This window comes from Arachis hypogaea, chromosome 8 (assembly GCF_003086295.3).
Source record: "Arachis hypogaea cultivar Tifrunner chromosome 8, arahy.Tifrunner.gnm2.J5K5, whole genome shotgun sequence".
In the NCBI taxonomy this organism is placed as follows: Eukaryota; Viridiplantae; Streptophyta; class Magnoliopsida; order Fabales; family Fabaceae; genus Arachis; species Arachis hypogaea.
The window spans coordinates 34499678-34571766 of record NC_092043.1 but is presented as its reverse complement, the minus strand read 5'-3'; the positions used below and the strand labels follow the sequence as shown (position 1 = coordinate 34571766).

The window sequence follows — 72089 nt, the reverse complement described above, 5'->3', positions numbered from 1 at the left end:
TTTATTTATCTAATTTTTATTATATTGTTATTTTGTGTTTTATTAGGTACATGATCATGAGGAGTCACGAAAAAAAAAATTAAAAACAGAGTCAAAAACAGAAGAAAAAAATTTTTCACCCTGGAGGACGCACAGGCTGGCGTTCAACGCCAGTAAGATGCATCTGGCTGGCGTTCAACGCCAAAACAGAGCACCATTCTGGCGCTGAACGCTAGAAACAAGCAACATTCTGGCGCTGAACGCCAGGAATGTGCCCAGAGAAGAAAAGCTGGCGCTGAACGCCAGCAACAAGCATGAAACTGGCGTTCAACGCCAGAAACATGCTTTACATGGGCGTTGAACGCCCAGAACATGCTTTACATGGGCGTTGAACGCCCAGAACATGCACCAATGGGCGTTTAAACGCCAGTTTGGTGTGCAAGGGCATTTTACATGCCTATTTGGTGCAGGGATGGAATTCCTTGACACCTCAGGATCCTGTGGACCCCACAGGATCACCTCAGGATCTGTGGACCCCACAGGATCCCCACCTAATATATTCCCACCTTACCTCCTAATCCTATTTTTGTGATTTGTATTCCCCATGTCACAAAACCCAACACTCCTCACCAATCACCTCAATTCCTCTTCCCAATTACCCCTTCACCACTCACATCAATCCACTCTTCCCCACAAACCCCACCTACCTTCATAAAATTCAAAATCAATTTCCCACCCATTCCCACCCAAAATGGCCGAACTCCCACCCTCCCCTCTCCCTATAAATACCCTTCCATTCTACTTCATTTTCACACAACACTAACCCATCTTCTCCCCCTTAGCCGAACCTACCTCTCTCCCTCTCTACCATATTTTCTTCTTCTTCTTCTTCTCTTCTTTTCTTTCTTGCTCGAGGGCGAGCAAAATTTTAAGTTTAGTGTGGTAAAAGCATAAGCTTTTTATTTTTCCATTACCATCAATGGCACCTAAGGCCGGAGCATCCTCTAAAAAAGGGAAAGAGAAGACAAAAGCTTCCACCTCCGAGTCATGGGAGATGGAAAGATTCATCTCCAAGAGCCATCAAGACCACTTCTATGATGTTGTGGCAAAGAAGAAGGTGATCCCCGAGGTCCCTTTCAAGCTCAAAAAGAATGAGTATCCGGAAATCCGACATGAAATCCAAAGAAGAGGTTGGGAAGTCCTAACCAACCCCATGCAACAAGTCGGAATATTGATGGTTCAAGAGTTCTATGCCAATGCATGGATCACTAGGAACCATGATCAAAGTATGAACCCGAATCCAAAGAACTATCTCACAATGGTTCGGGGGAAATACTTAGATTTTAGTCCGGAAAATGTGAGGTTGGCGTTTCACTTGCCCATGATGCAAGGAGATGAACGCCCCTACACTAGAAGGGTCAACTTTAACCAAAGATTGGACCAAGTCCTTATGGACATATGTGTGGAAGGAGCTCAGTGAAGAATAGATTCCAAAGGCAAGCCAGTTCAACTAAGAAGACTGGATCTCAAGCCTGTGGCTAGAGGATGGTTGGAGTTCATTCAACGCTCCATCATTCCTACTAGCAACCGATCTGAAGTCACTGTGGATCGGGCCATCATGATCCATATCATCATGATTGGAGAGGAAGTAGAAGTTCATGAGGTCATCTCCAATGAACTCTACAAAATAGCCGATAAGTCCTCCACCATGGCAAGGCTAGCTTTTCCTCACCTTATTTGCCATCTGTGTTACTCAGCTGGAGTTATCATAGAAGGAGATACCCCCATTGAAGAGGATAAGCCCATCACCAAGAAGAGGATGGAGCAAGCAAGAGAGACCATACACGGTTCTCAAGAAGTGCATGAGGAAGCTCATCATCAACAAATTCCTGAGATACCTCAAGGGATGCACTTTCCTCCCAACAACTATTGGGAGCAACTCAACACCTCCTTAGAAGATTTGAACCACAATGTGGAACAATTAAGGGTGGAACATCATGAGCACTCCATCATTCTCCAAGAAATAAGAGAAGATCAAAGAGCAATGAGGGAGGAGCAACAAAGGCAAGGAAGGGACATAGAAGAGCTTAAGGACATTGTTGGTCCTTCAAGAAGAAGACGCCACTAAAGGTGGATTCATTCCTTGTTCTTTATTTCTTTCTGTTTTCGGTTTTTAATATTGTGTTTATCTATGTTTTGTGTCTCTACTTCATGATCATTAGTATGTAACCATGCCTTAAAGCTATGAATAAAATCCATTAATCTTTCACCTCTCTTAAATGAAAAATGTTTTAATTCAAAAGAACAAGAAGTACATAAATTTCGAATTTATCACTGAATTTAATTTAATTATATTGATGTGGTGACAATACTTTTTGTTTTCTGAATGAATGCTTGAACAGTGCATATGTCTTTTGATATTGTTGTTTATGAGTGTTAAAATTGTTGGCTCTTGAAAGAATGATGAACAAAGAGAAATGTTATTGAGGATCTGAAAAATCATGAAATTGATTCTTGAAGCAAGAAAAAGCAGTGAAAAAGCAAAAGCTTACAAAAAAATGGCGAAAAAAAAAATAATAGAAAGAAAAAGAAAAAGCAAGCAGAAAAAGCCAATAGCCCTTAAAACCAAAAGGCAAGGGTAAAAAGGGTCCAAGGCTTTGAGCATCAATGGATAGGAGGGCCTAAGGAAATAAAATCCAGGCCTAAGCGGCTAAACCAAGCTGTCCCTAACCATGTGCTTGTGTCATGAAGGTCCAAGTGAAAAGCTTGAGACTGAGTGGTTAAAGTCGTGATCCAAAGCAAACGAGTGTGCTTAAGAGCTCTGGACACCACTAACTGGGGACTCTAGCAAAGCTGAGTCACAATCTGAAAAGGTTCACCCAGTTATGTGTCTGTGGCATTTGTGTATCCGGTGGTAATACTGGAAAACAAAGTGCTTAGGGCCACGGCCAAGACTCATAAGTAGCTGTGTTCAAGAATCAACATGCTTAACTAGGAAAGTCAATAACACTATCCAAAATTCTAAGTTCCCAGAGACGCCAATCACTCTGAACTTCAAAGGAAAAAGTGAGATGCCAAAACTGTTCAGAAGCAAAAAGCTACAAGTCCCGCTCATCTAATTATAATTAATATTCATTGATATTCTGGAATTTATAGTATATTCTCTTCTTTTATCCTATTTGATTTTCAGTTGCTTGGGGACAAGCAACAATTTAAGTTTGGTGTTGTGATGAGCGCATAATTTATACGCTTTTTGGCATTGTTTTTAGGTAGTTTTTAGTAAGTTTGAGCTACTTTTAGGGATGTTTTCATTAGTTTTTATGTTAAATTCACATTTCTGGACTTTACTATGAGTTTGTGTGTTTTTCTGTGATTTCAGGTAAATTCTGGCTGAAATTGAGAGACTTGAGCAAAACTCTGAAAAAGGCTGACAAAAGGACTGCTGATGCTGTTGGAATCTGACCTCCCTGCACTCGAAATGGATTTTCTGGAGCTACAGAACTCCAAATGGCACGCTCTCAACGGCGTTGGAAAGTAGACATCCAGAGCTTTCCAGCAATATATAATAGTTCATACTTTATTCGGAGATTAACGACGTAACTTGGCGTTGAACGCCAAGTACATGCTGCTGTCTGGAGTTAAACGCCAGAAAAATGTCATGATCCGGAGTTGAACGCCCAAAACACGTTATAACCTGGAGTTCAACTCCAAGAAAAGCCTCAGCTCGTGGTAGATCAAGCTCAGCCCAAACATACACCAAGTGGGCCCCGGAAGTGGATTTACGCATCAATTACTCACTTATGTAAACCCTAGTAGCTAGTCTAGTATAAATAGGATAAGTTACTATTGTATTAGACATCTTTGGTCTCAGTTTTGTTTTATTCTTCATCTTAAGAGACTATTGATCACATTCAGGGGGCTGGCCATTCGGCCATGCCTGAACCTTTTACTTATGCATTTTCAACAGTGGAGTTTCTGCACACCATAGATTAAGGGTGTGGAGCTCTACTGTACCTCAAGTATTAATGCAATTCTATTTTCTTTTATTCAAATCTCTCTTATTCTTATTCCAAGATATTCATTCGTACCCAAGAACATGATGAATGTGATGATTATGTGACGCTCATTATCATTCTCACTTATGAACGCACGTGATTGACAACCACTTCCGTTCTACATGCAACAGAGCTTGAATGTGTATCTCTTAGATTCCCCAACAGAATCTTCGTGGTATAAGCTAGATAGATGGCGGCATTTATGAGGATCCGGAAAGTCTCACCTTGTCTGTGGTATTCCGAGTAGGATCCTGGGAATCCGAAAAGTCTAACCTTGTCTGTGGTATTCCGAGTAGGATTCCGGTAATGAATGACTGTGACGTGCTTCAGACTCGCAAGTGCTGGGCATTAGTGACAGACGCAAAAGAATCAAGGGATTCTATTCCAGTAGGAGCGGGAACCAACCAGTGATTAGCCGTGCTGTGACAGAGCGCGTGAGCGTAGTTTTCACTGCGAGGATGGGATGTAGCCTTCGGCCAGTGTGATGCCTCCAGACGATTAGCCATGCGAGTGACAGCCGCAGAGGACCATTTTCCCGAGAGGATTCAAAGTAGCCATCGTCGAATGGTGAACCCCTATACACAGCTTGCCATGGAAAGGAGTAAGAAGGATTGAGTTGAAGCAGTAGGAAAGTAGGCGTCCGTGAGCCATACAGTATCTCCATATGCTTATCTGAAATTCCCACTAATGAATCTGCATAAGTATCCCTTTTATTATTTCTTTTTATTATTTGATTTTCTAAATTCCATAATTTTATCTGCCTAACTGAGATTTACAAGGTGACCATAGCTTGCTTCATACCAACAATATCTGTGGGATCGACCCTTACTCGCGTAAGGTTTATTACTTGGACGACCCAGTACACTTGCTGGTTAGTTGAACAGAGTTGTGTCCACTCGTGCCAATTTCAAATTCCATAAAAGTACAACTTAAAGAATAGTGATCACAATTTCGTCCACCATGAGGAAAAAGAAACTTTTAGAAGGTTCCAAGGCAAAATATTGAAGAATCTGATAGATGAGATGATGAATATTGGTGTTGACAATGATGAAGATTGCATTATATTTAAGAGGATTTTCATCCTCTATATTCAAATGGCGTCTTGTTGTCGACAGCGATAAACAAAGTTTCTCTAGTTCACATGTCTCCAATTTTTGTCTGGACAACATAAGGGAGTGAAACTGCGGTGGCTATGTCCTCGAATTCATCATCAGGGGCATAAGCGAGCACCAATTGAAAAAGAAAATATCTATTGATGGATGTCTCTATGCCTTGATGATTGTATACTTTCATGAAACAAAACACAAAAACAAGAATACAGATGCAATCCCTGGACCGCCCTGGATGAGGCATTGGAATAGGAAGTTACTGCTTCAGAGGATCAAATCTAAAATTGACGATCATATGATAACTGAACAGTATCCTTTCTCTAATTTGGGTGTATTTCTTTTATGTACATGGTGTAAACTAATATTTTAACTGTTTCAGGGCATCGTCAAGAGGGAAGAACTGAAAAAGAAATTGAAGACAATGAAAAAGGAAGAAAAGAGGGAAAAAAAAGAAAAAGACAAAAAGGACATTTCATCGGAGAGTGATGTTTCTATTTCCTCTTGAGTCTGAACAAGACTTAGAGGAATCAACAAAAACAAGAAAACAACCAACCAGAATAGCAAAAAAGTAAGTAATATTTTTGGATGTATTTTGTCATTTTTATGATATTTTTTGCTAATGATTGTTTGCTGTCCAGAATGGTATCGAAAAAGAGGAAGCAGATTATAGAGGATTCCTCTTCGGAAAGCAAAAGTGGATCTGATTATAAGTAAGATTCTGAAATTGTCATTGCATTCCTATGTTTCTGTTTATATCAAAATTTTATGTATTAATAGAGTGTTTCTCATTTATTGTCAGAAGTGAAGAATCGGAGCCAATAATAAAATAAAAATCGAAGAAAAAAGTTCAGACTCCACCAAAAAAATATGCATTGCTTTCGAGGGTATTTTATCATCAATTTTGTTATGTTTGTGTGATTGATACTTCTTTAATTTCCAGGACGCAATCCAGAAAAAGAAAGCACGTTGTTGAGGATTCATCATCTGAAACTGAATTTGATGATCTGTAAGATACATTGTAAAGCTATCTTACTCTTTTTCATCAAAATTTTATTTGTTAACTTATTCTTTTGCATGTACTGTCAGAACTGAAGAAATACAACAATTTTTTAGAGAATCAAAAAAGAAAAAAACAAATGAAAGGCTGCACAAGAGTATGTTGAATTTGGGTGTATATTGCCGATTTTAAGGTGTTTTGTTGCTGATAATTGTTTTTGCTTTTCCAAGATGCAGGAAAAAAGGGCAGACATATCGGAAGCTGGGCTCCCCTCGACGGAAGCTCACTATGATTCATTTGAAACATAAGATCTTTTATTTGATAAAATTTCGTAGATCCTGATGTAATTAAATAGTCTACTTATACTGAATGATGTTTATTTTGTCCTTAGAATGTCGGAGGTGAACCTGGAAAGTGGAAATGATCCTATGTTCCAAACACAGACAGATCAAAGTAGTGTAAACAAACAAGTAATAGCATGTAATTTTTGTTTCTATTTCCATTTGCTTAATTCTTGTGTTACCATCTTCTGCTTCTGATTCTTTATATATTTTTTTAGAAAAAAATCCTTTAATGTTTTATTCAAGAAAAAAAAGGCAGGATAAAAAAAGAAAAATCTGCAACTATGTAAGTTCTCATAAAACAGAGGCCGTGTTTCTATTCAATGCTTGAGGTATATTCTGACATGATTTCGGTGGATTCAGGTTGGATGTAGAAGAAGAATCATTTAATGACCTAGCTCAACAAAAAAAGATCATTGTTTTGAAAGAAACACATTCGCAATTTGAACTGCTCGAGATGTGAGTTTTTCAACTAAATTTCAACCTTCTAATCTTCTATTTTAAGAGAGTTTATTAACTTTTTATTGTTGTCTTGGTTAGAGTTCTGCTTCAAGTATGTCTACCTTCGTCAGAGACGAGAGCATCAAGCCATTTGTAGAATGACCCCTCCAAAGTCTCCGAGCGAGAAAATCAGAGAAGAAACAATTAAGGGGCAATGAATAATATTTGGTTACATGTCTTTTATATAGAGGTGTATTTGGTTTTTATTTGGGTGTATCTCTTGTGAATTGAGGTGGAATTAGTTTTTTTTCTAATTTAAAACCTTTTCTTTAGTCGTGCAACACTCCACAACCCCATCAAGCTGCTGATGGCACACCCACAGAGCCAACAGCTCCTTCTAAAATGTAAGTTCAACACAATATAACTCTCTTTCGATGTCATCGTCTATTCTTATTCTTATAGTATTTTATACGTCAACATGCAATCAACCAGCCCCTCAAGCCACTGCTACATTGATGATGATGGTCAGGGTAGTATCCTTTGTACCGAAAGAATTTCCTACGCCATCATTCAGCCTTGGCTTTACTGATTCGATTCAGGAAGAGACACTGACTTAGGAGGGTCGATTGGCGTATGAAAAGGGAAAGAGTCAAGAGAGCCCGATTCTCGTTAAAGACTTAGAGGAACTGGTGGAGCAAGTTGCAAATGATGGGGTTGCGGCAGCCTTGAATTTTGCAGAGGATAGAAGTCCCTCGCTCCAAAAGTTTGAAACTCCTGCGAGGAGGAGCGAGGTGTCGGGTGACCTCAAAGAAAAGTGCTTCCTCTGGACCACTAATATAAAGACCTATAAAGATGGAAGTACTAATGAGTGGGAGACAATGTGTATCCTTAATGCTCAACAACCGATGGAGATCTCAAAAATTCACTTTGCGTCTTTAAAAGCTGATACACATATTGAAGCTGAAGTAGTTTTAGAATAAGATTAATGATTTTATTATGAATTGTGACTGCAATATTGATGTAATTAATTTAGGTATTTTATTTTTTTAGATTGTCACTACAATGTGTCTAATTCTCAACAAAACAAGAATCAAAAGATTTAAAGAATAAGTTTACTGCCTGCCCCCTGATATTGTGGTAAGGTGTATTAAGCTCAAATTTCGGCGTATTTATGTAATGTATTGTGTGTAGTAACTATTTCTTTCGGTGTTATACAAATTCTGCAGAATATGGTTTTGAGAAATCATGGTGGTGGCGAGTTCTTACATTTAAAAAATAAAAAGCCCTTCGACATTCAGGGCTACAAAATGTTCATCCCTTATTTGGATATGAAAAAATTGGCATCCCATCCATATCCATATGTAGGTTTTCGTTTCTAAAACTTCTTATCACAATTCTTTCATTAGGTGCCAATTAAACTAAAACATTGTTCCGTCTGGCCAAACTTTAGGTATTTGTCCTGGTTTGCTATGAAGAACATTGGTGGATATGGATGACAGATGTTAAAAAGAGAAAATTTCATGTCATTGACCCGTATCACAAGACTTGTCCCTTGAAAGAAAGAATGAAACTTAATAGATTTGTTGTAAGTTGATTCTGTTTTCTCTATAAATTTCTTGGTTTTTATCTGTTGTTAGCAATATAGGAATTGTGTGTAGTGTTATTTAAAATAAAGCATATTATTGGATCATTTGGGTGTAATCAGGTTTTAAATGTAGTCTTTCTTATATTTTGTCTTTTTTTTTGTTTTTAAGGCTATGTGATTTCTAGAATGAGGGTATTTGTCGGGGGGCAACCTCTCGTTAAAAGGGATGATTAAATTGAATCGCCATATGTCAACATTACGGGCAAGAAAATGAGGTATAAATCTTTCTCTTTGAGAATTTTTGTCTTTTCTCTTATTGTCCTATTTTATTTTGCTATTTTTTTATTTTCGATTGTGCAGTTTATGTAATGAAATGGCTTGAAATACTCGAACCGAAAAATATTAAAAAGGGCAAATATGACTGGGAGAATTGGACGTGGGTAATTATGTTTAAAAATATATAACTCTGTATTACTTTGATAAATTAACAGAGTTTAGCAAAAAGAAATTTCTTTAAACTATAGGCGGAGGTGGACCATTTTAGAGTTGAATACGTTTGCAGATTCTGTTTCATGAGATGAATCAAGAAAGAGATAGAGCCATTCGAGAAAGCGAAGCAATCAGATTGTCCAAGCCGTCTGCAGCATTTTGAGTCCATATTGTCAATTAGGTTCAGATGATATTGACAATGATTAGTTTTACTGTGTTTGAATGTTGTATAGTTTGTGATTAGTTTAAACACATACTTTTTGTGTAGTTTGTGAACATTTAATCTAATCTTATTATAAATTTTGTTTGCATAAATAAACTTTTATGGAACTGTCTGTGTTGTATTCAAAAGGTGTTAATTACATGTTCAAAAAAAAAATCAAGGAAAACAAAGATCAAATATACTAATATACCGAATTCCTTTTATAATACACCCAAAAATACTGGGAATACACCTTATTGCGTGCTTACATATTTCTCTTTAAAATTTAACCAGGAGTTATGACAATTCAGAAATTTGAATTGTTGCCCTCCTTAGGTATTGAATTGTATAAGTATTATAAATTTAAAACAAACAAATCCCTTCGAGACACTAATTTTCAACACAAACAGTATCATCTCCTCAATATATATATATATATAAAGAAAATGTCAAAAATAAGAGCATGTAGAATACACCGAAAAATGTTCATCGTGAAGGATTACCATGTGTTCATAACACGCAGCGGAAGAAAAGAAAGTAATCCTTAAAGATCTATTTTGTGCTTAAACTTTATTTCAATAATATAATATATAGTAAATCAGATTTAAATACATGTATGTACGCTAGTAAAAATCACTTTTTCCTTCGATGGTACGAAGGCGCTATCCGTATCCACACCGAGACCAACCTTTTGCTGTCAACTCTTTGACCAATGGATATCTGATCTAAATTGAGAAACCTCTTGCAACTCTTTGCATGCCATAAAATTCTTCTCCAAGAATTAGGCTCACATACGTTTATGTGCGTAGAGATAAAGGAATAAAACTCTTGTTATTCTCTCTATTTCCTGTACTCTTGGCATACATATTTGTTACTGATTTTAAATTTGAATATCAATTCAAATTTAAATCATATATTAAAATTCTAAATCTGAATCATTCAAATTTTATGAATCATATCATAACTCAATTTGAAAAGAGAATCAATTAGGATCTCATTCAAATTTAGAAATAGAATAACTAATTATTCTCAAATCTCATTTAATATTCTCAATTATCATACTATTATTATATTCTTGGTGCTAGCAAAGAATATAATAATATTCCATTTGAATTAATATAATTATTTATTTGATCAAATCAAAATAATAATTAAATAATTCTATAGCAAAAGTTAGAACACTCGTTGTGTGTGACCCCATAGGTTCAATACTAAGCGGGTAGTAAATTAGTCGTACTAAATTTACTAATCAAGGTTGGCGTCTAGCAACACTCCTCAACGACCCGATAGTATGAAGTAATATATTTTTACTAAGAACCTCAGAAGAACAAAGTATAATTTCTTCCATCTTTCCAGCTCTTGGTTAACCCTTAGAGTATGGTTTAATTGTCAAACTCTTACTTGTTACCATTATTATAATGAACTGTGAATGACCTAAGAAACTCATTTCTTCATTCATTCAATCCCCTTAGCCAAGGTTTTATTCATCTCAGTCATTATAATCATAGAGCTCAAACTCTTTACCAAGAGTTGATGGATTTCTTATTGACTAATCATTAATTCTACAGGTATTTAAATCATACCCAATATCCATTCAACTAGCACCCTAGGGTATTAGGTGTTCGGAATCAAAGTATAATAAATACGTTGTTAATTACTATGATAGTCGCAGGTCAAAGAAAACTCTATTACTAAGTTCATCTTGAGAATATCCTATTGACAAATATGCGGTAATTATAACTATTAGGAATTCTCAGAGTGAGCCAGTTCAATAGTCATATCCCTATATGCACCATCTATATATATAATTTAATAAATGAGATCTATTAATCTTCATCCAATGAAGACCATTATATATATATATATATATATATATATATATATATATATATATATATATATATATATATATATTGTACTTTCCGGATTATTAATGTCCTTTTTAATAATCCTATGGCCAAGAACAATTTAGATTAAATTATAAAAGATTTATCTCTCAATATTATGATCACTATCACAATGATAAATCTCTAAATTTAATCAAGGACCTTATTATATTAACATTTTAATATAATAACAATAACAAATTATTTGACACGTGATTGATTGGATTGTGGTCATACTACTTATTCCCTACACATCGATACACCCAAATAGTGTCACACTACACTCTAAAACATGTCCAGTACTACTAAATCTCTGAACTGATAATTCATAACATGTCCATAATATTGGGTGGAATTTGATTGCAACACTGATCCGCCATAAAAAAGGTTCAACTGTGAAAAAATAAACTCACATATTAGCAAAACTATTAAAAAAAACTCAATTACCCCCTGCTTAAAGAATATCACTTTTACTTCGCTTAGAGCTTTCATTTTTTTTGAAGCATTTGCAATTTGTTTTTCCATCTTTGAGCCTAGTCTATTTTTGGGACGTCCTCTTGTTCTCACCCGTAGAGAGCTTTGAAGCTCGTTAATAGTTTCCAAGTTAGCATCTTCGTGAGATAACGAACATGTACCCTTGCTTTTGGCTTTGTGTTTTTGCATTTTAACCAAGATATTATCGTAAGCATGGTCCAGAATCGTAGTGCTCTCTTCGGATTCTGATGCAAATTCACATATATTCTACGAACGAAACACCAATTTGTCAAATCTCTTGCTTCTTGGCTCCAAAAGAGGCTATTCATGGCTGCTCTTGATGTGTGTGTGTCTCCTCTTTATGTTCTTGCTTTATCATTCCAATATTTATCTGGGTAATACTTTGTTTACTCGTTCAAAGCTTAATACGCTTAGAGCGTGACGGAACAATATCCCTCTTAACTCGAATAATAAGCACTGACATTTAACTTCGGCTGCTACCGTGTCGTATGTAACTACAAACTTGTTGAATATTGAGTTGGAAACTTATTCTACAACTTCGTATACTGTATAGCCTAAAGCGGAGTGTTTTGATCTTGTGATGCAATTCACCTTTCCTCTGAATTGTGCTCGGACTTCCGTAAACTTCTCGTGAGTATACACGTGTTGAAACTGAGCTTCTATTGAGGATTTTGTTGCACACGGTATGATGGTATAAAAATCTGCAGCATCTGATTTTCTCTCTCTTTGTTCCCTGCTTCCTAGGCAATTGTCGTATTATTTGACAAATTAGATAAGTGAGCTATTCCGCGTAATGAACTTGTTAAAAAAAGCATGCATACTCTCGCTCCTTTGTGTGCTTCTCATCCCGACCTAGAAGTGGTGATCGAGATAAACTGGAATTCATAAATAATGGTCTTCGAAAAGCTCTCCAAAAAACACCTAAATCAGAACTAAGATACACCCAAAAACATGCAATGTACACCTTTGTCTGTAGATTTAAAAAATAACATTATCTGAAAGCCACTTGTTATCCCCAAGACCGTACTTCATCAGAAAATCATTCCAATTCCTATCGAATGATTCTTTCGTAAGAGAGTTCCAAACAACATGTCTCATCTCTTGTTTGACTACTTGGTGTCTCTTGTAGCCGTTTAATTTGCTTGGAATCTTCTTCATGGTGTGCCAAATACACCATCGGTGAATTGATGTCGGCTTACAAGCCTCGATAGCCCTTTGCATTGATGCGCATTGATCGGTGAGAATGTCTTTTGGAGAATTTCCTTCCGTGCAGCAAAGCCAACATTCGAATAACCATTTGAATAATTGAGTATCCTCATTTTTCATCAAAGCACATCAGAGAAGTGTTGACTGACCGTGGTGATTCACCTCGACAAAAGAACCGAAAACCAGATTATACCTGAATATGATGTAACAGAAAAAAATAGTTAAATCTGCCGAAATAATATCTCTCTAAACCCAAAACAGGCAATGTACACCTCTATTGCAGATTTAAAAAACAAAATTATTTGAACAGCATAAACTAGAACTGAATATTACCTGTTTGTATTGTAGGTGGTATCGAATGAAATAACATCTCCGAAATACTCACAAGAAGCCCTGCTCCTTGCTCCACCCGAAAGGCAATCTTAATCGACTAATCGACCTCGAGTTCGAGCTCGAAAAAGAAATTCTGATTCTTCTCTTTCATTATTAATAAGTATTTCCCGAATTCGTTTGCATCATCTAGTTTCGAAACATTCTACACTTCTCTCGTGAGATCTTTTTCGATAAAATTTAACTCGTGGTGACCCCCGGCTGTTGCGACAAATGATTGGTATGTTTTGCTTGGTCTGATTTCGGCTTCCTCGTTATTCTCTATTATACAATGCACGGACATGCTTAATTCCCTGTGCTGTTTAAGCATCTCTGCTTGATTTGGATAGCAGGGATGTGAAAGATGCAACACGACCTTCAAAATGATGCAAACACCAATGTCCTTCAATATGTGTATATAAGTTCTTGCAATATAATTTAAACCAGTTGAGGGATTTGTCTTCTTAGTCGAAAATATTTTCGATTTCCATTTCTCCTCTCTGCTACATGTAATCAATTGGTTCTTAATTTCATTATCCTTCTTATTTGTGCACTGAACTTTTGTAGAATGCAACTTTCAAATAATCTTTGTAGAATTTTGCAGTATCTTCAAGCGTGTTAAAAGTCATCCCAACCTTTGGAACAAACTTTTCATAAACATTACACAGAAACTGCAAAATATACCTAAAATAGTCCATAATACACCAAATTAAAAGCTAGGATAAACTATAGAATGCAACAACAACTATTGAATAAGCATCAAACATAAACTAAAATAATTCAACTGTAAAATCTTAAACTATAAACAAACTACATTGTCTATATTCAAACCACACCTCACTACTTGATTCGATTCAAAATAATAATACAATTTACCCTCGATCAATTGAAAAGTCAGAACCTGTAAATTCACAAAAAATCTTCCCTATTACACCCAAATATGTCTGATTTATCCCAAAACATCTGATATAAAATGGATAGTAATGGATAGATTCATCAGACAACTATATTACATTCAATTCAAATAATCAACAATGAAAAACAATTTTCACAAGTAAGGTTCACAACATTATTCACCTAGATAATCATAAAATACTAACGAAAACATTAATTAGAATTCAACCACACCTCAGGCACTTCATTCGATTCAAAACAATAATCCACTTCGTTCTGATTCAACTGACAATCTGAACTTGGATCATTCATTATCTTCAGAAGGATTTCAGAGCTTGATTTCAAAAACGAACGTAGAGAACAAAGTAAATCGAAAAAAACGAAGAAAGAGAATGCAGGGAGAAACGCATGAAAACAACGAAAGAGAACGCACGAAAACAAAGGAAGAAAAATGCAGGCAAAATTTGAAAAGTTAAACGAAATCCTTTTGAAAAAGGAAGTTATATATTCGCGTGTTGATTGAAATCTGTTAAATTAAGGGGCACGTGAAATGGGCGTGTGTAAGACGCGCGCGTGAGGGTGATTTAGGAAAAAATGACTTGTATGGTAAAATAGCTTGTATGTGGAGAATAATTGTTAATTAATTAACGAACTGCTGCGTAGGTTCAGTTTATTTTGTGCAAGACGTGGTCAATTTTCTTTTCCACTAGAAGTTCCAGAGGTGTACATAGGTTAGGTGAAATCGGGTTCGTCTTGACCTGGATCCGATCCTAAATAATGATCAGGTCTATTTTTGAGATCCTTACCTGACCCTAAATTTGGTGAAATCTTACTACTTTCAGGTCACAATAAAACCGGGTCTAAACCGATGAAATCTGGGTCTTGATCAACTTTATGTCAAAATATTATGATGTAATTATTTATAAAGAAGAAAAAAAACATACTTATTACCGGAGAAGTCGATATCCATATTTGAACTTAAATTTGTTCATAAATTCTAATTTTATGATTCTTTGGTCTATTTTCTAATTCAACAAGTGTAATTAAAAATAAAACAATAAACTTATAATTAATATAACATAGTATTAAAATTAATTTAAAAAATATATACTTTTTTGGTCCCTTTAAGATGTACATGGTCCAAATAAAATTGGATTTGTCTTGACTCAGATTTGATCTTAAATAATAACTAGATCTATTTTTAAGATTCTTATCCGATTCTAAACCCAGTAAAATCATGCCAAATTAACCGCTAAAATATTTGAATTCGGCCGAATTTTCAGGTTGGAGTGGGTCATGTACACCCCTAAGAAGTTCTACTTGCTTCGCGCCGTGTGTTTCATTGCACTAGCTAACACCTAATAGGCTAATACCTTAGTTGCATACAAAAAACCGAAGGGGGAAAAACCTAGAGCTAACATACCCTTAGTTAATTAGGATTGAAAAATATAGCTTGATTAAAATTATATTGCACATTTGACATGTTAAGAATAAACTCTTAAAAATTCGCTAATATATTTCACCATTATAATTGACTTATACTTAATTTAAAATAAATTGTCATCTATTTATAATTGAATTTTAAAATCTTCGTGAAATTTAAAATATAAGGATTAGGATGATATTTTGTAAAAAAAAATAACCACTAAAAAACAATTTATAAACTTTGCATTTGGAAATTATTTCAAGCTAATTGTTTTTCAAAAATACTACAAATTTGTGTATAAATATATATTATTTAATTTAAATTTAATATATACTTTTTATTTTAATATATATTATATATAATTGACTGATTTACTACCCGACACATTTTTTTAATTCTATTATGTTTAAATAGTTTCCATGAATTTCAACAATACTACAATATTATGTACGCATGATCTTTGGCCATAATTAGAAGTAGGAGTGTATATGGGTTGGGTGAAATCGGGTTTGATGTGACACAAACCCGACCCGAAATATATACCGGACCTATTCATTAGACCCGAACCCAATCCTAGACCCGATAAAACCTATACACTTTCGGACCACGATTATACCGGGTAAAAACCGAGTGAAAACCGAGCCATTAACATTACATTACCTTGATACCTTCTTATAAGTTAACATGTGAAAATATCTAAATTTACAAGGCTCCAACTATTATTTGACATGGTAAAATTCCCTTAGAAAAATAAGAACCAACTCTTCTCTAAAATTAAAGCATAATCATAATCAATACTAATATTGTATAATAACTCCAAATATTTAAATCAATACAAATAACACAACATTATGCATTAGTCTAAAATCTTATGCATTTTAAACATAAAACATTAACTTATAGTCTTATAATAACTAATAACACAAAATATTAAGGTTTACAATACTTAAATTCCACATAAGAATAGCCATCATTCATCAGTAATAACACAAAATATTAATTGTGTATGATGATCGGGCCATCGGGTGACCCGAGCCACGGCCCGGACCCGACCCGAAATAATGATCGGGTCTATTTTTGAGACCCTTACCCGACCCTAGACCCGATGAAATCACATCAAATTAGGTCCTAAAGTGCTCGGGGCTGGGTCGGGCCGGGCCATGCACACCCCTAATTAGAAGATTTCTAGGAATATAAGTAGGTCACACAACGGGACAACTACCAAATAGCCTTGGCTGAAAACAGTTAAGAAACAAATTGATACAAGCAAAATCAACGATTGAATCTCCTCTCAAACAACATATGATCAAAGTATAAAAACATGCCCTTTAAAGAGTTTAGCTGGAAAGAAAAACAAATACATATGTATGTTGATTCTACAATCTATTGGGAGGTGTTAAGAAAGGGCCAAATTCACACCAACAAAATGAATAACTTGGGTGTTAAGGCCTCTTCCTTAGCACAAACAAATCTAGTTATAAACTCCGTAGATATGTGTTGAAAAGCTACCACATGGTCAGGTATTGTTTTCCATTGATTTGAGATTTTCGCAACTACTCACATGAAAATGGTTAAAATAATCTTCATCTGAAGATAACATCCGAAAGCTATTAGATGATTTGATATGGTTAACTAAACTGTCTGCCATAACACGTGTCCACATCTTAGCTATTATTTTCACGTAAAGACTATTCTAATCATCTTCACATGAGTAGTCATCTATTTCATGTTGTGAGAAGTGATGTCAGTTCCAGAGGGACAAAGGATACATCATATGATGCATGCAGTGAATTGGCAGAGAGAAGAACCCTTTCAAGTGCATTTATCTTCGTCCTCAGGAAAATAATTCGAAACATAACCTGTCTGTTACAAAGACATAAATCTCCTTTATTTTCAACAATAGGGAAAGAAGAAAACACCAAATAGTATGACAGGTATATTAAAATCAGAACACATGTTTGTCATTCCATCAAATTATAGAATTAGCATGTACTAACTCGGTGTGCAAAGCAAAATGAGTACCTAAAACATTTCTTGTTACCAATATGGAAGGTTGTATGATTGATAGCAAGTAATGTGATCAAATTTTAGCAAGTACTTGAATCTAGCCCAATCTAATAAAGGCATATAAATAAGATATAGCTCATTACAATATGGCAAGTGGCCAACCCACTAGATAGTACAAAAGTCAACTTATCAGGCAAATATCTAAAATAACCATGCCACGACAAACATTCATAAGTCATAACTAATAACTTAGTAGCTACAGAAAATTTTCACAACTAAGGCAGCCGTTACAGGTCTCATTTCTCTGTACAAATAGAAAATAGTTGGTTCGGATTACATATCAACACCAGAATTAGCAAAACCAGTAGGTAGTTTCGAACCATATTAACAACCAAAGTTACTATTACTGGAAGATAATTAACTTAACATCTACTAATAAAATTCACATATACCAAAACAATTACTCTAAACAATAAACATAATCCACAAAAACAGCCAAAGGTATTATTGGCTTGATGATTCCTAGTACCTATCAGTCTACCACTATGACGTTCCACCAAAATCCAAGAAACGACAAACCCACAAAACCAAAAAATGAAAAAAATTCTATAAAATGTCAACGCCATTAAAAGGAACAATAAATTGGCCAAACAATCCACAAAAAATCCACATGAACAGTAACTATTGAAGGGAAATTAAAAATTAAAAAGTGGAAAAAAAAAACGTACCATCCACTTGAACTAGGTCGACTCCCACTGGATGATCTCGGGCGGCCCATCAACCCGGCATCCGACCCGCCAGCCCTCCTAATCCTCTCGTATCCGCCAGACTTGGGCCGCCCATCTTCCCCATACTTGCCCGGCGACTCGACATGTGCACCCCTCCTATAGTTCAAATCCCTGCCCCGGCCCATCTCCGGCCCAGGCGGCACCTCCTCCACCTTCGGCACGTACCCGGGCCGAAGGTGCGGCGGCACAAACTTGTCGGGCTTCGGAGATATCAGCGGAGGCGGCGACTCCACGTGCACCGCCCTGTCCTTGAGGTTGGGGCCCGAGAGAACCGGGCCGGATCCGGTTCGGCCCTGGGGACGAAGAGATATCGCGTCGGAGGGTGGTTGATCGGGAACGGTTTGGATGGGGGTGGGTTGGGGTTGTTTGGAGGGGAGTTGTGTGGGTGGAGTGATGGGCTTGGGTGTGGGTCGGGTCAGGACGAGGATCCGGCCATGGGGTTTGTTAGGAGCAGAGACAGAAGAATATGAAGCGGAGAAGGAAGGGGAGGAGGAGGGGAGAGAAGAAGGGGCGGCGGTTTTGGGCGTTTGATGGTTGGAAGAGGTTGTTTTGTCGTAAATGTGGTTGAAGTTGATGGCGGTGAACTTGTTGTTTTTTGCCATCCACCGCCTTCACAAATCAAAATTTAGAGAGATTATGTTGCGATCCACAGATGGAGGAGGCTGCAACCACAACTAGAGCAAGAGCCAGAGCAGAATGATTACGGAATACCGATTAAGTGATTTATGTTTCTTTTTATTTTTCTCAGTAATCAATGGGCTCACAGCAATCTCTAGGCCAACCGTCATAAGCCCAACTTCATTGGATCCGGTCCAAAATATCTGTCGACCGTTTTTAAAAAAGCTGGATTCATTTGATCCGTTTAAATAGAACTCACTTATCACGTCCAAAAAACATAAAAAGAACTCAATTATGTGATGAATTAGGGTGTGTTTGGGTTCACGTTAGAGAATACAAAAATTCGTTTGAGCGTCTTGAATATCACATTGTTATGTTTGGCAATTTCTTGAAACCCCTAAGCTAGAATTACTTTCACCTGTGAACGTACGTTCACGAGAAGCTAAAAATTCAAGCTTCTGCGTTCACGTTGGAAAAATTAATAACCGTTGGAAGAGTTAGGTAACAAATTTATTTCATATCTACCAACTGTACCCTTCCTTTCTTCTATAAAAAGGATGCTCATAACCACATAATTTCACACAGTAGTAATTTTTTCTATGTTTTTAGTTACAAAATTTTTTTTATCAAACTCTTTTAGATTTGTTTCCATCACTGCCAAGGTAAAGATTTTAATTTTCTTTTTAATATTTTTTAGTTCTTTTTTTCATATTTTAATTTTTATGTTTTTTATTGTATTTTTTATTTATATGATAAATATTTTTCATATTATTTTTTTAGTGTTCTGACGTTATTTTTTTTAATTTTCTATTGTTATATTTTTATTTTTTTTATTTATATGACAACTATTGTTGATATAAATTTTATTTTTATTAATTTTTATTATGTTTTATTTATATAATTATTTTTTCTATCCTTTATTGTACTATATTTATGTTATGTATAAAATTTTTTATTTTTTTATTTAATTATATTCATATAAATTTTATTTACTTTTTATTATAATTTTTTTGTTCATATGATATATATTGTTGGTTGTAATTATTATATACTATGTTTGTATAATTTTTTTGTTTTTGTTTTTTATTTTTATTGTACTTTATTTATTTTTATTATATAGTAATTATAAGTAATAAAAGAGTCATAAATAATAAAAATTTACAGTTCAAAATATATTAAATTAAAGAGTACTCACAGAACTAAAATAAATTATAAAATCTTTTCTTTTTGTTTAACATTATACAATGTATAGTACTCTCTTTTATATTTTTATTTTTTATTATTTTTTAGTTCATATGAATTTTTTTTATCCTTTACTGTTTTTTTATGTTTAATATGTAAGATCTTTTTTATTTTTATTTGACTTTGTTTTTTTTATTTTTTACTTATTTTTATCATTAGTCTTTTTTATATTATTTTTCAGTGTTGTAATCTCTCGTCTCTCAGGTATGTTATTAATTTTTTTATGGTATTTTTTATTTCTTGCGCATATGAATTTTATTTTTCTTTTTTTTATGCCCTGTATTTATATTGTTGGTTTTATATGATATATATTGTTGATATATATTGTTCATATGAATTTTATTTTTCTTCTTTTTTATTATATTTCTTTTATTCATATGATATATATATTATTGATTTTATAAAATTTTTATCGTTTTTTATTTACATGAATTCTCGTTTTATATTTTATTATACTTTATTTTTGTTTTGGCTGAAATTTTTTATTTTTTATTCGATATGTAAAATTTATAATTATAATTTTCATATATTATATTTTATTGTAACTTTTTTTATAAAATGAATTAATAAGACCTATTCAAATATTTAAAGTAAAATAATAGAATAATATAAAAAAATATTTTAATTGATGTATCTTTTAGTAATTTTTTATCTAAAAGTGATTTTGAATAGTATAACTCAAACAACATTTATTTTATTATAATCAATTTTGATATAAAAATTGCCAAACATAAATCACGTTAACACAAACTTACTTTTCATCAAAAGTAAGTTTGCAAAATCACTTCTATGCAAACTCCCGTTTACAAACTGAAATCCAAACACACACTTAGTCATTGATTTCTTAAAAAAAATACGAAAATAAATTTTTAATTCACATAGAATGGTCTCCTCTTGTCTCCCAAGTATATTCATGTTTATGTCGTGTATTGTAATGGTTCTAGTTATAACTTAAAAGAGACTATAACTTAGGTGTAGAATTTTGAGAATTAATTTGTGTTCTTATATATTGAATTTTAAATTTGAACTTGAGGTTCAAATACTTTTGTGTGGAGTCACCAAAAAAATACTTTTGTGTGGAGTTTTTGAATTATTTGTTAAAACAGTGATTTTTTTTGACATTTTTACTTGGACAATAATAAAAGTATTTGTAAAAAATTTTGATATTTAAATTAGCAAAAACTTTAACAGATTTAAATAAAATTGAATTGACAAAAATATCTGAATATTCGAAATATTTAAAAAATAGTAGATGAAATTTATAAAATACAAAATTACTTTTATGTTTGAGTTAGTTATCACTTTAATGGTGATAACAAAAATAATGACAAAACATTTAGTTTGTTTTCTAAGTCATATCGGATACGAGTTTCAAGTATTCTTTGTGGGTTCTACTCATATGAATGAGATCGAGTAAATTCACGTAATGATATTTGAGATTCACTTAATTACCTAATTTAGTCTTTAAGATCCCAATTTCACTATAGGGGCATCTCAAATAAAGCTCCAAGCATTATAGTGGTCCCTAATCTCCTTTTCAGTGCTCTAAAAATACTATACTAGAATATGCAATGACTAGTTAGCATAACTATATTGTAATTCAACTCAATTTAGTTCCCTCCCATTATATTAATCTAATTCTTCTTTGTCTTCTCTTTAATTTGGTGGCCAAAATTACTCTATTTGTTACTAAATCATTTTTGTATTATTAAACTAAACTAAATATTTGAGACAAATTAGTTTCAACAACTACATTTATCTACTAGCATATGATTCAAAATGTAGAATTTGATGAAAGACATCATTTGGAAAACATAATCTCAAAACTGAAACTATTAAAATCCAAACAAATCTTGAATAAACTCACAACACAAAAAATTTTCAAAGGTAAATAAAATGGAAACGACACTATTTTTTGAAATGCTTAAAACCAGAGCTGGATGAAGAGACAATGATTTTTGCTAGTCTTAAACCTCTTCTCGAGCCTCTTCTTGGTTCCCTTGAGCGCCACAACCTTCTTGTCTTTTGACTGAAGCGATGCAATGTAATGGCTTCCTTCAAATCCATGTCAAGCGTGTATTGCATGGGCATCATGTTCTAGTAATTAACCATCTTAACAAACGCCTTCACGTGCAACTTCTTTGCCGTTTTCTTGGCAAAGTCTTTTTTCACAACCTTAGAAGGGGGTACTTCTTGATCCCGGCAATGAGGCAGTGGCCGTAGGGGCGGTCGCAGGTTCCATCGTCGAAGGCGCGTATGATGACGGCTTCACGACCCACGTATCGACAGCACAATAACCACTTTGTTTCAAGAACTTCACCATTTTTGTTTTTTGCTTTTGCGTGCTATGCTTTCTTTGTTCTTGTTTATGCATAGAGGAATGTGGCAAAATTCTAAACATAAACTAGTTGAAAATATGTAGAAAAAAAAATTGAACTTAAGTGGGATGGCTAGACTCAATGTAACCATAAATCTGAGACACCAAATAATTGTAGTCGAAGAGGATGATAAGAAGAAGAAGAAGAAAAAAAGAGGAAGAAGGAGACAACGTTTAAAAAAAAAAAATTGGGAATGAATTAGGTTATATAATAAGAGAAGGACCAAATTGAGTCCAATGCAATCTAGCTATGTCAACTAGTCATTGTACATTCCTAGCGTGGCAAACAAGAGCTAGGGGTGTACATGGTCCGACTCGGTTTGAAAATTTCATCCGTCTCTGAATACTTTAGAAGCTAATTTAGTGTGATTTTATCAGTTTTAGGGTTGGATAAATGTCTCAAAAATAGATTCGGTCATTATTTTGGGTTAGATCTGGGCCATAGTTCGGATCACTCAAACTCGGTCTGGTGGCCCGGTTATTATACACAATTAATATTTTGTGTTATTAGTGATAGATTAAGGCTATTCTTATGTAGAATTTAAATATTGTAAACCTTAATATTTTGTGTAATTAGTCATTATAAGATTATAAGTTAATGTTTTATGTTTAAAATGCATAAGACTTTAGACTAATGCATAATATTATGTTATTTGTATTGATTTAAATATTTGGTGTTATTAGACAATATTAGTATTAATTATGGTTATGCTTTAATTTTAGAAAATGATTGGTTCTTATTATATTTTTTAAGTGAATTTTACTATGTGAATTGTGAAATAATGGTTGGAGATTAGGTGATTTTTACATGCTAAAGACCTGATTTTTATCCAATCCGAAGATGCGTAGATATATTGGGTCTAGAATCGGGTTAATGTCTAAAAATTAGACTCAGTCTATATTTTGGATCAAATCTAAATTAAGCCAAACCCGATGTGACATGGTCCATGTATACCCCTAACAAGAGTTATGTGAATTAGTTATTATACACTCTGGTATGGCAAACAAGAGTCACATAGTGCTCCGAGAGCTGAATCGGCACTGAAAAGGAAATTAGGAATCATTATGGTGCTCAGAACTTCATCTGAGCGTTTATTATAGTAAAATTACAATCTCAATAATCAAATGGAAAAACTACCATTTGTAACCATGAATTTTGCGAACACTAACAAAAGTACCCATCAAACAAGAAAATTAACGTTGTACCCATGAAAGATGGGTTCCGTGTGACAATAGTACCCAAACCGTAATTTTTCGTTGACTTTTTAATAAAATTTCCAAATTATCCATTCTATCTTCTTCCCTAAATTCCAAATTTCACAACCCTCATCCTTCGTCTTCCTCCTTTGCTGCTGCCAGCCACCAGGAATGAAGACGTTTCCTCCCTCCGACACCTTTTACTGGTACAAGAATGAAGACGTTTCCTCGTACCGAAGTGGCTTGGAGCTGTGGAACCATCATCATCATCATCACCAACCGGAACACGACCTCATACCTCAAGCAAGGCCTCTCTTCCACCAAGATCTTTACAGCTTCGCGGCTGCTCTAGGAGTGGGTCCAACCACCGTGTCCGACGATCAGTCACCCTCGAGATCGGCCTTCCTGGTGACGGCGTCGGCCGTGGGGAGCGGAGCAGCAAGTGGAGCAGGTGGGATTAGCTGCTAGGACTGTGGGAACCAGGCGAAGAAGGATTGCCCTCACATGCGGTGCAGGACATGCTGCAAGAGCCGTGGCTTCGATTGCCAAACCCATGTGAAGAGCACTTGGGTTCCCGCTTCCAAGCGCCGCGAGAGGCACCAACAACTCACCTCTATCCAACAATAGCTTCTTGCTGCTGATGTTCCCAAGCGCCAAAGAGATCATGCCTGGTGGCTGGCAGCAGCAGAGGAGGAAGACGAAGGATGAGGGTTGTGAAATTTGGAATTTGGGAAAGAAGATAGAAGGGGTAATTTGGGAATTTTATTAAAAAGTCAACGAAAAATCACGATTTGGATACTATTATCACACGGAACTCATCTTTCATGGGTACAACGTTAGTTTTCTTGTTTAATGGATACTTTTGTCAGTGTTCACAAAATTCATGGATACAAATGATAGTTTTTCCTAATCAAATTTAGTAATCGTCTGAATTTCAGAAACTACTATAAAAATTTACTTGAATGAGACCGCATGGATTAGATTTGCTTTTGTTGGGCTGACTTGAAAATGGCCCAATTTGAGGATTACCCGTTGCTTAGTAGGAACGTGGGCTGAATCTATAGTTATAGCACAGGTATTAACAGAGCTGAAGGATAAGGTGCAATTGGACCTACCACTCTGTGTTTATCTGAGACAGATATTTCTCGGCTGTTCATTATTTACACAAACACAGGTGATGTCTAGTATGATCGAAAATGACAGCTTATGCTTATCCACCACCACCAGAATGAAGTATTTGGCGACCACATTATATCAACAACTATTCAAGTACTCAGAATCTGTATTGCTGTGTTATCTATAATCGCCAACGAGGTAACACAACAAAACAATGTGTGTGGGACATGTATATACAGACCCATCATATTCATATATGGGCCAATCAAACAGACCTTATACCTATAACTTATGACAATTGACTTAGAGAACATTCATATATATAAACAAATAAGGTAATAATATATAATTATTCCAAATTAACTATTTATTGGTTAATATGATATTGAGCCCACAATCCCACATGTATGTTATGACTACATTTGCCAGGCTGCCACCCACTGGTTTTACCCCTATTGTCTGTCCAACTTGTACATATATATAATGTATTTTCCTCAACTGCACAATCATACAATGAAGATATATAATTTCATCCTCAAGAGACAAACTTTAAAAAAGTAGACCTGCATGTGTATGTAAAAATATAAAGGAAATTTTTTTTATGCAATATGCTACCCACTATACATATATATATATATATATATATATATATATATATATATATATATATAATGTATTTTCCTCAACTGCCTAATTGTTTATTGTTCAAAATCTTCAATATACAAAGACAGAATGACAATAAGAAAACTTTAGTTAACGTAAATTGTATAAGCCAAGAGATTTGACTTCATCTCTCTTGACAATGTAAATTATAGAGGCTAATAAGGTAGTTTAATTTGAGTTCATCTATTGTGGAAGCGATAAGATAATCTAATCCGATTTTTTATTCACGGGGCACTCTACTGTACAGATTGGAGTGGTATAAAGAGAGAATATAATTTCTTTTATAATTAATTTTTATTATTTTATTATTATTCAAAATGTGGTTTCTACCTTTACTAATCTCTCTTTCATTTTATTAAAGAAAAAATCTGTAAACTTACATCTTTATCATATAATTCACCTTCACTTATTCATGTTTTAATGTAAGAAAAATTATATAAATAATTGATTTTTACTGTTATATTTAATAATTATATTAAAATTGAAAGAGACATCTATTTTAAATTATACATTTAGATTTAATAATATACTTATCTTACTTCTATATAGTCATATTTATATTTTTGTTTAAAGTAGAATGACATTTTCATAGATAATAATATATAAAATATTTTATACATTATGTATAAATTTCGAATTGATCACCTTAATAATATCAAATAACGCTCAACATATATAAAATAAATCACACAATGTTAATTTTTTTATTTTACATGTAGTTAATGTTAAATTTATTTCTAGATAGAGAAAAGTTCATGTTGTCGGCACATCATCTTCAAAGTTATTCTGATTGGATGTTTAGGTTTTTGTTCCAAATATAATGATTAAATCTCTCTGTCTTAATATATATCAATTATGCAGTTGTATATTAAAATTAATTATTAAAATAGAATATATATTAGAATATAAAATACATATTAAAAATAATTAAATTATATAAATTTATATATAAATATATAATAATTAATTTTAATAGTTATTTTTAATATGAAAATAGTTTTTATTATATATATATATATATTATTTTTTATATATCTTTTAATTTGATAAATTAAAAATTAATTTGTTATGAATTGAAATTCTATTTAAAATTAATGAATTGTTATATGTACGAGACATGATTCGAATTCTTAATAAATGAACTCATGAGTTAATTAAAATCAACCTAACTTAATTTGATTATATATTTATAATGCAATAACACATGATTATCAAAATTTATTATTTTTAATTATTATTTGATCAATAATAATTTGTAGTTATATGTCAATAAATTATAACTCAAATGGCATAATCTCTCTATACTTAATTAAGAAGCTGCAGGTTCAGAGTCTCCTATCTTTAGTAAAAAAAAAATTTTGTAATTATATTTATCAAAATAAAAATTTAATATTTATAATAATTAAATAATGACTAAAATTTTTGTTACAATATATATATATATATATATTGTAACAAGTCTAAAAAGAATTATTTTTGCAAGGCTTGAGCCAGCTCATGCCAACAAATAAGTCTCATCAACCTTGACAAACTTCATTCTATTCCAAGAATAAAACCCCACCTTGCCACTCTTCACTTCTTCACACCACATACATCACTCGCTAACTATCTCTTCTTCCAAACAACTAACATGGCCTCCACTACATTCATTCTTCTCCTCCCCATCCTCCTCCTCCTAAACCCCCAAGCCCAAGCCCAAGCCCCAGCCCCGGCCCCATCGGGCCAACTCAACCTGACAGCCATCCTGGAGAAAGGCAGCCAATACACCACCCTCCTTAAACTCCTAAAGGACACACAACAACTCTCTCAAATCCAAAACCAATTCAAAACCAACTCTCAAGGGTTCACCGTCTTCGCCCCCACCGACAACGCCTTCCAGAACCTTCCATCGGGCGCACTCAACGGCCTCTCCGACGACCAAAAAGTCCAGCTCATCCTCTACCACTCCGCACCAAAATACTACTCACTCAGCGATCTCTTAACCGTTAGCAACCCTGTCAGGACGCAATCTCCTTGGGGTCTCAACTTCACCGGCGGACAAGGCAACCAAGTCAACGTTTCCACCGGCGTTGTTGAAGTCCAAATTAACAACGCTCTGAGGCAACAGTTCCCGCTTGCTGTTTACCAAGTCGACAAGGTCTTGTGGCCCAAGGCATTCTCTGCCGACGCTAACTCTCCGTCTCCGGCTCCGGCTCCCAAGAAGAAGGGTTCTAATAAGGGTACTGCCACCCCAACAAGTGCTGCCGCCGATGATGCGCCTTCACCATCTGCTGACAGCAAGAATGATAGCAATGGTGTAGCTGGGATGAAGAATAATGTGGGTTTTGGCATGGTTCTTGGGTTTGTTTTGCTTTGCATGCGTGTTCTTTCTTGATGGCATCATCATGAGGAACTATGTATGTGTTTCTTGTAATTCTATCATTCTTCTTCTTCTTCTTCTTTTCTGCAAGGCAAATTTGTGGCCATTTTTTTTAAATAATAATGTACCTTATTCTTTGGTGTATTTAATGCACATTTTCTTTTCTTTTCTTTAACTATTTTGGATCACATGCATGAGTAAGATCATATGATAGTACATAAAATTTTATAATAACACCTTTATGTTTCAGTTTTACTTTCTCTTCTAGACAAATATTAATATGTATATACAATTTAGCTATTAATTATTCTCTCATGCTTTCACTTGCTTTATAGTTGTAAGATGGATTGTGGTGGGTTGAAATTTTCACTTTTGCTACAAATTTTATATATGGTATTGCAAAAATATTATGTATAGGTACAAAATTAATTACTATATATTTATGTATAAAGATACGTATAATTTAATTTATTTTTAATATATATTTTATATTTTAATATATATTTTACGCTGATAACTAATTTTAATAATTGATTTTCGTATTCACTTAGAATAATTAATTTAATTATTTTTTTTGGTTGAAACTAATATACAGTAGATTTAAAGTTATTCTTCCATACTCTTGTATCATTTTATTAGTCTTTTCTCCTTTTTCTATTAAACTATTGAATGAACGACAAAATAAAAGGAATAATTTTTCCAACCCAACCCTCAATTCGTCTTACTAAAAAACGGAGGGGGCAAGGAGTGGTTAAAATCGTCGAAGAAATGTTTTGTATTCCTGAGTTGTTGAACTCACTCATTGACGTGAAAACTTCTCCCAAAACAAAGAAGCAAAAAAAGGAAGGAAAAAAAAAGTATCATGTTCAAACAACACCTTAAAACTAACATGAGTAATGCTTAGGATCAACACAAAATTTATTATTTTTGGTTAATAATTAATCAATAATAATTAAAAAGACAATCAGTTATTAATATAAAATATATATTAAAATATAAATATATATTAATATAAAAATAAATTTAATAATATATATATTTATACATAAATATATTAGTGACTAATTTTAGTAACTAATTTTAGTATATAAATAATATTTTTGTTAAAAATATTAACTAAAAGTATAATATTGAACTATTAAGTTTAAGGGATTGAAATGCCGACTAAAAGGGTTAGTTAATATAAATTAAAATTACGGATCTTAATTTTTTTTCAAGGAGCATTTTTCTTTTCTTTTTTTTTTTCCTTTCGGAAATATGACTTATATATGTTCTAAAACATTTTAATTTTAAATAAAAGAATATAGAAAAATGGTGCAAAAGCGATACTGCTTGGTGTTGTAATCGCTGATGGGAGGAAAACAAAAACTACTAATAAGTAATAATAAAGTCTCAGCATTCAGCATTACAGCTTGATGGAATAGACATGGGAAATCAATACGAAAGTGTCTACATCAAAAAGGAAGAAATGCACAAATAAAAAGAAACTAATTACAAATTAGAGGGGATAAGCTAAGGTAATATCTTGTTTGTTCATCGTCAACTAGAAATCTAGTTACCTCTCTTAGGTGAGTCCCAAAATTTGAGAGGTTTTACCTCAAGTTTTCCGGTTTTGTTTTTGGTTTTTCGGCTTTGTTTCTGTATGAAGTTCTCCTCCTAAGGTATTTTAAACCCCCACCAAAGAAAATATCTATAAATAATAGAATTCGCGTGGTTTTATCTCCGAGCTAAAACCTCCTTATATCTCACATCGATTCATATTCTAACTGGAATTTTCCTTTGCTTATGAAATCTCCTTTTGAATGGTACACATGTTCGCTTCTCATTCGCCCTTTCATTGACACTTAATCTTATGCTTAAGTCATAAAACTGAGATAGTAAGGTATTACGACTTCTAAAAATAAAAATATATATAATAATAGAGAAAGATATACTTAACTAGGAGCCTTGAAAAACGGGTAAAACAAGATCGCAAAATTCAAAAGCGCAACCCTCAGAAAACGTGGTTACTTGCGTGAGAAGAAAACTAAAGTTTAATAACATGTATGTACAGATGATACGAGTAGAGGGCCAAGAACACAACATAACTAGCTCCTGACTCAGCCTGCGAAGCCAAGGCTGGTCGGAGAATATATACGTACATATATATACATAATAATAACCCAAAAGAACATGTTCAAAATCCTAGTTCTCCATAAAACCTCTAAGAGGTACATAAACAAAATATTCTTACATACAAGAGGAAAAACTATCACTACAACACACACGGGAAATTGCAGCCGAAAATTGCCAGTCATTTCTTGAACCGCTGTGAATTGGTGGGATACCAGCGGTTCTATTAGCATTTTTAAGCTCCGTTGTAAATCAGTCACAATAGCGCTTGTTTGGTATTCCAACAGCAGCAAATAACATTTTGTCGATTTGAATAAAAACCCCTCGCCTTCAATATTCGGGAGCCAGTCTTCTCGTTTCATGCGAACCCAAAGGGAGCAAAGGCGTGAATCTCACTCTCGAATCCTTGCCGGCATGTAGCTCTCCTTCAGCTGCTACGTCTTTCCCCATCACCGATCTGCTTCTCCGCCGTTTAGCTCCCGAGTGCGAAAGAGAACTGGAAGGGCACAAAACCATCGTTCTTCCCTCCTCCATGCTCATCTGTGTCGTCGTGAAGTCGCATGGCTGCCCATTCGTCTTGGTGTTGTGGTCATTGTCCTCGTCATCCTTCCCCCTTGCCCTATTGTGCGCTACTCAATCACCCCTTTCCTTTTCACTGGTTCGTTCTTCCCCTTGTCCTGTTGTTCTAATTTCATCTCTTTGTCCCAATTTAATTTATTTGCTTGTTGTTCTACTAATTTTGCTCCAATTTCATCCTTTTATCTTCTGCCTTTTGTTCGACTTTATCCTGATTCAACAACTATTCTGTTTCAATCCCTATTCTTGGTCCAGAAACATTGATTGTGTTCCAACCTAGCCCTCTGTTCGTGCAATATATCTGTCAATTTCTGTTATTGTAATTTCTTTTGTCCATTTTCTATTTGCTGTTACTGAGTTTTGTCTTGTCATTTGTGTTTGTTTTGTGTTAGTGATCTTACTCGTACCTGGCCTCCCTGTGGTAGCTTTTCTTCTTCCCAGGTTTGCCTAATTGAATTGCTTTTAGTAATTCCACATAGTTATTGGACGAAACAAGTTTATTTTATTGCCATGGTGTCATTTGCCATTTCATCCTTGGTGGTATATTTAGGAGGTTTGTTTATGAAACTTATTTACCTTCATCCTGTTTAATATGGCTATGTAGCCTACATCTATTCATAACATATATTTTCAAGTTTAATTACATGTAAAACCGCATCAGTTGAAAGGGTTTATTCCTTTCACCAAAGCTGGTTATAAGACTTTAAAAACATTTGTAGTGTTTGTACGCGTGATATTTTTATATTCCCCCCTTTTGATGAGCATGGAGTTATTTGAGATGTTATATTTTGATACGTGTATTCCATCATGAAAACTTAAGTTTTTATTTATCTTTCCAGCATGTAAAAAAATTTGGATGCAGATCTTGAAGGCAAGACAGATCTCAAGATTCGTGCTTTAGAGGTTGTGGAAGAACTTAGAACTAAAAGCAAACTTATCACCCTTGAATGCTAAGATCCATGTGTCGTTGTCAGTGTTGTAAACTCTGGATCATTGTTTGACCTTTTTCCTTTTGTTGTTTTCCCTTTGTCATTAAACTATTAAGATAGTTGTCTGATCACTATTTTAGAGGAGCATGCTAACAATTCTTTTGACTTTCTAACAATTTCCAAACAGTCCATGCTCCTGTTAGATGCCTTTAACAAAGACAGGGCATCTTTACCTCAACCTCTGCCAAATCCACCTCCTTTGGCTCCCATTCCTGTTGCTGCTCCTGACCCTCGAACACAAGAGATGATAAATGAGAAGTTGAAGAAAGCCGAGGACCTTGGTAAGCCACTGATCTGATATTCTTTAGCTCATTGGAAGACTAAGGAGAGATGCCCTCTTTAAGGAAAAAGCCCTTTAATTTATATTCAATATATAAGTTTGGATTGATGAACAGGCGAGCAAGGAAAGGTTGATGAGGCGCAAAAAGCATTGGAAGAAGCCGAAGTACTTAAGAAGGTCCTTCACTTTTTATAATATGATTTTGTTTGTCTTGTTATTGAAATTATTTTGGGTACTGTTTGCTTATTTAAATCGAAGAGTTCATATATACCTGCTGTGATTTTTTCTTGTTAATTTTGATCTGTGTGTTAATAATCTAATTTAGTGTCAGCTTCCGACCAGGCAGGAGCCTGTAGTGGATAATTCAATTCTTCAAAATATACAGCTGCTAATATGCGAATTGTGAGTAGATTTCCTGTGTTCTATAACTTTAATGAGAAAATATGCACTCATATTTCGACTACATTTCAAATGATGCATCAAAATAAATGAAATGTGTAATGTCAAGTCTTTTTCCATATTCTTGCATCCAACCATTATTTCACTGCAACTTGTGCCTTTTTGAGAGCAAAATACACATGTATGTTGGCACTCATGAGCATTTTTTTTTTTCAGTGTGAATGACTTTTCTTATATTATATCAATTGATTTTTATGTTTTCTTATTCATATATAACTACTCAGGCTTATCAGAAGCTATGTGTATGTGACATATGTGGAGTACTTTTGAGTGTATATGATAGGTAACAACTGATCCTGTGCAATACATCTTTTTACCCATCTTTAACGTTGTTATACCATTCAAAGATTTTGAATTAACTTTTTATAGTACTTATCTAATTTATGCATTATTACATGGTGCAAATAATGTGTGTAAAGGTGTTTTGCATTGTTCCACTTGCTTGTAACCCACTAAATTGCTTCTCAATTTCCAGAGGCACAAAGTTCACATTAAGAAATTAATTTTTGTGTCTTTATTCATAAATTTAATTTATTAACTAATTTACAAAGTTAGCTTTATTTTACACTATTTTTTTGTTTAAACTGATCTCTATGTAGTGAACTATAATATTATTCATTAGACAGCTTAAGATCTCAATTAATTTTGTCTTATGAATACTGCTTATGGGTGGGAATAGTATGACAAGAGACTTGCTTGAAATAATTAAAGCCATTCAAATTAACTTGATTATTTATTAACATATTTTCATTGTGATCTATCGCTTGGTGACATAATTTACGTGAAAGGTTGCTATGATAACAATAGTAAAACACCATAGTTTATTTGTAATTATGGGTCTACAATGAAATAATTGAAAATCAAAGACTAAAATATATACACTAAAAAGATAAATTGAATAACTCTATTAACCTTGTTATTAGTTTACTTTCTTAATTTATACTACAGTTTCAGTTATTTATTGTTCCTGCTTTAATTAATTTTTTTAACGGATCTTTTTCTAATTTATTTGTGGATTGACAGGAATGTTTGTTAGGCCATTTGAGTTCAAAGACAGTAGTATGTTACTCATCAAGTAGAGTTCTTACCTGCTGTTGATCTTATATTGGTGAGTATATGTTCTTATAATCTTATGAGATTAGTTTCTAGGAACTTAATATTGTATGACAATTTTTATGCTACTAGTTAACTGAATAGTAAGAAAGTGAAAAAGCATGGTCATAAATTGGTTCTGTAATTTTATTGCTATTTGATCAAAAAGTAGTTTTTATTTGTTCAAATAGCATATACTTTCTTCTACAAAACTTGATTTTTCAAAGTTCCTACCATTGAAACGTGAGACACATAGGATATAGTTGTCCTTTTTTCTTGTTTTTACATCTTAATCAGTTTAGTTGCATAGTTGTTCTAATTCTTGGTAGACTAATGATACAAACACTTCTCAATTCTCACATACTCCCCGGTGATATGATGCAAAAGTTTTGTCTAAACTTCAAGCTGAACAGTTTATGTGTGTTGACGTGAGAAACTGACTAACTGTTATAATAATAATAAATATTTTGTGCAACTATGATTATTATATTGTTAAAGGATTTCATGTAATTTTTCTCTTAGGCTTGAGGATGAGTACAATGATTTAATGTCAGAGAAAGACATAATTGAAGTTTCTTTTTGCCCATCTATTTCAATAATTTGCCACATTTCTTGCATGACTGGTTATTCTATCCTTGTGTTGTGTAGAATGACAAGTCTAAAATCAAGAAAGTGATCAAAGAACTGGATGAGAAAAAAGGATACACTAAATGTGATCTGAGTCAAAGTAAACAAGTGAGTGTTTTTCACCACTTCATATATGCCCTTTACTCTATCTATTTTACATGCTTTTCAATTTGGCAATACCTTTTTTTTCCATTGATTTTGGATCCATATTTTCTACAGTACTACCAGGTACGATGGCTAAGTTAGAACCTCCAGAAGGATGTAGTTTTCTTGATAGTCTTGAGGTTTGGGTTGCATTTGGAGGTGTTTGGAAATAGTCATTATCTGAATTAAGTGGAGGTCAATGATCCCTTGAGGTTTATATTTGCTTCAATATTTAGGATTTTTCTAATTCTAAGGTTTTTACCACCTTAGTTTTGTTTTTCCATATATATATATATATGGAAAGTTATCACGTAAGGCAAACGAAAAAAGAGGCATATGGTATGACTTGTACGAATAGGTAGCCAATAAAAAAATTGTCTATTAGTGAATGTTGAATAGACAAAAATAACCCTGACAAAACACTTGAAATGTCATAAATCTCCTACTTAGAATGACAAATTGGCGGTGGCTAAAATCGAATGGCAAAACAGGGCTTCGGCTTGGAGACTTGTGTTGGGAACTTGGGAAGTGAGGCTGAAATTGTTAGTTGTTTGTGGGAAGAAAGGAGTGAGTGTGTCGTCGCTTCTTCACTTGCAATAAGTGGAGGCAAAGGTGAACAAATAAATTGTCTAGCCTCCATTGATCTTGTGTGCACGAATCGGTTGGTTACCGTGTTAGGTGGTCAGATCTGAAAGTTTTAGAACATCTTATCTTCTCGGCTTTTGGTGATGTTGAAGACGAATGCGAAGCTATACAAGGTACGTCTGCGTTGATCTGTGTAATGGGGGTTATAATTGTGTTTCTTTTGATGGATTTGGTCGAATGCATTTAATAAGTGGGAGATTTGCATATCACAATAATTGAGTTTTTATATGTTCAAACCGTAAGAACAAAACATGATAGTGTGAAAGGGTAGAATGGAGATGGTGGATAGGGGAATGAAGTAGTGGGTTCTGAAAGGGTTTATTTTGGGGTTGGGGATAGAAGGTTTGTTGATTCATAATGTGTACGCAATTAGATTTTGGGATTTAATTTAGGATGGGCGATGGGATTTGAATGTTGTTGACCTAATACGATAGGTGGGATTTGTTTTTGCTAGGAATTATGCAGTTTGGTAGAGAGTGTTTTTGTGGTTTGTGACGGTTGTGAGATGTTCATGGTAAGCTAGTTGTTTAGACAATGAGGTGTTCTGCTGCAGCTATGGCAGTGCGAGTTGAGGTTGTTGAATTGTTGCTTATTTTTTTTTATGGTGAGGTTGGTCTTTTAGGCGCATGAAGATAGTTGTGTTAACAACAGATTTTAGGCGTCTAAAAAAAGTTGTAGAGCAATATGGGAAGATTAGCATGCAGTAGTTATGTAGGCAGAAATCTTAGAGGCAGTGAATGAAAGTAGTTTGAGATTGCATTCGTGAATATATGGAACGTGGAACCTTTTACTGAAACACTTATATAGTTTAACTTGTGGCCATATGTATTTCTCAATTCCGGATCTTTCTGTGTTTCCTTCATGCAGAAATTAACCCAAAGATTTCCTATCGCTATGTGCAGTGACGTAGGAAGCATGGATTGCGTGATATTATAAGAGATTGTAGTGTTGTTGTGTGAGCAACAAAGGCTTTTTATTATAAACATGGCTTCAAGCAACAGATATGGCAATTTAAATGGGGACAATGTAAATGATTCCTTTGAAAATGCGTGCAGAATCAATGGCAGTGACAGTGACGAAAATGTATGATTACTTTATTGGTTTACGCCTAAGTTATGTTGTGGGGTATGATTCTCACTAATCTTGGCATTAGATTAATTTAGAGAATCCATGCGATGTGGATTAAGCTGGCCTGTGACTTTGACTATGTGCAGGTAAGCATGGGAGAAGACTCTGTATGAGAAAGGGGGTAGTGGCCTCATCAAATTGTAACTTTTAGTAACAAAAAAGAAATTTTTAGATATAGCCCTGTAAATTACATTACATAGCTATCGTATTAAGAAAAGAAAATAGCCTCGTTGTTAAATAATGGATGCAATTCATTAATAATTTAGTGTAAGCCGATAAAATAAAATGTCCAAATGTGTATTGTGTTGTTTTGAGAAAATATTGTCGCTGAATTGATTTAGAAAGTAAAATATAAATCCTATTATATTCCTAATGCATTCTTGTACTGAAAGAAGCATTTTTATTGTTGCAACTCAAGCAGCACTAACTTTTACTTTTACTTTTTTTTGTTAAATTAAATAAAATAAATTTAATTTTCTGTTAGTCCTGCTTGATGGTGTTTTTTATATATTTTTTTATGTATTTGATCACTTACTGAGTTTAATAGTATTTGTTATATGTGTATGTAATTATATGTTATTTTGTTTAGTTTTTTGTTATTTAAATATTAAATTATGATTTTGTATTATTGATACTACAATGTTAGTATTATGGTTCTAAATTTTAAATATCTTATTTTGAATTAAAATATTACTTTTATATTTGATAAGGATCATAGAGTGTAATATAATTTGTACTTCTTGTTAAATACATCATCAATTATAAAAAATTATTTGGTCACTTGAATTATAGCCCCTAAATAATTAGTCTACGTTTGTCCATGCAAAAAGGGTCATTGGACATTGGCATAGAAGAAGCAGACTTTGGAATAGAATATTTGGAACAGAAAACACTTTTCTTCTATACAAACAATATTTGTATTCATTTTTTTAATTTACACGTATATTAAAAATAGACAATTACTTTGAATCAAAGAAATAATAACACTTCATTTAATACTATTATCTCATATATAAAATATCATTCATTCATTAAAAATTAATTTTATTTAACAAAAATGTTTTTATATCCATAATTTTTTTTATGACCACAAAAAATAAAATACATAATTAATATAAAATAGTTATGTTAATCAATAAAGACAACTCTTTTTCTACTGTTGTATCAATCCTCAACATTTTGCCTCTCCACATTATTTATTTTTCATCATAAAAACAGAATTAATCGCAACAAAAGAAAAAATTAGAACAAAAAAAAATACAAGTTACATATTTTAAAAAACAAATTAGATAACATCATTTTTTTTCTAATCAGCCCAACATCAGGCTTGTATGGCTACAAAAAATTTTTTCAGCTGAGCCCAACAACACGAAGCTAGGCGGCTCCAACAAATGCAACACCAACTCTAGCCTACATTATATCCAGCTCTGGAATCCAGCCAAATCACGTAAGTGCCACAATGAATTACCATACCAAATGGTTGATCCTGTATCATAGATCCTACACGCTCTATTCTACATTATTAACCAACGCCTCCATCTGAACCATTAACATATTTTAATTTATATATGCACGATTCACATGCTTGCCATACCAAATTCCGTCTTCGTACGTTGCCATACGGGAACACCTTCCTATATATATATATATATATATATATATATATATATGCTAGTATGTGCATAAGTAGTGCTCGAATATCATGTTTTTTTATTTTACAAATAAGGATATTTTTAGTTAACATTTTGAATTTATCTATGATTTTAATATTGTTTATTTAGTGTTTTTTTATATTAATATCTCAAGTTTAATAAATATGATGTAAAGAAAATAGATTATAGTAAAGAAAAATGGTATACATTAATGTAACTAATTAGTTTTTTTTAAGCTTGTTTATGAAATTGTGACAGTTTTGAACCGTCTTGATTTTTTAAAAAAACCACCCATAATTTTGTGGCGGTTTTGAAACCGCTGCAATTTTTTTTAAAATCCAATCACTGAAATTGCGGCAATTTTAAACCACCGGTAAATCAAACGACGCTAAGCCTTGGTTTTGCTGCAGTTGTGCCAGCGGTTTTTCAAAACCACCGCAAAATCAAATCTCCACCACCTAATAGACGACGCTTTTAGAATCGCTGGAATTTATTTTTGCGCCGGCTAAAAACCGCCGCAAATCCCCAAAAAAACCACCGCAATTTCCCGTGCCTCTTGTAGTGTATACATATATATACATCAAAATAATAAAAGGAGACCCCAAAGTAAACCACTTCGCCGCAGAACCTTCAGACGCCTACCGAGGAGCCACTCGACCTGCATCTGAAAATAACAAGACAGTATGGGGTGAGAACCAAAGGTTCTCAGCATGGTAAAGGTGCCACACATGTAATATATAAGGTCCTAGGAATGCCAAAGGCAATTCTAGAACTCCAACATACAGTTATAAAACTTAATTTCTAAGCAGAAGCCATAAAAAGAGGTAGGTAATCTAAAACACTCCTAGACTTACTCACTTTTAAACCTAACATCAACGCCAACCCATTTTACCCTTCCTCCGCTCCTCCGTCATCCATAAATCATGCAGAGACAAGTAACCAGACAAATTCACATACAAGAAGAAGCAGATAGAGCAAGTAGCAAGTATAGCAGGTAGCAGGATATATATTCAGTTAGGCAATCTCAGATAATACATAGCAATCAAAACAAACAAATGCGCATGATGCATGCCTGTCCTATGGCTGTTGATATCAACTGTCGGTTACGTAACCATCCCGACATGTTCTCAAGGTCAAAATACACTATGGGGAGGACCCCCCAAGCTGACATAGGGAAAAGAACACCCCAAGCTCAATAATATCCATGGAACGAATCCCAAACTGATATGGGGAGAGGAGACAACACCCCAAGCTGACATGGGGAAGGAATACCCCAAGCTCAATAATGTTCAATCATTAGCGTATATATGCAACTCCGGCATACTCGTGACATTATTGCACTTTCTCAATAAATACCACGGGAAAATCCCGGATGACATGGGGAAAACACCCCAAGCTCAGGTTATTCAATCATGTCTTACAATTTATCATTTTCATTCTCAATACTAATTCATGTCTCAATCTCGTCATTCTCCATTTCACTCAACTCATTGCTCATACATTTTATTATTCTTGACTAATTAATATCATCAAGTCTCAATTTCTTACATTACTCTCTTCCTTCATCTTATCAAATCAAATACTATATTCTCCAACTATTAGTTATCTTTCTTCATCTCTAAGTTACTACCGTTTAACTTTAAATGTGTCCTAGAGATAACTTACACACTTTTACTTACCTACGTTCATGTATACAGTCAAATTTGGACATACCCTTTGGATCTAAATCAAATTTTTACCGCGTTTGGATTAGAATTAAATTTTATAACAAATTCAATAAAAATCTACTGCTGCACTTAAGAAGATTCAGAAAAATACAGCGGGCAGCTTTGTTTTTGCAAAATCTATAACAAATTCAATTCTAATCCGTTACTCCTAGATTTTGGCGAGGATACACTTTACACCCCTAAGTTTTAGGAAAAATAAGTTTTAGGCTCATAGAACTTTGTTTGGTTAATTAAATATCAATTGGAATTGCTGCCCTGTTTCTTGTAATTGGTTCTGAATTTTCTGCGAACAGCCCAGCTTCCAAGAGACATAACTAACTCTACAAAGTAGCTATGTACATGAAATTGGTGCTCAATTAAAGTAGACTCACAGATATTTAAAATACCTTTGGAAGCAACTCAAAATTTCATTTAAATCAAAAGTTATAGCGTCTGGAAGTTGGTACTGCAGAACCAGAAAATTTTGCAGCAATCACTAAACTTCAAAAACTCATATCTTCCAAAACACTTGGCCAAATTCCATGAAATTTTTATAGGGTAATCTTGACTTATAGGAATTTGTTAGAAAAATGGGTTGGTTTGAAAATCATGCCCAAATTATTCGCAGTTTTCGTTTTAAGTTGCTGTCCAAATAGTTTAGAAATTTCTGCAGCAAGACTTCTCAATTTCACTCACCAAATTTAGTCCTCTAGGTTTCTAACTTATACTAATACACCATTCCTCTTATTCATCACCTTATCTAAAATTATATCACAACCTTATCTCGAAACCTCAGTTCCATGTACCTATCAGAAATCACCATGATTTATATCATACAAGCTCACTTTAAAGCATTAAAATTATGCACTTTTTTTAACAATAATAAACCAACCAATCAACAGAATTTCAGCAACAACAACAATCTTATTAACTCATCACCACAACATTAATCAAAATAACCATACCAACAATTTCACATAAACACCACTAAATCTCAACCATATCATTAAATTGCCATAATCATCAATCCTTCATCCATCATCATTATACTAATATACATATATATATATATATATATATATATATATATATATATATATATATATATATATATATATATATATATATATATATATATATATATATATATATATATATATATTTGCATTCAACCCACATTACCAATTACTCAACACATGCCCACATCAACTTCTCCATTAATACCATAAAGACTAATAATTTAACACAATTAATCGTTTCAACTTATCCTATAGTGCTCTAGCCCAAGTTTTCACAAAATCTTACATATTAAACACACGAAACCTAAATCATACCTTGGCCGATTACTATATTTAGTCCAAGGCATCCCCCCAAGTCACCACACAGCCCCTCAAGCTTAGAGAAACCCACCAAAATCTTACCTCCAATCACCACCAAGCCTCCAACATATACACTTATACACCTAATTTTACATATATCACCATACATACTCAAAATTCACATTTAACATACTAGAACTGAAATTGGCTAGGATTTATGAACCTTACCTTGTATGTGTCTCAATCAAACCAAAGCCCACTCATTCCTCAACTCATTTTGATCCTATAACATCAATTTATTCAAAATCTTAACACCCAAAAATCTTACTATTCCCAAATTGAAGAGAGAATAGAAGCTGGGATTTTGATTTCCTTACCTTGAATGGTATTGGGCTTTGTAGAGCTCATCACTGCAGTTGCGTGGCCGTAAATGGTGCGGCGATCGGAGCTCCGAATCAAAAGTTATGTGGATTTGAATTTGTGGTGAGGGTTTGTGAGTTTTCATGAAATCCCTTCTCGCCCACTTCACACCTCGGAACGCACCGTTCTTATAGAGAGAGAGAGGCGCTTTCACATCTTCTTAATCCGAAATGAAATGGCTGGGGAGAGGGAAGGTTCCCTTTTTTAGTTTTAGGGTACTCCGGGAAACAGATCCAGTGGAGACGGGATGGGGCCTGTAGCTCAGAGGATTAGAGCACGTGGCTACGAACCACGGTGTCGGGGGTTCGAATCCCTCCTCGCCCACAACCGGCCAAAAAGGTAAGGACCCTTACCTCTGGGGGTAAGAAAATCATGATCGGGCTAGCGGACCCAAAGCTATGGAACTTGAGTGTGGGTATTTTGTCGAAATGGAATGGCCTTACCTTACTGTTTTCTTAAAAAATAAACAAAATTTTCGTAAATGGTGGATATTTCTAAATAAAAAAAGTATGTCCTAAGCTTTAGCTTTTAATCCGCATATTTTTACCCTTCGTAATTCTTCCTCAACCAGGCTTGTGCAGAATAGCAGAACAAGTAAAGTATTTGTAGCATAGCAAAAATGCCTTCCTCGTCATTAATATGTTTGCTCGCGGCAATTGTAGCCTCTCGGGAGAATTGATGACTGCATCAAAGATGCACTTGCTATTGCTAATATTAGTACATCGGAGAATTCTGAATTTGTTAGTTTAAATAGCCCCGGACTGTGGAACAAGGGAGTATCCCGAACCTACACCGAGATATTGACGGTGATTCTCAAATATCGCAGAACCGAACGGGATACGATGAGATAGAATGCAATAGAGACAAACAAAAGACAGGGGGAACGGGTTACCTACTTTTAACGGTCAAAGCGAACCCAACCCTTTCATTTCGAATTCAAGAATTCGGAATGAACCAAACCTCCCCAAGTAGGATTCGAACCTACGACCAGTCAGTTAACAGCCGACCGCTCTACCACTGAGCTACTGAGGAACAACGGGAAATTTGATCTCATAGAGTTCAATTCCCGTTCTCAACCCATGACCAATATGAGCTCGAAGTTTCCTTCGTAACTCGTGGAACTTCTTCGCAATGGCTCCGTTCCATGCCTCATTTTAAAGGGAACCTCAAAGTGGCTCTATTTCATTATATTCCACCCATATCAAAATTCCACTCATTTTAGATCCCCCTCTTTGGTGTCAGTGAGATAAGAGATGTCGTTTCTAGTCTATCTCTTTCTATTTCTATATAGAAATATGGAAGGTTGAAAAATCATTATATAAATATATGGATTGAAAATTAGATAATAATCCGGAGATTGCAATAGATAATAAAAAACAGAGGTTTGCGATGATTTTTCAATCTTTTATACTGGATAATCTAGTATACTTATGCATGAAGATAATAAATTCGGTCGTTGTGGTCGGACTCTATTATGGATTTCTGAGCACATTCTCCATAGGGCCCTCTTATCTCTTCCTTCTTCGAGCTCGGATTATGCAAGAAGGGACCGAGAAGAAACTATCAGCAACAGCTGGGTTTATTACGGGACAGCTCATCATGTTCATATCGATCTATTATGCACCTTTGCATCTAGCATTGGGTAGACCTCATATAATAACTGTCATACCTCTACCCTATCTTTTATTTCATTTCTTCGGAAATAATAAAAAAAACTTTTTGAATTATGGGGACAAGAAAAAGAATTCAATACGTAAATTTAGCATTCAAAGAATATTCTTTACTAATCTTATTTTTCAGTTAACCGCTAGAACTACTACTACCGGTTAAAAAAAATTAGAGTTATTGTTCAAGTGAATTCAAATTGAAATTGAAACACAAATCAAATGTGGATTGATGTTTTGTTCGAAAACGAAAACTATGACAATCAAATTTTGATTGTTGTCTTGTAAGAAAAAAGATAATCTATAACGAAGAATCAATCTTTTTTTTATTGAGTCGTGCTTGTTCATTTTGATGACTTTATCATATGAATTCTATTTTATCATACAAATCCCTACTCTACTACCTTCCCGGAGTTCATTCTCCGGGGAATTCTTATTTTATGTTATGATTTTTTCCCCTTCCTTGGTGTTGTTTTAGCATTTATGCTGAATGGAAGGAAGAAGAATGCTTCTTCTAAAGTGAATTTGGGCTGTTGGGTTGGGCTTTGGCCCATTTTGGGTCCGATTCGACCCATTCGGCTCAATCTTAGGCCAAATCCTTTAAAATTAGTGTCAAATTTCTCATTTTAATTAGCTCTATACTATTTTACTATTAAATTTGCAGTTCTAATTTTCTTTTATTAAAATTAATTTATTGACTAATTATTCGCTAATTTAGCGGGGTTTACATCCTACCCACCTAATTAGGAATTTTGCCCCCAAAATTCAAATTTAGTAATTTGAGATAGGCACATTGGTCGTTTCTCTTCTTGGGTTCAAGTTCTCCGGTGTGTTTTCTCATTCTGATTCTTAATCCATACTAATATCATAAACAGTTCAATACATCCTGATTTAATCCTTTAACCTTAATTGTGCACTGATTTTTATTTTGTTAAAGTAACATTTAAGAATACGTAACTAATTTCTCTTGAGGAAGTTCAAAGCCGTTTCCGCTCTCAAGCGTCTAAACAGTAATGCTTTCTAATGTGTGGAAGAATATTAAGGGACCGCCATTTCTTTAATCTTATGGTTAGGCGTTATACGTGATGCTAATTCAAGCTTGTAAAGATAATAAATCCAGAGGTAATTGAATTATTGAAACGGTATTTATTGTAGAGTAAAGGGATGCCCTATATGGTGGGTACAGCAAGTTCTAGAGATTAGCAAGATATACAAGAAGGAGTTAAGGTGCACTCTCAGAGAATAATTGAGATTTGAGCTGGTTGAGGACAAGATATAGCGCACCAAATTAAATAAATCTTAGCTGATGTCAACAGATTACCTGTTTTACGAAAGAGGGCAATTCCATTTGCGGCAAGTTTCTAAGATTCACGAATTTACATTATTATGACAAGACAATGTCGGATTCATTTGGAAGGAGCAAGATTCGTACAAGTCAGGGATACGATTAGGAGTTGATCCATTTGTTATTATTTAAGAAGAAGTTCGGGGAAGAATTCTATTGTAAGCTACAAAAGAAGGTCAGGTCGACTCGGAAGGATTCATTAACGTGCTCTCTGGTCCAATTGGTATTTCATACCGAAAACACTTTATTGAACGGATCTCGTTGTCTATTTTATAATCCCTCAAGCTTCTGAGTTCCTTCGATTCCAACAGTGTCATCATACCATTCTCAACACTCTCTATCCCTAACCTATGACTCAAGTTGTATGTCTACTCTCCCAATCCTCTTTTACTACATAACTCTAGTTATTATTCTTCAAGAACCTAGCCACTCCCTCAAGGTTAACCAAATGCCGTTTTGTTTCAATAACTAAAAGTCATCTTTCGATCAATCCTTTGGAAGTCACAATTCTCACAGCTGGGTGGAGGATTATAATAAGTGTTACAGAGCATCATCATGTAAAGCAGTCCAAATTTTAATTACTAGTTCATCATTATCTCTAATTGGAGCATCTGTGCCCTCAGCACCATCCACCCTCATAGTGTACGCTCGTCCTGCCTGCAGAGCTCTCCTAGCATCCTGACTCTTCTTTTCTGGGAAATTCCAGGACATATGCCCAGCTCCTCCACAGTAATAACAGACATCCCAACTGGCCCTATACTGAGTGTTCGGGTGGTACCTTCCACACCTCTTGCAAGTCAAGTCATCCTGCGAAAACTGAGCCTGTTTTCCGCGTCCTTTTCCGTGGTTATTGTTATTATTGAACCTCCGGAAGCTACTCTATCCTTAATGTTGCTGTGGAGTATTTCCGCCTTGCTTGAAATCTTGACCTCTAGGCGCTAAATTTCTTCCGTGATCTTCCCTAACAAAGCTTCGGTGATCACTCTTGTTTGATGTCGTCTTTCTCAGACATTCTTCAACAACTCTAGTTTTGTTTACCAGTTCAGAGAAGGTTTGGATCTCCATCGGTGCAACGAAACTCAGAATATCGCTCCTAAGGCCTCCCTCATACTTGATACACTTCCACTCAGTAAAGTCCTCAGGAGCTCCCTGACAAATCCGTGAGAAATGGCACAGCTTCTCAAACCTGCTAGTGTACTCAGTAATGGTCATCTGGCCTTGTTTCAGATAAAGCAGTTCAAGTTCCTTAACATTTCTGGCTGAACTGGAAAAGTATTTCTTATAGAATTCTTCTCGAAACAACTCCCAAGAGATCACAATCCCATCAGGCTACAGAATGCGCCTCATGCCCTGCCACCAATGCTGAGCTTCACCTTGCAACTGGTAGGTCCCAAACTCAATCTACTGTTCTATATTAACCTGCTGAGCCTGTAATGCTTGCTCAATAGCTTGTATCCAGTTATCCGCATCAGTAGGGTCCGAGGTTCCTCTGAAGGTCGGAGGTTGAACCTTTAGGAAGGAGGAAAGCGTCATAGGACCATCATCGCCGTTGTTGCCATTGTTACCATTATTTATTTGGTTTCCCAGGGCTTCGGCTGTCACTTGCATCGCCGCGGCCATATTCCCTAGAGCAGCCATGAAGTCTACAGGATTAGGAATATTCCCTGTCGCTTCAGGCGTAGCATTGCCTAGTCTGCCTCTACCTCGCCTGCGTCTGCGTCTGCGAGTCAACATTTGGTTCCTATACACACCAAACAAGTGATATTAAGTTGATCAGTCTCAATATCGCAACTCTAGTACTTTAAGTTCCAAATGCATGCTCATGAACGTTTATGCCACATATATCAGCTAGATATCCTAATAGCACATAGACACATACACAGAGAATGCACAAAGGCATATTCAGTCCATCCTCAGGCTTTATAAGAATGAACTGCTCTGATACCATAATGTAACACCCTACCATACTTAATCTTATGCTTAAGTCATAAGACCGAGATAGTAAGGTATTACAACCTCTATATATATAAAGAGATACTTAACTAGGAGCCTTGAAAAACAGAAAAAATTCAAAAGCACAACCCTCAGAAAACGTGGTTACTTGCATGAGAAGAAAACTAAAGTTTAATAACATGTATGTACAGATGATACGAGTAGAGGGCCAAGAACACAGCATAACTAGCTCCTGACTTAGCCTGTGAAGGCAAGGCTGGTCGGAGAACATATACGTACATATATATACAGAATAATAACCCAAAAGAACATGTTCAAAACCCTTAGCTAGTTCTCCATAAAACCTCTAAGAGGTACATAAACAAAGTATTCTTACATACAAGAGGAGAAACTATATATATATATATATATATATATATATATATTTGCATTCAACCCACATTACCAATTACTCAACATATGCCCACATCAACTTGTCCATCAATACCATAAAGACTAATAATTTAACACAATTAATCGTTTCAACTTATCCTATAGTGCTCTAGTCCAAGTTTTCACAAAATCTTACATATTAAACACGCAAAACCTAAACCATACCTTGGCCGATTACTATATTTAGTCCAAGGCAACCCCCAAGTCACCACATAACCCCTCAAGCTTAGAGAAACCCACCAAAATCTTAGCTCCAATGACCACCAAGCCTCCAACATATACACTTATACACCTAATTTCACATATATCACCATACATACTCAAAATTCACATTTAACATACTAGAACTGAAATTGGCTAGGGTTTATGAACCTTACCTTGTATGTGTCTCAATCAAACCAAAGCCCACTCATTCCTCAACTCATTTTGATCCTATAACATCAATTTATTCAAAATCTTAACACCCAAAAATCTTACTATTCCCGAATTGAAGAAGAGAGAATAGAAGTTAGGATTTTGATTTTCTCACCTTGATTGGTATTGGGCTTTGTAGAGCTCGTCACTGAGGTCGCGTGGCCGCAAACGGTGCGACGATCGGAGCTCCAGATCAAAAGTTATGTGGATTTGAATTTTTGGTGACGGTTTGTGAGTTTGTATGTGTTCTTCCCCTTTCTTGGTGTTGTTTCAGCATTTATGCTGAATGGAAGGAAGAAGAATGCTTATTCTAAAGTGAATTTGGCCGTTGGGTTGGGTTTGGGTCCATTTTGGGTCCGATTCGGTCCATTCGACCCAATCTTAGGCCATATCCTTTAAAATTGGTGTCAAAATTCTCGTTTTAATTAGCTCTATACTATTTTACTATTAAATTCACAGTCCTAATTTTTTTAAAAAAATTAATTTATTGACTAATTATTCGCTAATTTAGCGGAGTTTATAGTATGAATATTGTTATTATTAAACAGTAATATATTTAAAGTTAATCGTGTGCTTTTTAAGTTTTACTTTATTTATTCATAATTTTATAAATCTATTTTTATTAAATTATGATTCTTTAAATTCTTATTTTTTATCTAAAATTTTTCATACTTATTCTTAATAAATTTATTTTATTATACCCTATGTATATATATTGTATGCAGTAAGTTTAGTCTATTATTTTATTATATGTTTATATATTTATCGTGTTCTCTAAATTTTATGTTATAATATTAATTAACATGTTGAATGATTATTATATTTTATGATACTGATTATTTTTTTATTATTTAAATATTAATAAAATATATGTATTTTTATCCAATATATTTTAATTATATTCTAATATTCTTTATTTAAAAATTTTGAAAATACATTGATTTGATGCAATTGCACGGATCATCACACTAATAAAATAGAATACATGACAACATTTTACTTTTTTTTGGTTTACCCGATAGGTTAAGGACTAATCTGTTGCGAATCTGAGCTCCATTTAAGAAGCTGCCGTTGGCCAATGAGTTGCTGCATGCACAAAGTGGGATTTAAACTCCCGACATTTGCTTAAGCGGACGAGTTAGCTGACCATTCAACCAATCTAAGTTGGTTTGACAACATTTTATTTTACCAATAATTTTTTTTCTTTTGCTCATGAATCTTACAAAAGGTTTTTAACTGGCCATACACAAAAAATATATAAATATCTTCCTGAACTTTTCATTGGGCTGTGAGCCCATTACGGCCTGCAAAACAATAGGCCCATAAATTCTGTTGTGTGAGCGAGTGTATAGTGCAAGTGTATTAGAAAAAAGAACAACCCCCACAATCGTAGTTGAAGGCTTGGTTCAAATGGTATATCATATCCATGACAAAAAAAATGGTATATCATATCCCTCCCAAACAATCAAATGAATCAACTATAAATAAAAACACCCACAAACCAGGCTAAGGATTCGGTGGTTCCAGAACTTTTGGACTACTTAATGGTCCTATTAAAAAACATATTTTTAGAGTGTTTTTAACAATTGTTACATAGTTTTTGAATTAATTTTAATTATAAATTAACCCTATATATTTTATTTAATTATAAAAACTATTTTTTATTTTATAAATTATTATTTTATCAATTATCTATTATATTTATTAACAATCAAATACAAAAACAACAACCAATTATATCCTCCATTGATCCTAATAAAGCTTTTGGCCATTCCAATCGATTAAAATATTAAATTTGATCTCGTGACGTTCGTTCATGGCTTCCAAATCGTGTTTCCTTAAAATTCAATCGATTAGTTTATCAAAACAATCAATTGAATTGTAACTCAATCGATTGAATTACATTGTATCACAAAACAATCGATTGAAAGTTGTAAGGTAGAATGGTTTTCGCTTAAACCAATCGATTGCTTATACTTTCCAATCAAATGAATACCTAAAAACAATCGATTGTTTTTGTTACTCAATCGATTGAATTCACGAAAACAACATGGATTTGCCAAATACAATCGATTGGAAAGTGATGACATTGAAGTTTTAGCCAAATTCAATCGATTGGTAATGTAATCCAATCGATTGGAAGGTGATGAAATTGAATTTTTTGCCAACATTAAGTAATCCAAAAGTTCTGAGATTACCGAATCCTGAGCCCACAAACCATTCTTTTTAGTTTCCATCCTCTTCTTCAAGATTGTTTATATTTATATGTCTCTTTCAAGTTGTATTCGGATTCGAGTTCTAATTAAGATTGGATATTGTTTAAAAATTTATAGTATATATTCATGCAGTATGTGTAAGTATGTTGTGGGAATGTCTGATACATAAGTGTAATGTATAAGATTGAAAGTCTTCTAATTCACTTAACTAAAAAAATTTTGTTAAAAAAAACATGTAAAACAAAAATATTAGTAAAATAAAAAATAAAAATGATTATCGTTAAATTTATAACTTTTTCAGCAAAGAGCTTGACGACCATAATTCGATTTTTTTCTCATTCTGTGTTTGTTTCCCACTAAAATCACTGGATTTCCAAATAAATATTATGATTACCACGCTTTCTTCTTTTGATAACGGGCGGACACTACTTTTCGTTTCTACTTGTTCATCAGAAATTTTCCAAAAATAAATTCACATTTTTCCATTTCAGTTATTTACTCTGGTTTCAGCGTTTGATCACCAACCTGTTCGTTTTACATTTGATTCCTGAAAATATAGTCATTTGTGTATTTTTATTGGCTACGAAATTTGCAAGCGTCGTCATTTTGGTGAAAAATTAAATGCGAAAAAAAAGGCTACTGCTTACAATATGTGCCGTCATTCGAATTTCCTAGTCATTTTTCCAATGACTGTGTGGCGGCTATTTTAAGCTGCAAGCTTAGCGCATGAAATAATTGTATGGAGCATGGATGGTAAGTTATAATAATTGTTTAGGATTCTTCTTCTCAATACCATCGGCAATTTCGCGCACTCCGGGACTCCCGGCCCCATCCATGGTTTTAGTTCACAACGTAGCTCTTCATGCACAATAGTGATATGATATTAATTACGAAAAATACTAAAAAATTATCAAATTTTTTTAATTAATCATTAATATTTAAAAATATAAAATAAAATATATTTTTTAATTATTAAACTAAAAAAATTTAATTAATAATTAAATAATAACAAAAAAATAAATTATAATAATCTCCTATCATTTTTCATTAATTATTTTCACATATTTTTTGTCCTTTTTCTAATGCATTTTTTAGGGACTATAATATTGTTCGGTCCCCCGTTAACGCATGCACCAGCATTTTCACCACTGACCATTTCAGAGTAATTTCTTATCTGAAGAATACTCTTGATATTATCCTTTTCACTCTGTAACAATGGAATAAATTTAGTTATTTATTCGTATCCCCAGAAAAAGTAGACTTAAAGGAATCGTTATACTGTATTAAATTTTAATGGATTTTGGTTATAAGTATTTTTTTATCTAAGATATTTTTTAATCCGATACGAATTTAAATTTTATTTAAGAGACTAAACTTAGCTAATAAATTATTACATATACAAAACAAAATTTAAACTCCAATTTTTATTTAAACAGATAAATAAATTGATCACCCAATCAACTCAAATTAATTTAATTGACAAGTGTTTTTATTAATATTACTGTCTGTTCATACTTAAACTTAGCTTATTAAACATAAGTTCAATTCACATTTTTACTAACAGACAAATAACTTTTAAAATTAAGCACATAAAATCAGTCTAATTCATAATGTAAAAGAGACCACATGAATTGGGTTCAATATTATTAGACTTTCACTAACAAGACAAGCTATCTTTAAAATTGGGTCGTACAAAGTCGGCCTAATAATGTCGAACTCAATCCATGTAGCCTTTTCACATGGGTCGGACTAGCTTGGATACGGATCTCTATAATCTGTATTTGACTTAATTTGGAAAGCAAGCCAAGATGATAACCAACCCAATATATGGGGTAATTTTTTACTCTATAAAAGAATAACCATCTATAATCATTTAAGATGTGTGTAGTTTAAGTATTACTTTGTTATAAAGATTTTATTCTCATAGGAATCAAATATACTCAAGAAAAAGGTAAGAATTGAAATGATGGTATTTTGATTCTTTGTAATCAAACTTGCTTGAAAATAGCTTTTCAAACTTTGAACTAAATATGGACATATGATATTTCCATCTTAAAATTTTTAGGAATTATTTATAATTCCTCCAACCACACACACTCTTAAAGTCATCTCCAAAGAATGAATAGAGTCACATCTACAATCTATAAATACTTAAATATTCTATAAAATCTGCTTAAATTCTTACTGAGTTAGACGTCAAAATTTTTTGCAGGTATCGTATTCTTATCATTGTCTTAGAAAATAAATAAAAACTGTTATCCAATAGCATTTGGACCTCGTATCCAGGTCCATTTTCACTTTGGTTTCAAGTAACATCATAAACATTGATCGGTCACCTTAAATTCGATCTTTATTGTGTATTATGAGTCATAACTCGGCCTTATTTATTGTTCATTCTTTGCTTGTAACCGACACCTTCGTTACCAACTTAATGACTATCATTTCCATCTTAATTACCAAACGGTCATAACATGAATATCATTCATCAATTCTATGCCTATAAAAGGAACCTTCTATATCTAATCTCAAAAACAACACATAATGACACACACATGATAAGTTTTATTTCATATTTAACATTCTATAATCATAGAATTCTTATACCTCTTAAACACTTACTGACTTGACCGTTGGCGTGTCTTTTGCAGGTACCCACCCTCCGTGTTCTTATTGCCTAGATATACATTATTTGGAGGCGAAGAGACAAGTTCAATTTTCTCTAAGGCAAGTTATACCTCGAAAGTTCATCCACACAAGAACAATTGGCACCGTTTGTGGGAACGAGTAAAATAATTTCTACTCCCCTCAAGTTCATAAAACTTGAATTACATTCAAATTTTTTAACCAATTTCAACAATTTTGTTTAAGATTTTATTTAATACATTTTATCAAATTTTAATCTATCGTAATTTTTTATAAAGTATGTGCTTTATACATTTGAATTACTTCACTTTACATATCATAATATTTCACATATCATAATTGATCGATGAACCAATCCAAGAACAAACTCGGCCTTCAACCAATCCGAGAACAAACTCGACTTTCAACCAATTCGATAACAAATTCGACTTTCAATCAATCTAAGAAAAAAAACTCAATTTTTAATCAATTCGAATACAAACCCGCCTATCAATTTTGCTAACTTTTTTAAAGTTGCCTACTTATACAAATAAAATTATATATTTTATTCATATTTTTGTATTTATATTTTGTGTAATTAATACTTACTGATTTATATTAGTTATATTCAAACCTCAATATATATATGTTCTATACAATAATGACATATAACAACTATGTCAATTGAATTTTTATTTCATTATGTACTATATTCTTATTGCTTAATGATTTCATTTATACAATTAAATGACAGTAATGATGAGTTCAAATCTTAAAATCGGATTCCATAAAAGAATTAATTGTATATAACTATTATACTATTTACTTTATGCTATTAAATTTTATGTTACTATTTGTTTAATGCAAAAAGTTAAGCAAAAAGTAGTTACAAACATGCAAATTTGCTATTTTTGCACAAGAAATATACTTCATAGTTAATCAAAATTTATTATATCATTAAATGATTAATTATTTTATTACTTTATTAACAAATTCTATGAAATAAAGTTTAAATATTAACAAATAAAATTAAATAATTTACATTTGACATGTATAACATTTATATATATTGTTTTTTTCTCTACAATTATCAACTTTCAAGATATATTTTTCTACTTTGAACTCTTTTATTTTTACAATATAAATTATTCAATATATGTTGTTATTTTGTACATATTCATTTTCTCAATTTATCTTATTCATGTCATATGACCTTCACTATAAATTATAAATATTCAATAATTAATTGCTTTGAGCAAGAAATTCATCAGTAAGCTGTTGTGGGCCGAAAAAATTTCCAAGACATATTAACCATTATATCCTCGGATCATACAATCGATTCTATCAATGGATATCTATTTCTGAACTTTTCAGTTCACATACAATCAAATGCTAAAATTGTTCTTAAGTGGAAAAGTATCCCCACACAACTATTTTGATTGAATAACTCTTACCACTCAATTATTTTTTGAATAAGTGCCGACATAATAATCCGGCTAAGCTTGGGGGCTCACCATATCATTATTCACTTATCTTTTAATCGAGTTATGATTCATTTTATTTTGTAAGTTTAGCCTGGATCATATGATCAGCAGACAAAGATTCGGGGCTGTGATCTGTCACCTTTTAACTTGGTCTTTATTGTGTATTATGAGTCATAACTCGGCCTTAATTATTATTATTTTTTACTTGTAATCGACACCTTCGTTACCAATTTAATGACTATCAAAAACATTTGTGCTTAATTAGAGATATATACTAGTTAAATCAAACTTTTATTTGGATAATTTTTAACAAAACACATTATTGGATTAATGAATTAAAATTTAAGCAATACAGATTTCTAAATGTATATAAACAAGAGCTATTATAAATTTGTTTTATTTTTCCCCCAAAGCATTTTAGTTATGATTACTTTTTGAGATAATAGTTCTACTAATTATAAGACTTGGAATGATTGCATATTAATGTTCAATTTTGACAAAATTTAATATAAATGATCAATAAACTTGAATAGGTTATTGTAATTTTTTATTACCATAGATTCATGGAATAAACGTTGAGGATTATTGAGAATAAGCTTTCCATGTCATTGTCACCAATTTAGAACACTTCTCTACCGACGATGGGTTCCACCCACATGCTACATGATAATTTTAGCTGATACATAATCGGTTCAAATAGGAATATGATCAGCAAAACTATACAATTATAAAACTAGATGCCGCTTTTTGTTTTGTTTCGTTCATTGCATACTCATCATCTCATACCTCATATAGAAAACGAAGTTTCAATTGTTCTCTTCTTGTTTTTTAAGCTGACAGTGTTAGTATAATATGCGCAATTAGATATAGTTACACCATGTCATGCTTGACGTATTAAATTTTAATTTGATAATCATGTTACATTATACTATACGCCATATGGACTTCATGTTATGCATTTTATATCTTATAGGTTTAACCTAGTCCAGAATAAGAAAGGAAAATAACTACTCTTTGAACCTTGATTACTTTAATGGGGTATGTACAGCGTATTTGCTTTCGTAACGAAAGGAACCGAATTCGATTGGTGATGATATGTAATCGTGGAAGAATATGAATGCTCAATATATATAATCGGACCACTTTATCTTCAATATTTTTAATAATTATACATATAATGTTTTAACTGAATTTAAATTGTTTTTTGACAACAATTACATTATTAATAATTATAAAATTATATTTAATACATGTGTTTCCATAAATAAATTAATAGTTGAACCAATAGTTCAATAATATAATATTATTTAAATGATTAATGACTTTGATAAGAAAAATTTTAAAAATTAATTCTAACATAAATCAACTTAATTAATTTTTTTATTTTTAATTTTAAAATTCTAAAAAATAAAATAGTAAACAATTGTTTTATTTTTTATTTTATTAGCATATTTTTTAATTAGTTAATTATAATTCACTATATCCAAGTTAATTGTCTAACAAAATCTAATTGATAATTATAACTGAATTTACCGCCTATTAGGTGGAACTAGTGTGCTCCAAATTCCAACGCAGCCATGACGGAAATCACTCGGAAAGCTTGACTGCTTACGTGGCACAACATGACAGCCCCCTAGTTGGTTGGTTCCAACATCCAAACGTGCTGACGTCACGAATTACATGCAGTTTTATCTTGCCACGTGGCGGGCACCGTATCTGACATAGGATGACGTCATATGTTGCTCCTCCGTCAACGCTTCGGCGTGTGTCACTTGCACTGCACCTCACTAATGTTATTGCCGTTGGGGTTATGGCTCTCTTATGAACACAATTTTGTACTCTTCCTTTTAATTCACCAACAAAGTTAGATTTGTTAGTTAAAGTGCCAAAATTATATGCATCACAAAAAATTGTTAGATAGCAATGTAGCATAGGAGTTATCTATTGTCTCTACTTTTCAATTTGAAAACGATTTCCTTCTTAAAATAAAAAATTATTTAATTCTCATTAATATTATAACTTTTATCAATATATCAAATATGAACTTTATTACATTATTCAAAAATATATTTCAAGGTACTTTTCAATTTCAAATCAATCTTTTAATGTTGATATATCCACTATGAATTTATAAAATCTTACCCGAAAATTACACCACGTTTTATTTCAGCAAATTTTGACATTGAAAATGCTAGTTCTAGAACGCCAAAAAGATTAGCAGAAGAGCAAACGTTCGTTGATTGTACACCACAAAGCATGCATATAAATGCTATAGAAAAAAAAAAAAGAAAAAGAAAAACTAGAATATATGTGGGGAAGTGTAACTCCACCATGTGCATCATAAATAAGAAAATGACGTAGACAAATATCTGTTTGGCCCTCTGAGATTGGGCACCAAATGGATAGAATCATAGAATTGGAAAAATAATTTAAAAGAAAACTTATATTTTTATCCACTTTTGTTGTATTAAATAAAAAAATTAATTTTAATGTGTTCATTGTATAAAATATTTTATATAATTATACAATTATATTTATTTTTTATAATTATTTACATAATTAATATAAAAAATAATTATTTTTATTGTTATAATATTATATAATTAAATATGCATATAAAATTATTTTACATTACAACAATATATCAAAATTAAATTATTAAATAAAAAATAAAGAGTCGGAAAACAAGTTGGGCGCCGTCCAAATCAATTGTACACAAAACGCAAAGCTGTGGGAAGCGAGGGAGTGACACAATCCAAAACGTCAGCCACAACAAGTATGAAGTATATGACCAAATACCACCGCGTTAATTAATATTAAAATAAATAATTTATGCCTAATTTGGCCGTTGACGTAATAGTGAACCATGACCCTTTCAAAATCATGTTCATCATCACCCTTTACAATACCTCATATATAAATACCCTTGTAACCAAATTATTGAATTCCATAAAGCATAGCCATATAAGTACCATAAAACCATAACCATAACCAAAACCTACCCACTTCATAACCACATACATACACATTCATATCTGCTTGCTTCTTCTCATCATCACATTTAATTTGTGTACTCATCATCCAAATTTAAAGCCCATATTATCAATTTCGTCATGCATCAAGCAATTCCATACAGGTCATGGACTACCCACTTCACCCCACAGCCATTAAATATCATCCATTCCCAACCCATTGATAACAACAACAACAATAATAATACCCTCTCTTTTCTCTTCTCTCCCAAAAAGGATCTCGCTAGTAAAGATTCCGAGAAGATGGTTCATGACATGGTGTCAGAAAATGCGGTGATAGTATTCGGGAGGCGGGGATGCTGCATGAGTCATGTGGTGAAGCGCTTGCTTTTGGGGCTCGGCGTCAACCCGGCGGTTTACGAGGTGGAAGAGAAAGACGAAGAAGGCGTGGCAAGAGAACTCGAAGCAATCGGCGGCGGCGGCGATAACAACAAGGTTCAGTTTCCAGCTGTGTTTATAGGTGGAAAGTTGTTTGGAGGGTTGGATCGTATCATGGCCACTCATATTTCTGGTGAATTGGTTCCCATTCTCAAACAAGCTGGGGCCCTATGGCTATGATCATTGAGGCCTCATTCTCCATTAGTATTTTTTTCGCTGCTGCTTAATTTATTTCCCTACTTGTATTTTGCAAACTGTAATTGATTGAAATCATCACAACGTGAAGCTCTCAATTTGGTTATTTTGAAAACGTAAATTAACTCCGATGTATATATTGTTGTCATTTAACGAAGAAGAAGAAGAAGAAGAAGAAGAATTATATGATATAAAAGCTGCGTTAAATAGCTTACCCATTGCTAGCTATTTGCTACCGTATTATCCACGGTTATAGAATCAGATTTCAGAGACACACTAACATTATTCTTCGATTATGTTTTGATAAAATGATCTGTTAACAATAAAATTGGTATCCAAAAGATTTAAAGGCAACATCACTTTTGACAAATTTTAAAATTAATCAAAAAATTTTTTTGTCAATAATATATTTGCAAGTTTTTTTGTTCAATGCTTGGATCTCTTAAATACTAAATTGATAATTAACACCATTTAAATTTATCATATCATGAAATTACTAGTTCAAAAAATTTAAATTAGTAAGAGGAGCACAAATAATTATATAATTATATTTCTATAAGTTATCTCAAATGAGTATTTTTTTTAGTTAGTTTGTATTTTTTGTATAATTTTTTAAAATTTTTCTTATGCTATTTTTTTTGTTTAACAAAATTAAATTTTAGATTTTTCAATTATAAAAATTTTGATATCATGTCATGAAATTACTTTTTTAAAAAAATTAAATTGATAAAAAAAGACATATAAATAATTATATTTTTAATAAATAAAGAGAAAGATAAATACTTATTCATTAGTTATATATATATATATCCATAAATTAAATTAAATGAAAGTAAAAATTAAATTTCACAAATATTTGAGAATAAATTATATTATATAATAATATTTTTAATAAAAATAGTTAATAGTTAACCAATTTTAAAGATAGTAATTTAATTATTTATCAAATAATATAAAATAAAATTTAATTATTTTATAGTTTTATATTGAAGTTTAAAATATTATTTTAATATAATTTTTTAATATTATACAAATTTTATTGCATAATGATTAATTTAATAAATAAAAAATACTTATATTTTTGTATTAATATGTTTTATATTTATTTATTTAAAAAAAACTATGTTTTCATTTAAAGTATTGTGTATTAATATATATTTATTCATATATTAGAATATTTTGTATTTATTAGAGTTTATTAATATCCTTCTTTTATATTAACTTTTAATTTTTATTTAATAAAATCTGATGATTTATATAAATATAGTATATCTAATACGTATAGAATTATGGTGCTCATTTTAAACATATTCTTTTTCTTAATTTACCAAATATAAAAGGGAGAACTTACGCAAACACTTCGTTAAAAAATTTTACCAAATCAAATTCTAAATAATATATAAGTTGGTTTTCTCAATAATGTTATTCTTTCTAGCTACCATCATTATTTCAGTATCATTTTCATTAATTTTATATTTTACATTTTACTTATATATTCTTGTCTTAAAATTCTTGTTTCACTTATTTATTTTTCATTCAATTTTGATATATATCCGATGTAAAAAAAAACTATAACTTTAATATTTTAGGAGTTTTGTAGGGATTAATAACTGTTCGAAACAAAGATACACCACATTTTACTTTCAGACAATAGACATTAGACAAAAAATAAAAACAAAAAAAAATCAGTAAAACACTGATAATTAGGGTACAACGTACTCATGGACTTGGTGGCGCGTACCGTTGCGTTGCGTGCAGATTTTACTTAACTATGTGCGTCGCCGACAATGGAAAACCAAGGCATAGTTGTCAGATACTAATAAACAACAACTTTCTTCCGTATTCGTCCTTTATAAGAAATAATTTTTTTTTTTTTAAGTTATAATAAATAATTTTGATCCTTCCACATTTCATAGAATTTTTATATGAGCGTATTAATTGTATTTGTATAGAAATGGCCCCAAGTCCGTGTTTGTTTCTGGTCTATTTCCATCAGAGACATGAACACAGTAATATCTATTTATTATTTGATTATTAAGATATAATTTTTTAAAGACATATTTACACACAAATAGATATAATAGAGATATATTTAATATTTTTTAAAAAAATTGAGATACAAAAAAAATATAAACACTAATTTTTATGATAATTTTTTGTCTTTTTTTTATTTTTAAAATTAACCTTCTTAATTTTAATCTAATTCTTCTTTTTTCTTTTCTTTGGTCTTTATTCTCTTTATTGACTATTCTCTTCTACATTTTTTCTTCAACATTGCGAGCAGACCACTCCTTCCATCACCATAGCTTCTTTGTTACGTTGATAACAATTTAAAATTCCTGTTACTACTTTCTCTTCATTTTCTGCAATGCCACCAACTCCTTCTCCTCTCTATTCATACATGACAGCTTCAACTAAAAAGATTAGAATCCCATCGTGATAAAGCTTATGACCCATATTCCTCTCAGTATCTCTTCTCTTTTTATTCTTCTCTCAACTATTGGATGTATAAAATTTAGGTTTTTGGGTTTTCTATTTTTTATAAAGAAAAAAATTTTAAGATATTCTAGGTTTGCAAATTTTTATTAGAAAAAATATAATATGAATTTAAATTTTTAAGTTTTAAGAAAGAAAAGAATTGAAAGTTCTAGAGTACTGATTATACAATTTGATTTTTATAAGAAGAAAATATAAAACTTGCATATTGATGAGAAATAATATTAAATTTTCAATTAGATTTGATTATTGACATTTTTTGTTGGATTGATTGCTTTATGTTAAACAAGAAGAAGGAAGATAAAATTGGTTTGCTTCATATAATTTTTTGTTGCCGAAGAAGAAGAAAAAAAAAAAAAAAGAAGAGGGACAAAACTGATTTTTTATGCAAAGAGTATTTATGTTTCTTAATCAATGTCTTTTCAATTAAACAAATCTAATATTAAACTGTCCTTTTATATCTATGTCTATATATATATATATATATATATATATATATATATATATATATATATATATATATTTGTATGTCTCTGTCTCAAAATTTTGAGACACTAATCAAACGGAGCTTAAAGTCAAGGGATGAAATAGGGGTGTCAAAAATTTTCAAAAAGTGGGAATCTCCATGGAAATCGTTTTGAATGGGGCTCTAATGGTTTGAAATTTTTTTCATGGGAATAGAGATGGGAGCGAATTTTTTCTAAGACAAGCGCGGGAACTCGAGCGGGAATCCCTGTCCCATTCCCGATAATTTTCCAAATTTTTTAACTTACTTAATAATCCTTACTTTATTTCTAATATAGGGGTTTTTTTTAGTAATTTTACTCGTTGAAAAACCCTAATCTTATTGTTCAAGATTTTATTTTATGGATTATGATTTACTATGTTATATTTCTGGACTTATAATTTTGGATAAGATATGTTTGTGTATTTGTAATAATATTTTGTAGTTTGTTTTTGATTTTTTTTATATTTTTATTATAATTTCTATATGAATGTTAAATATAGGGAGATGGAGAATGGGGTCCTGCGGAGAACGAGGATGGGGACAATTATTGGGAAACGGAACGGGAACGGGGATTAATTCTGGAGGCGGAGACGGGGAGCAGGGAGGCATCCCCTGCCCCTGTCCCGCCCCGCCCCATTGACATCCCTAAATTGAATGTCATACCCGTGACATACGCAGGGAAAAGAAAAACAGTTGTATCAACTATATCAAGTTAGAACTTAGAAGCTTAGTTAATATATAATTTAAGGTAAAAACTTAGACGCTGTTAATTTCATATAAAGTTAATAACTCAGAGTCCTTAAATAATTTAATAGGGTTGACTAAATTATCATTTGACAACTTTCAGTTATTAACTTCACAGAAAGTTAACTGCACGTAGTCTCCACCATAATTTAAATAAAAACTGGATAAACTACCAAAAAATACACCCAAATTATTTTGTTGTTGGCAAAAATATACCTAAATTTTAATTATCAACAAAAATATCCTGAAAAATTTAAAATTTTGACAAAAATGCACAAATGTTAACTGCTCTGTTCAAGATTAACGAAAAAGAGTGAGGTAGCAAACAAAAATTTCTTGCATAGACAATGGCATGCTGACATGCCAAACTTATAAAATTGAAAACCCTAACATAGAACTCTAATTTTCAAATTGGAATTTCATCAGAAAGATGCGTGGTTCTTCCATAGGTAGAGGCAGAATGAATCAAAGGACGTTGTCAATGATAGAAAATACGTGCGATGAATATAGTAGCAAGTCATACGACAGAACATGTTTCTGCTCTCTTCATCTTGTTATACTGAAGTCGAATACTAGGACCAACTTAGCAGGAAGATGGTTCTTTCGATGCCTATGTGAAAGGTGAGTATGAATTTATTATTGGGTAATTTAGTAATATTTTTGGGTTTTTCATGATTCTTCTCCTCGTTATTCTTTATTATTGTTACACAGCAGAACAAGAATATGCACTATAAATATTTTCAGTGGATTGATGAATTGTAAGAGGAATACATTGATGGAGAGAATTGTTCTGGAAATAGCAGGTCATGGGACTTGCAGATAAAAATTTCAAAGGCTAAAAGCAAGGGAAGGTTAGGATATTCTTTAGAATGTGATGAGCTAGTGTTGCAGATGTTGCATATTCTAAAGAAAGAATCGAAGGAGAAGTTGAAGAGAGTTGAAATACTTTTGTTGATGATAGCCGTTGGGATGGGAATTCGGATAATTATCAACTTGGTTTCTCTGTTAAAGTAAATGCTGTATACCAAGTTTCGTTTAAGAGTTGAAGAATTGAAATAGTACAATTATAGATTTAGAGTCAAATTCACATGTTGTATGGTTAGCAGTGTTTTAGAGTTTTTAGTATATGTTATGTGGTTGAAGAAATTAATACAATTTCAAAACTTGAATGAGAATATGCGGCATAATTATTATTGAAAGTGCACTAATATAAATTATAATATAATTAGATAAATAACCTGTTCAATAATATCATTAACAAATTCAAGAAAATAACCTGTTCTATATCATTAACATCAATAAAATAAACTATTTTAATCCATCGGAATAAATATTACACCAAATATGTACAAATTCATGTTATAAGAGTTTCTAATCTCTTAATAACTAATCTTGTATTTTAATAAAAAAACAACTGCTACTTGCTAAATACTTCTTTCAACCTGAACAACATGTCTAAAATATCCTAAGTTTCCAATAAACACAAAAGCAACTCCTAAAGATACCAAAACATCATATGTTCAAAATAAATACAAAAAAGATAATAGTGGTCATAACTTCTGATTTTTTTATTAGCTGTGAAGATGTTGGTTCAGAAGCAAAATTCCTAACAAATTCAAGTGTTGACATAAAATTCATTAACCTTGTAGTTGTGGCTTGGCTTGCTGCACTCATTGTTTCTTGAAAAACTACAGGTGGCCTTTTGATTTATGAACTATCAATAACTCCTTGGTCATTGACATTGAGCCTGACATATGGAGCGCTAAATGGTGCATTTAGCCTAACTACAACACCCATTGTACTTGAAAGTACAACATTCAATGAACCAGTTCTAATAAGTGTATGTGCACATCTTCCTCTTGTTGGAGCATATCTCAAAAAAGCTGCTACAGGCTTTACTGTAGCATTTTTTTGTCCTAGCAGCACATGTCCCTCTCCCCATATTTCTTGGTGCATCAACCTTTGTACCCGTAGTAGTATTTGAGACAGATTTTTTTTTGAAGGAGCTAATGGCCTATCAGATTTGGATGGTGGTGATGGTGAAACTGTTGAATTTGATGATGCTATTGTATCATTATTTTCATTTGGTTCTACATTTTGAGGCTGCTGGACAAAGTCAACAAATCAGCTTTAGTGAGTATCTCTACCAACATGTAAGGTGTAGAAAAAATAGTACTTTTTGTGTTTTTTGCTTAACTCTTGCTCAAATTGAATGTGTAGGTGACTCTGTACCTCCATAGTTTCTTTCCAAAATATTTCTTTCTCTCTATCTGATTGTTGATCAGTTTCTCCTACTTTTGCTGCACTGCTTGGCTATTCAATTTGGGCTTTCTTTTTCTCCTCACATGTTTTTGAATTATGGCCTTCCTACAAGTATAATTTACAACAGACAACAATATCCATGGGTTTAGCAAAAATCATATATGAGCTAAGATGTATACAACATTACAATTACCTTATTGCCCCACTTGCAAGTGGTTTGGCCATACTTCCTCCTTATGTTGTACTGGTTGCCACTGTAACGCTCGGACTCATCACATTTTCATCTCTTAGTTAGTCTACCTATGGGTCTTTTGTATGGTGGAAGAAGCACTGGATACCCCTCATGTTGTTTCCAATATTCTTCACTTGGAATGGAGTTGATGTGAAATTGGTATGCCCGGTTATAGGATTCTATAAGCAGCCAGTGATGCACATAATCTTCTGGTCTTTAATTCTTTTTCTGGATTGCAATAACTCCATGGAAGCAAGGGAATCCAGTTAATTGTTACTTTCTACAGCTACAAGTTCTCTCTCATAAATATTGACACTAACTCTGCTTCCAGATCTCTTAACCTCAAAATTATTATGATAATCATCTCCAACCCATTGTGCCTCCCAATAATTACCTTCTTTTTTCACTTTCTCTAACCTACTCAGTTGGATAGGAGCTAGTTTTCCTGTGTATGTGAGAAGATCATCCTTGTGCAATGTGATCACCCTCATGATATAATATCTCATATCTTCTAGTATAGTCAGGATACTTTTACCTCTCATACCAACTATTGTTACGTTAAAGGACTCACAATTGTTGTTAGTGACGTTGTCTACCTTGCACCGATCAGAGAATTCGGACCTTGACCGTGATGATTGCTCAAACTTATTCAAATAATCTGATGCTGCTGGATTGATCCTCCTCATCTTTGTCATTGCACTGTTGATTCTTGATTAGTCAATGCCCTTACAAATTGCCATATTGTGTCTTTCATTCCTTATCCTTCCATCGCTTAGTCAAATTCCTCCACATGTACATTGTGCAGAGCCTATGAGGAGTATCGGGCATCACTTGCTTTAGGGCTGGCATGAATCCCTGAACCAAGTCAACAACATAACTAAGCATTAATAAATTAAGATGCAGTAAAATTAATTTAAATAAGACACTATCATCCACTATTAAAAATAATAATATTACTTAATTCATTACTTTTTGCTGGTCGGACATGAAATTTCAGCCGAACTCGTTATGATCAGCTAGGTCTTCATGAAGATTCTCCAAAAACCATTTTCAATCATCCTGTCTTGGCATCAGCTACTCCGTACGCTATTGGAAACAAATGATTATTTGCGTCTTGACCTACCGCAGTTAACAATTGCCCCCCAAAACATCCCTTCAGAAAGGGTCCATCAAGACATAGAAAAGGCCTACAACCTGCCTTAAATCCCTTCTTCCAAGCTGCCAAGTATATGTATAGTCTCCTAAATTTAGGTAACCCTTCTAGTTGTGGATATGTGCTCATTTGGAATGTTGAACTGGGATTTGCTTTGAGTAACTCCCCCAAATTTGCATGCAGCGCAGCTTAGAATATTGCTCCTTTTCCATCCCTTCAATGGTATCCTTAGCCTTCTCTATGGCCCGATACATCATTCGCTTTCCAACCACTATGTCATATTCAAGTCGAAACCACTCTTGTGCCTCTCTTTGTAACAGATGTGGAGAAAGTTTAATCTTGTTTACTAACTATAAAGCAACCCACTTATATATTATTGATCTACTCTTGTTACTCCTTGGACAATTATGTTCATCAATTAGAGTTTTGATTTGAAAACTCTTTGAAAAATTTCTCTATGCATAATACACCTCCCATGAAAATTCATTGTCATAGAAAATTACTCTGTACCTCAGTGGCTCTATTATAAAAAAAAAAGATTTTCCTGTCCATCTTAACATTATATTTGTCTCATTGCTATTTTGAACTCCTCTATTGTTGCGAACTCCATTCCCAATTCCAATGTTACTTGATTGTATGGTGCATTAGGGTTGTATTGGGAAACATTGGAACTTATTTCTCGTTGTCAGAATTAGGGAGACTATGGTAATCTTCAGACTCCTGTTGAAATTCTTGTTCTTCCTGCCCACCATGCCCATCTGTATTTGAATTATGACCGGATACTACTATTATTGGAGCTTGATTGTCACTAGAAGTAATTATCTTCTGCCCAGAAGGTCTTGGCCGAGCATGCTTTTTTCTTCTACGTGGTTGTCTTGGCCTCCCTTCATCAATAGTGTCTTCAACCTCAACATTCTCTTGAACCTGAACATTGTCTTGCCCGTCACCTACGAATTCAATAAAACCAAACAACTAATACATATACAACAACTTATAAATTCACCAACATAATTATCACACTTACTATTAATTGATTACATCTTTTAATGAACATAAGCTGAAGTTATGTTCCATCAAAAATTAACTACTTCTCAAACTAAATTCAAGAAATCAAAGTAAAATCAATAAATCAGAATTAACTACTTCTCAAACTAAATTTAATAAATCAAAGTAAAGTTAAATTAACTGCTTCTCAAACCAAATTTGAAAAATCAAAGTCAATAATTCAGAATTAACTACTTTTCAATTGACCATAAAGTAGAATTAACCATAAATTTTTACCTTTGGGTGCCCTATTAACTTGTTGGCTAACATTTTTCATTTGGTTGTCCTCTGCAGATCTTGCTATCCCACTTGGTTGGGGCCTTGCATGCTTCTTCCAATCGCTCTTCCTCCCACGCCTAGCTGGTGTGTTACTATCTTGTTCGTTCTGGGTTCCGTCAGTAGTTGCAGCATCATTTGTATTGTCTGTCTCATGTACAGTAGAATTTGGAGCTTGAGGTTGATTCAAATTAGGATCTTTTAGTGGTGAACCATGTCTTTGATCAGTATGGACCTCATCAGGACGAAGCTTTTCGGTTTGGACACCATTTTGTTCCTCCTCAACTACTACATCATCAGTCTCAAGTCCCTAATTAATCTCATCATTTTCAGCAGTAAAATTCTTGTCAACACCCTGGACCCCAACCTCAGCATCATCCACATCTATAACTTCTACCTTTTCATCATAAATGTCCTTAGAAATCTCTACTTCATCAAGGATAGGTGGGTTCTTTACAACAGGGTGCTCAAAGTACAAATGTATCATATTTCCTTTTTTTAAAGCTGCGTCACACATCCTATCATCATCCCTTCTCATCAATCTTAACCAATTTGACAAGTCTAATCCAGGTTCTAACCAATTGATGGTTATCAGTGGCTAAGAGAGGGGAGTTGAATCTTAGCTTCTTTTTTCTGCTGAATATTACTTTTACTTTTTCAAAGAAATTTAGGAGATATTTTTACTTTTGTCTCTTGAGTAACAAAAACAGAAGTGAAGTAGAGAAGAAGGAGTAACACCCAGATGTATCTTGGTTCAGCTACTTAGTACAATGTAGTCTACATCCAGTCTCCATCACAATTATGATGGAAGTTTACTAACTTTTCAACACATTACATACACCAATATTTTTCCTAGGATCTACCCAATCCTATCTGGGACAAATCCAGATTCTAACCCAATCTGAACTTGACTAGACCTCAATCTAGCTTTCAACAGAAAAGTGCTAACCCAACTTGAAAAAAATCCTCACAAGATCATGACACAAAATAGAAAGACGTACAAAGAAAATCAATGACATCTTATGGCTTTTTTTCCTAGTTTAACTCACTACCTTTTACCTCTCATTGGTTTTTTCTTACAAACCTCACCATGTTTGCCTTTTTCAATGAAACTCAGACAGATTAAATAGAAAAAAAGAAATACTAAATGAAAACTATGAAGGAGAAGAACTCAAAAGCTTAGGAAGTTATGAGAACCGAACTCTATGCTTTGTTCTTTCTCTCTTGCCTTCAACCTTTGGCAATTCACTCTTATTATAGAAGAGTGAAGCTTCCAAGGTTGAGACTTAGTTCAAGGTTCACATTGTCTTCTTTACCTTCACAGAGTTTGCAGCGACTTCGTCAGTGAGGAGAAAGAAATCAAAATCTGTTGCATGCAACTAATCTATTATCTCTCATCTTTTTTCTTCAAACTTTTTCAATATTGACCATTGAGTTTTGTTTTGGCTCCAAGTTTTGATTTGGACCGTGGATCTTCTGCTTTTCAGTTTTGACTTTGATTTCTCCATGGTTGCTTGATTTGTGCTTGAGACTTTGTTGATTTTTTCTTGATTCCTTAGTGTAGCACAAATGAGGAAAGATGCTTTTTTATGTGTTTTGACCAATACTAGCTTCTTGGTTGTAGTCTTTTTTTTCTTGTTTGGATTTGGAAACACTCCTTTTGTTCTTCAATCCCCAAAGCTACTGCACTTTTTTTTTCTTTCTTTCTTCTGAAGTGAAGAGAAGAGAGAAAAGAGAAGATTTTTGGCTTACGGTGAAAGTTTCAATGAAATAAATTGAAATGAATTTGGGATTCAAGTATCTAAGAGTGGGAGTGGGTAACTGTATAAGACTTGTGAATTTTTGGCTCATTTCTTTATTTTCTCATATTTGGTTTATTGATTTGTGATTGGGCTTGGCTTAATTTTTATGGATCACAGTGTATGGACTTGATTGTTAGTTCCTTGGGCCATGTTTCCAAAATTATTTTCCTGCACACAAGCACAACATAATCATATAAATAATTTATAATTCTCTAATAATGTTTTTTCATCATTTTAATTAAACATTAGTCTTCCAAACTTAACACCAATAAATCTCCTTATATCCAGCATATCCCAAATCTAAAAATAACCCTTCAACCAGAAAAATATTGCAAGTCTCAACCTTAACCCTGTCAATATTACTAAATAAACCTCCAATATACTTGACCCCACCTTGTCCAATTCTCTCTAACCTACCCATGTGGTGATATACAAATGTAACGTGAGTTGACATCTACATCAAAAAAGGAAAAAACATTATTGATTTAGTTATGCAATTAGTGAAAGAAAATGAACTAATTCACTGATAAACATGAAAACCTAAATATAGAATTTATAGAAACAATAATTCACCAAAATCAATCACTTTAACCCCAACATTATCACCGTCAAAGACTACCATGCTTGCACATTCAAGCATAAGGAGCAGTGAAAACAAAGGATAAAGAACATTGAAAACAAATGGATATGATGGTGAAACATATCTTTAAGAATGACGTCAACAAACAGAGAATGATGGGCTCACAGCGAAACCAGTGGTTGCAGCGGCAAGCTTCGAACGGTGAAGACCAGCGATGACGACTCCTTTCCTGTGTGTGAGCAATGTTCTCTCCATGAATCTCTCTTTTCTTACTGACTTCACTCTTACTTAGATGAAAAAGTATTACGTTTTAACTTTATCATACTTAGGGTTTTAATTTGGGGCTAATTAGGGTTTTAATTTGGGATCAATTAAATTAAAACAACTAATATACTCTCATTGGCCATGTCAGCCTGTCACTGTCCACGTAAGGAATCTCTATTTGTCACATCACTCTTTTTGGTTAACCTTGAATGGAGTCGTTAACATTTGTGCATTTTTGTTAAAATTTTAAATTTTTTTAAGGCATTTTTGTCAATAACAAAATTTAGGTGTATTTTTGTCATCAGCGACAAAATAATTCGGGTGTATTTTTGGTGGTTTATCCTAAAAAACTTCATCGAAAATTTCTCTATATATTATGAATTTAATTTTAATGCATTGTCATTGTAAAGTAGTTTTACACGTGCATCCAATTACGCAATACCGCATTAACAAAAATAACTATTTTTTACATTAATCGCGTGAATAGTCATCTAAAAAAATAGATGTAATTGTATAACTGTGTAAAATATTTTACGCTGTTAGTGTATCAAAATTAAAGGCATATATTATATACTAAAGTAAAAAAAAAATCTTGTACGTATGTCTTTGTTTTGCCCTCCTTTGGGTCAAAATATGAGCCTTTTTGGGTATCTAAGCGAACTCTAGGCCCGAATTAATAAATTTTGGCCAGTTGAGACCAAGAAAGGTTCAGGCTTAATCAATCACAATAAGAAACTATTTACTATTTAGGGTCATACCCATAAAAAGAAAATGTAACAACATTGTTCTATTTTTTACGAGAAAACAAAAACTTCTTTAAACACCAAAAATCCCACTTTTTAAATAAGTAAAAAGTATAGTTCCATTTCCAAATTCTAATTTCTTGGTACTGCAAGGCTTGTTCAAGTGGTGTTGATGTTGGTCCTTGCAGAAGTGCATCAACGATTCGAGATGGGTATATCACAGATTCCCAGTTGTATATGAACCCATATACTAGTATGTGTAGTTATAAGAAAATAACAAAACACAACAATTCTTATATCTTATTGACTTCTTTTGAAGACATTTTGGGGACCGACAGGGAGAAAAGAAGAGAGGAAAAACAACTTTCACAAGTAAAATGGCAAGAATTATACCTTTTTTTTTTCAAATGGATATATTTAGGAGTATTCATGAAATCGGATCAAATATATATATCTGTAGTGTTTATTTAAATTCGATCTGAAAAGTATGGATATTGATCCGATTCGATCCACACACTAATAGGATCAAATTGCGGATTTTATGTAGATATCTGCATATTCTTTTAAATAAATAAATAAATAAATAAATGTTTTTTATATTTTATTTCAACTAACTAATAATTATCATGTATCTTGTATTATTTTATTTTTATTATTTGAGAAAAATGTGTTTAATAATATTTTAAAAGTAAACATGTTTAAAAAAGTAGAAGAAAAAGATTTTATTTGATATTTTTTAATAAAAATAAGCTTTTTAAAATATTTTTTATATCTGATCGGCAAAAATGCGAATTTGATAGAATCGAATACAAGTTTAAAAACTGCAGATATTGGATCCGATGATTTTAGTGCGAATCGGATCGAAATTTTGGTCATTAATTTCTATCCGATCCGATCCGATCCGTTCACATTCATTCCTAGATATATTTTTTATTCCGATTTTGTTAGGTAGACAATGACTTTTGTAAACACTGTAAACAATAGGCTCTAGAATTGATCGAATAAAATAAAAAAACATTCCATCTCCAAATTACCTCCTAAACCTTAACATTAGAATAACTATCTGCACATCTAATGAATTGAACATCCAGTCATTATTAATTGTGCATGAGTAAATCGAATCAAAAGAAATAACCATCCAATTAAAAATAATGAACATAATCATTTACATACCTATTGAATTGAACATTCGATATATCCATTATTCACATTGTTTAATATTCTTATTCTCTATCTATACTTTTCCATTTTATTTTTTAAGATTTTGAAAAATTCTAAATATACTTTTAATATTTAATTTGATTTAATTTTATGTGTAATATTTGAAATAAATTTTAATCCTACTCTTCGCATTTTTCTAGCCTTTCCCCTTTTCGCTCTTCACACAGCCATTTTTCTACCTCCCTTGCATCACCATGACAAACTCTGTTTCGCATCTCTCTAGCCTGCCGCCTTTTCTTAGCTCATGTAGCCTCAGTTTCGCAATTTTGGTTTGTTGTTACTTCGCATTATTTAAGGATAGTAATGAATAGAGTAAAATTTAATTAACTTTACTTTAATTTTATTTATGAGTTTAAATTTCTCAACTCAAATTATATCTGCATCATAAATTTCTCAATTTAACCCTATCTAACTCGACCAGCAGCATAAAATAAATTTATTTTTACACAATATAATTCTTACACATTTTTTTAATATCAAATAATATTTTATGTCATATTATTTGCAAGTTTAATTATTAACTTAGGGACACTAAATTCTCATAAAAAAAATAGAATTTAGATTCAAATTTTTACTTATTTATCATATGTATATATTTTTATGAACATATACATTACATATTAATTAAGAGTGCAGGTCGATTAAATAGGATTGATTCGGTACGTAACCAACCCACTCCGATTGAAAACGAGTTGGATATCCGCAAGTGCAGGTGTGATTGCGAGTCCTAACACTGCCATATCTCTCTCTTATCCGTCTCTTTCGCTGCTTTGTCCTACCTTCCAGAAACTATTTTGATAAACTTTTTTTTATGTAACTGATTCTATGTTGGTGATGATGGTGGCGGCGAACATGATTTAGAATTATGGTGGCAAGGAAATTAGTTGGAGGTGAGAGGTAATGACAGTTGAATGAGAGATGGTTTATTGGGGTTGGGATAGCAATAGCGGGAATGATGGTAGGAATTAGAATTATTGAGGTGATTTTAGGATTAGAGATGAGATTTAGAGTTAGGATCAGAGAAAAAAACTTTAAAAAAGGAATTGATTAACCATTGATCTTTAAACATTTAATTTTGTTACGTTATTAATAGTATTTTCTGTCAATTTCTGCAAACTTTTATTTATAACTGTGTTTAATAAAAATATCTTTGTAGATGTGTCTAATAAAAATGTCATTTTTATGGCAGTATCTAATAAAAGTGTATTTATAATTATATTTTCTAAATGTTTTTCTTTATACATGTATTTAAAATATAATAATTAATTATTATTAGCAATAAGTTAGTAGATAATATATTGATATCCTATACTTTTCCTTAAACATTATGATAGGAATATAGTTAAAATTTATTTTAAATATTAAAAAAAATTTAAAACTAAATGTTAATAGTATTTTTTAAAACTCTAAAAATTCTAGAGAAAAGAAGTATGTTTTACTCCTTTAAATTTAACTGTTATGTACTCCAAAAGTAAATAAGTTTTAAAATGACATTATATTATGTATTTTCTGGAGAGAGGAAGGGAGAATATATATGACAAAATTGATAGAATGTTTGTGGAGAAAAATTAGTTTTATTTTCTTTTTCTATAAGAACTTATAACTATATCTTTAAGTACATTTAGCTTGCATATAAATTAAATATTTTGTTTCTAGTTGTTGCAAATATATCTTCTTGTCTAATTCAAATATATCTTTTGCAATTAACATGTCATTCTGGTTTTGGAGTTACCTTGAAAGATTGTCGTCCACCAATAATAATTTATTAGTAAAATTTTTTTAGGTTAGCAATTTATTTTTAGTATTTTTAATAATTATTTAATCAATATAAATATTAAATTATTTTTAAGAAATAAATTATATTAATTTATGTATACAAATTTTAAAAAATATAAGTGTAAACTGTATTAATTCATCTATATAAACTATATTGATTTATGCGTGTAAATATAAATGTAAATTATATGATTTTTCTTTTTTGTAAAATTTTTATAAATACAAGCGTAAATTATTTGTTAGACAAAGATCAATTAAAAATA

At 32.7% G+C, this 72089-nt stretch overlaps 4 protein-coding genes, 1 long non-coding RNA gene, 3 other non-coding genes and 1 pseudogene across 36 annotated transcripts; 5 read left to right on the top strand and 4 right to left on the bottom strand.

Annotated features, from left to right (window-relative positions):
• Positions 1-16731: 16731 nt before the first annotated feature.
• Positions 16732-19099, bottom strand: LOC112707170 (uncharacterized). The gene is made up of 2 exons (XR_011864791.1): positions 18210-19099; positions 16732-17337 (listed from the first exon to the last, which is right to left on the bottom strand). It is a non-coding gene; the product is annotated as an uncharacterized protein (transcript).
• Positions 19100-22053: 2954 nt separating this feature from the next.
• LOC112705290 (large ribosomal subunit protein eL27x-like) lies at positions 22054-22452 on the bottom strand (annotated as a pseudogene).
• A 4498-nt stretch (positions 22453-26950) lies between these two features.
• LOC112707169 (fasciclin-like arabinogalactan protein 6) lies at positions 26951-28016 on the top strand. Its single transcript, XM_025758795.3, has one exon. It carries the CDS (start codon positions 27113-27115, stop codon positions 27854-27856), a length of 744 nt encoding a protein of 247 aa, XP_025614580.1. The 5' UTR covers positions 26951-27112; the 3' UTR covers positions 27857-28016.
• A 1941-nt stretch (positions 28017-29957) lies between these two features.
• Positions 29958-36131, top strand: LOC112707167 (uncharacterized). 29 transcript variants are annotated; one of them, XM_072201197.1, is made up of 11 exons: positions 30002-30611; positions 30922-30970; positions 31646-31799; positions 31914-31975; positions 32141-32200; positions 32482-32540; positions 33281-33365; positions 33998-34084; positions 34196-34878; positions 35668-35890; positions 35980-36131. In XM_072201197.1, exons 1-5 carry the CDS (start codon positions 30514-30516, stop codon positions 32159-32161), a joined length of 384 nt encoding a protein of 127 aa, XP_072057298.1. In that variant the 5' UTR covers positions 30002-30513; the 3' UTR covers positions 32162-32200; positions 32482-32540; positions 33281-33365; positions 33998-34084; positions 34196-34878; positions 35668-35890; positions 35980-36131. The 29 variants fall into 29 exon arrangements, with proteins under 29 accessions (XP_072057292.1, XP_072057281.1, XP_072057290.1 ...); XM_072201176.1 differs by having other exon boundaries at positions 32124-32200; XM_072201178.1 differs by having other exon boundaries at positions 32124-32200; positions 35633-35890.
• A 5109-nt stretch (positions 36132-41240) lies between these two features.
• TRNAR-ACG (transfer RNA arginine (anticodon ACG)) lies at positions 41241-41314 on the top strand. The gene has a single exon. It is a non-coding gene; the product is annotated as a tRNA-Arg (tRNA).
• A 636-nt stretch (positions 41315-41950) lies between these two features.
• Positions 41951-42022, bottom strand: TRNAN-GUU (transfer RNA asparagine (anticodon GUU)). The gene has a single exon. It is a non-coding gene; the product is annotated as a tRNA-Asn (tRNA).
• A 1997-nt stretch (positions 42023-44019) lies between these two features.
• LOC112707166 (uncharacterized) lies at positions 44020-47073 on the bottom strand. Its single transcript, XM_025758788.2, has 4 exons — positions 46914-47073; positions 46762-46816; positions 46550-46676; positions 44020-45740 (listed from the first exon to the last, which is right to left on the bottom strand). Exons 3-4 carry the CDS (start codon positions 46660-46662, stop codon positions 45401-45403), a joined length of 453 nt encoding a protein of 150 aa, XP_025614573.1. The 5' UTR covers positions 46663-46676; positions 46762-46816; positions 46914-47073; the 3' UTR covers positions 44020-45400.
• Positions 47074-56052: 8979 nt separating this feature from the next.
• LOC112707165 (glutaredoxin-C9) lies at positions 56053-56846 on the top strand. Its single transcript, XM_025758787.3, has one exon. It carries the CDS (start codon positions 56234-56236, stop codon positions 56708-56710), a length of 477 nt encoding a protein of 158 aa, XP_025614572.1. The 5' UTR covers positions 56053-56233; the 3' UTR covers positions 56711-56846.
• A 3842-nt stretch (positions 56847-60688) lies between these two features.
• Positions 60689-61672, top strand: LOC140174602 (uncharacterized). The gene is made up of 2 exons (XR_011864337.1): positions 60689-61094; positions 61188-61672. It is a non-coding gene; the product is annotated as an uncharacterized lncRNA (long non-coding RNA).
• The last annotated feature ends 10417 nt before the right edge of the window (positions 61673-72089 follow it).

Excerpts from the sequence above, each read along its gene's own strand:
- LOC112707169 (XM_025758795.3), top strand. The coding sequence starts at position 27,113 with ATGGCCTCCACTACATTCATTCTTCTCCTCCCCATCCTCCTCCTCCTA.
- LOC112707167 (XM_072201179.1), top strand. The coding sequence starts at position 30,514 with ATGGCTGCCCATTCGTCTTGGTGTTGTGGTCATTGTCCTCGTCATCCT. Across the intron at positions 31,800-31,913 it reads GAAGAAAGCCGAGGACCTTG|GCGAGCAAGGAAAGGTTGAT; the intron begins GTAAGCCACTGA and ends ATTGATGAACAG. Across the intron at positions 31,976-32,123 it reads AAGCCGAAGTACTTAAGAAG|TGTCAGCTTCCGACCAGGCA; the intron begins GTCCTTCACTTT and ends AATCTAATTTAG.
- LOC112707166 (XM_025758788.2), bottom strand. The coding sequence starts at position 46,662 with ATGTTGGAGGCTTGGTGGTCATTGGAGCTAAGATTTTGGTGGGTTTCT. Across the intron at positions 45,741-46,549 it reads AAATATAGTAATCGGCCAAG|GAACCAAATGTTGACTCGCA; the intron begins GTATGGTTTAGG and ends TGGTGTGTATAG.
- LOC112707165 (XM_025758787.3), top strand. The coding sequence starts at position 56,234 with ATGCATCAAGCAATTCCATACAGGTCATGGACTACCCACTTCACCCCA.